The sequence below is a fragment of the Ochotona curzoniae genome, unplaced genomic scaffold (genome assembly GCF_017591425.1).
Source record: "Ochotona curzoniae isolate NIBS_2020 unplaced genomic scaffold, NIBS_Ocur_1.0 patch312, whole genome shotgun sequence".
In the NCBI taxonomy this organism is placed as follows: Eukaryota; Metazoa; Chordata; class Mammalia; order Lagomorpha; family Ochotonidae; genus Ochotona; species Ochotona curzoniae.
Window position 1 is genome coordinate 142,622 of NW_024466876.1, and position 72,089 is coordinate 214,710.

Consider the following 72,089-nt stretch of genomic DNA (forward strand, 5'->3'; position numbering starts at 1 on the left):
TCATCATGGGCTGCTTCCCGCAATGTGTCAGTGTCCCCAGGTCAGTGGCCTTGGTGGCGCTGCTCAGGGCTCTGCGTCCTGCTGCTCCTGCTCCGGCTCCGGCTCCTCCGGCTCCTCCGGCTCCTCCGGCTCCTTTTCCTGCTGCTCCTGCTCCTCCAGCTCTGGCTTGAACTGCTGCCGGTGCTTGTGCTTCAGGCAGGCCTTGAGGCAGGTGAGACTCTTGGGACTGTGGAAGATGGTGGTGGTCCCCGTGGTGCTGGTGGTTGAACATGTCTTGTAAGGTCTGCAGTGTGCTCTGCAGGGCCCGTTCCTGCAGGTGTTTCTGGTGCAGGGCCAGCAGCACTGTGTCTTTCTCCTGCTGGAGCACCAGGATCTGCTTCAGGATGGCCTGTGTGGCACTGAAGAGCTGCTGGCATCGGTCTTCTTTTTCTTGGAGCAGCCACTCACGAGTGTGCAGCTCCTCCCTGAGTGCAGAGGCAGCCAATGGGTCCTCTTGGATTGACGTGGGCCTCTCCGTGTTAGAGTCTTGGAGTGCCTCCTTCGTTTCCCAAACTGTATCAGGTCTTGTCTTGTGTTCTTGTATGCGTTGCTGAATCTCCATCTGCAGTGTGGACACGGCCTCTTCTAACTGGGTCACAGATTGCTTTAAGATTCTGTTCTCCTCCTCCTTCTGGACAAGGGTGCCCTGGAGCGTGCACAACTGCTGAGTTTTGTGTCTGAGCACCAGCCCTTTCCCTCGCACGAGCTTCTCTAGCTCCTGTTGTTTCTTCCTCATTTCCTCGAGTGCTGAAGACTCTGGGTCATGTTGTGTCTCCAGTGACATGGTGTCAGTGGTGGGGCACGAGTGTGTGCTCAGGGTTTGCCGTAAGGTGTTATTTTCCTTCTCTTTGTCCTCAAGGCTCTTGTGGAGAGATCGTAGCTGCTTGTTTTTGGCCTGCATGAACAGGTCTTTTCCTTTGAGTAACTTTTGCAAGAAATGTTGTTTGTTTTCGAGTTGCTTGATCTGCAGAGACATTTGGTGTTGCTGCGTCTCGAGTGTGGTGGTGGTGTTCTTGGAAGAAGGCATTGTGTGTGTTTGTTCCAGGAGGAGCGTGGCTGTGGCTTGTATTGGTGCGAGTGATGCTTTGAGTTTGTGGCTGGTCCCTTGGAGGATTTGAGAAGACTCGTTTGATGTCCCAGGTTGCGTGAGCTCTGGAGACTCTTGTGTGAATGGTGTCCTGTGGGAGGCGTGCAGGGAAGCTTGGAGGTGTCTTAGGAGATCTTCTTTGGTGGGAGAAAAGTTGCTAAGAGTCTGTGGGACTTGGTGGGATTGATCCTCAATCTCTGTGGCTCTGACGTTGTTGTTGTGGAGATTGTGTGCCAAGTGAGGGTGACTCAGTGTGTCCTGGCCGACGTGGTGTGTGGTGTCAAGAAGCCTCCGGAAGTTGGCGAGGTTGGCCATGGATTGTTCGAGCGTCTCGTTTACCTGCTGGATCTCTGCGAGCTGGTTCTGCAGAGCGTGCACCTCCTTCTTTTTGGCTGTGAGAAAAAGCTCCCTGCCCTTGGCTAGCTTGTGTAAGAGCTGTTCCTTCTTCTGGAGCCCTTTGATCTCAAGGGCCACTTGCCGGTTTTGTGTATCCACGTGTGTGGCTTCTCTCACGACCTGACATATTGTGTGGATGCTTTCCCGGAGGAGCCTGATTGTTTCATCTTTGGTGGCTAGTGATGTCTTGAGTTTTTGATTCTCCTGCAGGAGCCACTGAGGAGGCTCACAGCAGGCCAGAGGGTTAGTTTCTTGGGGAAACATTGGCTTGTTGGAGGTTTCTGGTAGAGGCTTGGGCGTTCTGAGGAGATGCTCTCCGGTGGGAAAGTGTCTGAGAGTTTGCAGGTGCTGGGCATCTTCCTTTCCCAGCTTTCCCGCTTCTGTTTTGTGCTCTGCGTGGTGATGGGTGCAGTTGGTGCTGAAGAGTTCTGATTCGATTGTGAATTGATCCAGTGTTTGGGGTAAGGTGTGTTGAGTGGGGCTGTGCTGGTTGTTTTGCAGCTCCCATGCCTGATAACGTGCTTCCACGTCTGTGGAGACACTTGTCAGCATATGCTCTTCACATCCTTGCAGGTCCTTCCCCCATACACCTTTAACAAGTCTATGTGTGAAATAGCTGCTGATGTCCTTTGCCTGTCTCAGGTAGTGGCCTAGCCTGGTGCCTAGGCCACGGATCCCTGAGAACATACCTGTGGGTCGCTGAACTGGACTGGAGCGCTCAGAGAGCGTCCAACTCAGTCGGACAGTCCCACAAAATGTCACGGGAGCAGTGCATGCTGGGTCTTATATAGGCAGCTCACAATGGGCGTTGGTTAGCAACAAGCTGTTGCCTGGTGATGCACAGAACTCAGGCATGGGCCACGGCCCTCCCCCTCCAAGCCCATTAGCTCTTTGACCCTCTTCATAGTCCTCATCAGGCCCTGAAAGCCCCCAAATGAACTGTCCCTCCCCTAGAGTGTGTGAGCATGTATAGGTATGAATAACACAGGGCCTGTCCTTCCAGTGCTCCCCCTACACTTTCCTGGGGAGACCTTTTTGTTCTGAAGGTGGAGCCAGCAGAATATCATTCCAACAATTAAAACCCCTGATGTAACATTAGCAACAATTTTTAACATTATGGAATTAATTGACATGGTATTGAGTAACTGGTATGTTAAAAAAGATGCAAGTTCTTCACCACATCCTGTGACTTCTGCATTGATGTTTCAATTTTAGTTATATACAACTGGATTCTATACAGGTTAAAATGGCTATAGATTACTATTTAGCTGTGTCGTGTCTGTTTTCATTTTAGTATTTAGCAGTTTAGAGCATTGGAACATGATTTTGCAGAACCTGGCTGTTTTTCAGGTAGTCTAAACTGGTTTATTACTCTGACATGTGTCAAAAGTTTGGGTGCAGAACAGTTTTAGGAGGGGTGTGCAGAGAAATCTTCAGTCCCCAGTGAGGAACAACTAATCTTTATGTCCCTCCTAGAGAGGTATAAGTGAATCCACACTGACCATTTCCTTTCTGATTTTCAGCTTTCCTTGCTGTTCTCTGTCTATCCTAGATTTTTTGTTTGTCTTTTTGTTTGAGGGGTTTCTGGAGTGATCCTGATGGTCATTGAAAGAGAGGGTGGGAACCTAAAGTTAAGCTCCTCTCCGTAGTCACGAAGGAAGTTTACTGTTCTGTTTCTGTGGACTGCACAGGGTTCCTGGCTGTTGTTCCAATGACCGTGGATCCTTTCTTCTTTACAGATTAGCTACACAGTTCTGTTTTAACTCTTTACTAAATACAAATATTTCCTTAAGGAATCAGTTTGCCTTGCTTTTGTAAATTAAAGGGCTATAATGTATGGAAAACCAACATCTGTGTAATAAAAACCTATGTCATGGACTAATAAATCATTCTGATTGGTTCATGGTATACACTATTTATCACTGTAATGTACATGTGTAGTGATACTTGGTGAGTTGTGACAGTTTCTCATCCTCTTTTCTTTAATTCAGAGAATGGACACTGTGCTGACCCTACAGCTATGCAAGCTCCTGCTCAGCATGGCCGTGTTGACATTTGGAAGTTGCCTTTGAAGCAAAATGTGAATGTAGAAGCAGAGGTAACTAAACTGAGCTTGGGAAATATTTTAGGTAAACTGTTGTGCCAGGAAAGACTTAGATGTGAGATGAAGTTCCATTCTTGTTGTTCATCTAATGCTCTTGTGATGGAAAATAGACTTTGAGAGATGACAGGTTGCTTGTGTGTGACCCTGGGTAATGTAGGCATAGACATTGGAGAAGACGCGAATTGAATTCCTGCTGTTGTGGTTGAGGCACCTTGCTATTGGTAACCCTGTGGGGTCTACTGAAGAATGCCTGAAGATGGCCCAGCACAGTGAACTGGTGGCAAAAGTCATTGTCTTCAGCACACCGAGATCTCGTATGGGCAATGGTTCTGATCTCAGTGGCTTGCTTCCCGTCCAGCTCCCTGCTTGTGGCCTAGGAAAGCCATAGAGGACAGGACAAAGCCTTGGGATCGTGCACACGCATGGGAGACCTGGAGGAGCCTCCTGGCTGTTGATTCTTACCCATGCAGCATTGACTGTAATGGTCCCTTGGGATTGAATCTTCCAAAAAATACCTTCCTCTCTGACTCTCCTCTCTGTATAGTTGACTTTGCACTAGAAATAAGTAAATCTTAAAAGAAATGTCTCAAGGTTAGTTGAGCATTGCAGACTGTGGCATCACTGTCTGGAATTTAACCTGCTGTGCCATGATGCCAGCTTCATTTCTTAGTTTTTTTTTTTTTCAGTTGCTGTTAAAAATAACTGAAGTTCAAAATCATTGAGAACAAAGTTTTGTCGACATTAAGAGAAGCTGCTGGACTGGACCCCCTAACAACCAATGACCTCCAGGTCAGACAGCGCCCCAATGCAGTATCTCAGGTGCTCTGCAGTGTGTCTCTTTTTACCCCACATGAGGGAGGGTTTGGCTGAAAGCAGCAACTCTCTAGACTCCCCTCTCATCCCTCTTGATCTCTGCCTTCATTTCTCTCTAAGCCAGAATATTTTCTGGAGCTAGGAGTGGCATGTTGGATGCTAGCTGAAGCTTGCTCTCCCCTGCCACTTCCAGCCAGCCCTGACCTCAGATAAGGACTCTTTCCAAACAGGCTTAAAACTTAATGCCTCTGAGAACCACAGTCCCTTTTTTCTCCCACACCTCACCCTTACCTTCAGGGCCCCACTTGTTTCCCAGTCTCAGTGCCTGCCCTAACTCTGATCCAGCACAGTCTTATGTAGAATCTAAGCCCTTTGTTTCGGGCCTCTCTGTGCCATGAGCATCCTTCCTCCTACTCCATTACTGTGACAGTCTCCTTGTGCATTGAACACCTGTTCTGAACCCAAACCCTCCTGGTAGATATTGACCCCACAGCAGTTTTCCAGTGATGTGCACCTGGGGATTCTTCCCCAGCCTGGGGCAGGAAGCACATAGAAGTGCTTCAAGAACGGCAAGTGTGGAGAGGAGGGAGAAAAATGGCCAAACATCAGCTGGCTTTGGGGACGCTTAGACAGTCTGGGATTTTATGACAGCTTCCTTTTAGGGGTGGGAAGAAGAGGGGTGATCCAATCTTTCCTCCAAAATGGAGGGGCCTGGTGGATGTATGGATTAAGTTGCTAGGCCTGTTTGCATTAGCAGGAGTCACAGGATTGCAAAGTCAGAAGGCCAAGCAAGGAATCCTGTGTGTGCCCAGCAAAGTCTCATTGCCCCCCACCCCCAAATAGCCTTATGAGCTCAGAAGGCAGTCCACAGTGAACCCTGCACATTCAGATTCAGTAGCTAACTTTGTGTTCACACACCAAGTGTGTGGTATATGTTTTTTTAAGCTCATTTTATAGATGCAGAAACTGAGGTTGTCAGTGTTAAGATGCTTGCCCAACCTTGGCACTAGTAAGGCGTAGGATCCAGTGTGGTGATCACAATGCCTGGTCCAAAGGTAGCATTCTCTTATTTAAAAATAAATGTTGTTGCGGCCTGGCGGCTAAAGTCCTCGCCTTGAACGCGCTGGGATCCCATATGGGTGCCGGTTCTAATCCTGGCATCCCCACTTCCCATCCAGCTCCCTACTTGTGGCCTGGGAAAGCAGTGGAGAATGACCCAAAGCTTTGGGACCCTGCACCTGTGTGGGATACCTGGAAGAAGTTCCTGGATCCTGGCTTTGGACCGGCATAGCATTGGCCATTGCGCTCACTTGGGGAGTGACTCATCGGATAGAAAATCTTGCTCTGTCCCTCCTCCTCTTTGTATGTCTGACATTCCAATAATAAATAAATCTTTAAAAAATAAAACTAAAAATAAATGTTGTGTTTTGAATGTCTTAAGTGTACAGTGTATTTTAGAATTTGGAGTTGATAGCAAATCCCCTATCAGAGTGCATAGTTGAGTCCTGGTTGCTGCACTGCCCATCCTCCTTTTTATTGTGCCTGGGAAGGGAACAGCAAATGGACCATGTGTTTGGTCCTTGCCATCCATGTGGAACCTTCAGTGGAATTCCTGACCCATGGTTTTGTCCTGGCTCAGAGCTATTTGGGAAAGGAACCAAAGGATGCAAGATTTCTGTCTCCCTCTCTCTTTCTTATTATGACACTCTGCCTGCCAAACAATGCTACAGAGAGTAGAAAAGAAAATCTGGCAAAGATAACATCAATTATAAAATAAAAATCCCCTATAATTGCACCATCTAGTAGCTCTAAAACATAGCATGTGAGTGTACCTTTTCCCATTCTTGGTTGCAGTGTTTACGACATGCTTTCTGTCATTGCTTTTGTGTTTCTTTGAAACTTTATGTTTTAGTTTTAGGTTACCAGCAGTATGAAATTCCGAAGGATGTGCCTGCATCCATTCCCCTTACATAAGGACAGACTCCACACTGTCAGCCTCACCTTCCACAGGGAGACATTTGATCCCATGGTCCTAACTGATACACCATTATCACCCACAGACCATAGTTCACATTTGGGTTTATTTCTTGTGTTGTACATCCCATGGGTTTGGACAAATGTCTAAAGGCATCCAAGCACCCTTGTGGTGCCACTCAGAGTGTTTTCACTGGCACCAAAAACCTCTCTGTTCCAACTATTTCATTTTCTTGCTTCCCAATCCTGGAAATCTGGAAAGCACCAGACAGTTTACTCTCTTTATACTTCTCCCATCCTGGAATAACACACAGTTGGAATCACAGAGTATGTAGCTTTTCAGATTGGCTTCTTTCACTAGTGGTATAAACGGAAACTTCTTTTGTGTCGTTTCATGGCCTGAGAGCTCATTTCTTTTTAGTACTGAATAGTATTCCACTGTCTGGGTATGCTGTATATTATTTCCTCTTTAAAACATTGAAGGGCAACTGGATAAGTTCAGGTTTGGGCAGTTAGGAGTGAAGCTGTTATAAATATCTATGTGTAGGCTCTAGAATGGACAAAGTTTTTTTTTTTAACTCATTTGGGTAAATACCAAGGAATATAATAGCTGGGTCATACACTAAGGGATTTAGTTTTATACGGTACAGCCTACATTATTTTCCAAAACTATGTCTAATTTTTTATTCTCTTTTGCTATGAATAGAAGTTAACAGCAGTCTACATTTTCACCAACACTTAGTTTTGTCAGCACTTCAGATTTTAGTAGTTCTGTTATGCCTGTGCTGGTATCTCATTTTTTATAAAATTGCTTTTCCATGATGACACATGATGTGGGATATATTTTCACATGATTATTTTATATCTGTGCACATTCTTTGGTTAAAATCATTGGCCATTTTGAAACCAATTTTTTTCCTTAATGTTGTGTAGAAAGAATTTTGTGTATTCTGAATTATAGTCTCATCAGATATATCTTTTGCAAATATTTTCTCCCAGTTTGTGGCTTGTGTGTTGCAGAATAGAAATATGTATGTATGTATGCATGTATATATGTATTTTTATTTGAAAAGTGTATTTACAGAGAGAAGGAAAGGCAGAGAGACAGAGAGCTTTCCTCTACTGGTTCACTACCCAAATGGCCACAGAAGGTAGAGCTAGAGCTGATCTGAAAGCAGGAACCAGGAGTTTGTTCTGGGGCTTTCCGATGGGAACAGGGGCCAAGGATTTGATCTACCCACCACTGCTTCGCAGGTACATAAGCAGCTGGCTGAATTGGAAGTAGAGCAGCCAAGAAATGAATTAGTGCCCATGTGGGATGCTGGCACCCTTACGGGAACAAGCTAATGGAAGATTAACCTGTTGAGCCACTGTACTAGCCCCTGAAATTTTTAATTTAATTTTTCATATATTGTTATTGGAAAGGCAGATATACAGAAAGGAAGAGAGATGGAGAGGAAAATCTTCCATCCAACGGTTGACTCCCCAAGCGGCTGCAACAGCTGGTGCTGCGCCGACCTGAAGCCAGGAGCCAGGAGCTCTTCCAGGTCTCCCACATGGGTGCAGGGTCCCAAAGCTTTGGTCTGTCCTCGGCTGCTTTCCCAGGTTGCAAGCAGGTAGCTGGATGCGAAGCGGGGCCACCGGGGTTAGAACCTGCACCCATATGGGATCCCGGACACGTGCGAGGCGAGGACTTTAACCACTATGCTATCACACTGGGCTGGAAAGGTTTAATTTTAATATAGCCCAACTTCTCATGCTTCAGATGTTAAATCTAACATTATCATCAAACCAATTACATTCTGCAGTTTCTGCTAAATTAGCCTCTAAATCGTCTGTGTTTCCACTTATGTCATCCCCCAGTTGTTTCATAGCTTTTATTTTCTATTTAGGTCAGTGACCCATTTGAAGATGATGTTTATGAAGGAGGAAAGACATGTATGTAGATTCATTCCTGACATATGGCTGTCCATTGGTTCAGGCACTGTTCGTGACAGGACCAGCTTTGTTGCCTTGCGATGCTTTTGCTCCTTTGTCAAATATCACTTGGCTGTTTGTGTGGATCTAATCCAGGGCTCTATAGACTGTTCCATTGATGTGTTCAAAAAAGAACTCAGAAGCAAGCCTTGTCAGTGCCGTCCCTTTGTTCTACGTTGTCAATATTGTGTGGGCTTTTCTGAGTCTTATGCCTCTTCATCTGAACTTCACAGTCCATTCATCACTATCTACAAAATAACCCACTACAGTCCTAATTTGACTGCATTGAATCTGTAAATCACATTGGAAAAAATCGACATTTTAATAGTGATTCTCTTTATCCATAGATATGGAATATGTACTTAATTTAGTTCTTTTTTATTTTTTCTTTGTCAGAGTTGGCTGGTTTTCCTTATATAGATCTTATATGTATTTTTTTTAATGGATACACTATGTCTTTTTCTTAAGATTCATTATTTTTATTGCAAAGTCAGATATGTATAGAGGAGGAGAGACAGAGAGGAAGATTTTTCCATCTGATAATTCACTCCCCAAGTGACCACAACAGGTAGTGCAGTGCCACTCCAAAGCCAGGAGCTAGGAACTTCTTGCAGTTCTCTTGCACAGGTGCAGGGTACCAAGGTTTAGGGTCGTGCTCGATTGCCCTCCCAGGCTATAAGCCGAGAGGTGGATGGGAACCTTTGCTGCCTGGACTAGAACTGGAGCTCACATGGGATCCCAGTGCATTCAATGTAAGGACTCTAGCCGCTAGGAAACTGAGCTGGGCCCACCTAAGTCTTTTGTTTTTCTGAAGGTACTAATATAAATGTTTTTAGGTTCTAAGTTTCAAATTCTGCTTGCTTAGTGTTGATCTGTAGGACACTGATTGACCTTTGTATATCAAGCCTGTGTCCTGCAACTTCCCTTTTTAATCCTGGACATTGTTGGTTCTTCTACCCCTTCTCCCAACATACACAGACTATCTTAATAGCTGCAAACAAGGAAAGCTTTACTTTATTCACCCTAATATTACACTTCGAATTTCCTTTATTTGTGTTATTGCATCAGCAAGGGTTTTCAGTAAAATGTTTCAAAGAAGTAATGAGTTACCCTTTCCTGATTCTACATATTTGTCTGCTAGTTCAAAGTACAGAGAGATGGAAAGGAAGATCTTCCATTTGTTGACTCAATCTCCAGATGACTGCAATGGCCCAAGGCTGGGCCACGCTGGAAACAGTAACTTTTCTGCAGAATTCTCATGTGTGAGCCAGAGGCCCAAACCTTTGGACCGTTTTCTGCTGTTTTTCTCAGGCCAGTAACAACCAGCTGGATCGGCAGTGAAGCAGCTGGGATTCAAAGCAGTGATCATATGGGATACTAGTATCACAGGCAATAGCTTTACCCACAGTGCCACAATACTGGCCCACATTTTCTTTTCTTTCCTCTTTTTTTTTTTTTTTTTTAAGATCTATTCACTTTTGTTGGAAATCCAGATCTACAGAGAGAAGAGACAGAGAGAAAGATCCTCTATCAACTGTTTTACTCCCCAAGTGCTCACAATGGCTAGAACTGAGACAATCAGAAGGCTGGATCTTCTTCCAAGCCACTCACGTGGAGGCAGTGTCCCAAGACTTTGGGCTGTCCTCCACTGCTTTCCCAGGCCACACGCAGAGAGCTGGATGGGAAGTAGAGCAGCCAGGACATGAGCCAGCTCCTGCATGGGATCCCAGTGCATGCAAGGTGAGATTTGGGCGCTGAATAATTGTGCTGTCTCTCATTCTTAATCTTAATAGAAATGCTTCTAGTTTCTCATTAAGCTGTTGTTAGCTGTAGGTATTTTAGTGAATACTGGTGTGAAGCTGAGGAAGCTCCTCTCTAATGTTAGCTTGCACAGTGTAATTCAAATTGATTGCTATTTTAAATGGACATTTGATCCCCATCAAATCCATTTTCTGTATCTGCTGGCATGATCATGTGATTTTTTTCTTAGCCTATTGAAGTGATGAATTATACTGATTGCATTTCAAATTTTGAACACAGTTTACCCACATGAGATAAGTCTCATTTGATTGTTGTCTATAATTCTTTGATACATTGTTGGGCTCAATTGGCAAATAGTTTGTTGATGTTATTTGTATTTATGTTCAATAGACATATTGATCTGCAGTGTTCTTGTATGTCTTAAATTTTAGAATTGGTGTAATATAGGCATCATCTTAATTAAGCAGGATTTTTGGAAAAGATTACAGAGACTTGGTATAATCTTTCAAAATTTAAAAGAATTCAATAGCCTATTTTGGCCTAGTGGCTTCTGTTTTGGAAGATTATTAATTATTGATTCCGTTTCAAAAATATGTAGATCTATTTGAATTATCTATTCTTGTGTGAATTTTGTTAAATTATGTATTTTCAGGAATCTGTGCGTGTCACATACATTATCAAATTTTTGAATATACGTTTCTCTGAATATTTTATGTCCAAGGCATATATAATGATTTTTCTTTTCCATTTCTGATATTATTAATTTATATTATTTCACTATTATTTCACCTTTTTGTGGAACCACAGTCCAAAATTATTGATTTTTCCTTATCAATTTCCAATTTTTAGTTTCATTGACTTTTGCTCTAACTTTCATTTCTTTTCTTCTGGTTAGTATGATTTGAATTTTAATCTATTTTTCCTAGTTTTGTAAGATTTAAGCCTAGACTGTTGTTTTTTTAAAAAAGATTTATTTTGTTTTCATTGCAAAGTCAAATATACAGAGAAGAGGTGATACAGGAAGACATTCCATTCAAGGACCTGCTCCCCAAGTGACCGCAACCTAGATTGCTTTCTCAGACCACAAGCAGGGAGCAAGATGGGAAGTGGGGCTGTTGGGATTAGAACTGGTGCCCATAAGGGATCCTGGTGTGTTCCAGGTGAGGAATTACGTGCTAGGCCACCACGCTGGGCCCTAGGCTGTTGACCTTTAGGGTTCTTTGTTTAAAGGTTTTTGTTGTTGTTGTTGGAAAGTCATATTTACAGAGACGGAGGCAAAGAAAATGATTTTCTATCCTCTAATTCACTCCCCAAGTGGCTTCACTGACCAGAACTAAGATGACCTGGAGCCAGGAGTCAAGAGCTTCTCCAAGGTCTCCTAGGTGGGTGCAGGTTCCCAAGGCTTTTTGGCCATCCTCTGTTGCTTTTGCAGGCCACAATAAGGGAGCTGGAAGAGAAGTGGAGCAGCCGGAATATGAACCCACACTTGTATGAGATCCTTGTGCATGCATGGTATGGACTTTAGCCACTACTGTATACAACGGGTCCCCGGGCTTTTTTTTTTTTTAACGAATTAACTGCCATAAATTTCCTTCTAAGCACAATATTGGCTATATTCCAACATTTTTGATACATATTCCTCTTCAATTTAGTTCAAAATATTTTAAAATTTCTTTAAAATTCTTTTTTTTTGTTTTATGTGTTATTTAAAGTGTAATATTTAGCCTCAAAACATTTTGGAATTTTGCAAATACCTTTATGGAATTGATTTCTATTTTAGTCTCCTTGCAGACAGGGTGTTATTTGGTTTCTATTCCTTTAAATTGAAAAAATATATACATTTGTAGATATATACATATATTTATATATATTTATTTATATATGTTCTATAATAAATTATATACCATATATTTATTTATGAATTAATATAATACTTAAATATAGTATAATATTTATTCATAAATAAATGAATTAGATATGTTTATTGTTTATGTATTTATTTGGAAGTCAGAGCCACATTGCTTGAGAGACAGAAATCCTCCATCAACTGGTTCACTCCCTAGATGACTGCAGTGGCCAGGACTGGGCCATGGAGAAGTCAGGATACGGGACTTTGTCTCAGATTTCCCACCTGGGTAGCAGGGCCCAAACACTTGGACCATCTTCTGTTGCTTTTGCCGCAGCATTATCAGGGAGCTGGATCAACAGTGGAACAGCTGCCATGATATGTGAGCATACAGGGATGGCAGTAGGATAAATGGTGACAGCTTTACCACTATGCCACATTGCCAGCCCCCCTTTTACACTTTTTATTAAGTGTTCTATGGCTGAGAAAGTGATCTATCTTGGTGTATTTTCCTCTTGTGCTTGAAGAGATTGTATATGCAACTCTAGTTGGGTGAATTGGTCTTATAGTGGTAAATTGTAATATTGAGTGAAACTTACCAATTTTCTGCCTGCTAAATCTGCCCATTCCTGAGAAAAGGGTGATAAAGTCTTCAACTATAATCATGGATTCTTCTATTTCTCCTTGTGGTTTGATCAGTCTTGCTTCCTGTATTTTAGCACCCCATTTTAAGGCATATATACATTAAGGATTGTTATTTCTTCTATCATTTCAAGTCTAAATTTATATTATGTTGTACATTTCTTTTATCTTTTTTTTCTTGGGAAAACAAACAATGAAAAGATCCATATGAACGGACTTTTTTTTTTTCTTCATGCATCAGCATTTCTTAACGAGGTTCAGACCAGTGTGTGATGATATAAGGTACCGTAGCAGAGAGGTGCCTTTGTATGATCTGGGAAGTGATAGAATGAGATGCAGGACAGCAAGTGAGTAAACAGGTTGAGAGGGACCTTAACACTGGACAGCTGCATCAGCAAGAAACATGGCAGCAGGACCTAGTGCAATGACCTGGTGGCTAAATCCTCACCTTTCATGTACTGGGATCCCATATGGGCACCAGTTTGTATCCTGGCTGCTCTACCTTCTATCCAGCTCCTTGATGTGACCTGGAAAAGCATTAAAAAAAAAAGGCCCACAGTTTTGAGACCCTGTGCCCATGTGGGGGACCTGGAAGAAGCTCTGGCTGCTGCCTTTAAATTGGCTCAGCTCTGGCTATCGTGGCCACTTGGAGAGTGAACAAGCAAACAAAGGATCCTTCTGTCTCATTATTTCTGCAAATCTGCCTTTCCAATAAAAACAAAGAGATCTTGAAAAGAAGAAACAGAGCAGGAGAACCTGTAGAAGGTTAACAGGAGACTGGATGAGAGGGTATCAGTATACCTTCACCAGCAAGGTTCCTTTGATCTGAATGCCTGGCTGTTAGTACACAGACTGGGGACTAGCAAATCCCACATGGGAGGATGTTTCATTGTTACCAGAGGGTGGAGCAAAGGACACAGGCAAAGTACAGATGAGGTTTGAGAGTCCATTTAGACACCAGGTCAAGGTCCAGCAGGTCTGCCAGAGAGAACCTTGCGTCTCTGTTTCGGGGCTCAAGAATTTTATTCCTGTGTACTTTCTGCAATTGTATACAACATTCTGAGCTGCTGAACCACAGTTTGAGAGTTAGAACAAACAGCTACCATTTGAACACCCCACTTCCTTCCTTGCATGATGCCTATTAATTGACTCTAGGAGTTGCTACAGCTTCTAATTGCTCTATTTGTCCAGTTATGATCCAAGCATTCCCATCTTTATCAACCTTGACCTTGATTGGCTTTGCCTCCAGTTAGAATGAAAAAGGAATAGAGGGCTCTAAAACAAGAACTGCTTATTGTTAACTGGGAGTTCTGGTGAGGAATAATGTAATATAATATCATTGCACTTGATACTGAATTGGCTGTATTTCAAAATATTGTTTAGTTCACCAAGATCTTCTCACATTTTATAACTGCCCTGGTCGTCAGGGTTTCCAGGCTCTTAGCATGAAAGTCCATCACCAGGCTTTTAATGTTAACTGGCTCACTGGCTCCAAAAAACAAATATTGGTATTTGCTGCCTTCTGAGAAAGGCTGTGGCATCTTTTGTGGGCCAAAACTCTCCTGAATCATCTTTTGCTTTCATCAGAATATGGTCCTTGTTTTTGCATGCCTGATTTGAAGAGAACCTCTCTGATTGGCAGTCGGATTCTCCCATAAGCATAGCCTTGAAGCAAGGACACAGCTGTGTGGATGATGCAGAAGAAGACTTCTCAAAGAAAGCATCTGACCTGTGTGCTTTGAATCAGAGACCAAGAGCAGCAGAAGCAGAGCTGAAGAGCAGGGAATATGGTCAGGATGCACAGATACACCTTGCTTGTCCCAGCTTTTACTCAGTGGGCATTTGGTTTTGTGACACTGGTGTCAGGCAGGGGGGTCCCTTCATCATCAACTCTTTATTGAGCACTTACTAGGTACAACAAGCCCATGTAAAGCAGAACCGTGTGTTCTCCAACCTGCATCCAAGATGCTTAGAGTTCTATCTAGTGTATCTTAAACATCAACTCAGAGTGGACTGAGTGAGAACATAAATGCATGGGGTAGCATTGGGTGAATAAATGAATCCATAAAGAAATATTGACCGTTTAGAAATCTACTTGGTAATGTTGAAGGACCAGATGAAGCTCTGGCTTTGATATCTCCAACAGTCACATGAAACCAGATGGAAGTAAAAATGTGGACCAAATTCATTCATGACCTTAATGATTAATTTCCTAGTTAATAATTGACATCCATAAGAGAGAAACTGGAATAAAAATGTTTATTATTTCATCAGCTAGGACTCCCCTCTCTTTCTGTGTCCTGGTTTTAGTAACCATGAATCACATGGAAACATGAGCAGCAAAAACCACTTTAAAAAAATAAAACACAACTTTTTAAGAACTTGAGTAAGTTCAAATAAAATTAATCTAAGTGAAATCTCCTTAGTTCCTTGAAAAGGAACAGTGGTAGTACATGGGTGCCCTAAGCACATCCTCCTTTAGGATATGAGAGCCTTGGTAGGGTAATGCTTTCGTGGTAACCCCACGTGCAACTGGGGAGTTTAGTCTAACAAGAAAAGTTATGCTTTGTTATTCTTTAAATGCAACAGAAAGAAACCACTTAGGTGGTATTGTGGAACACTGCCATCACTTCCTGCCCTCTCTGACTATAAACTTCATCAAGGGATCAGAAAAATACACTTGGGGAATCCTGTCATACAGAACCACTGACGTCAGTGACTTCTGCCTGGTTTATGATATTTAGTCCAAACAATGGGAAGAGATATGCCAACTTGTAGGACTGGCTTTGCTAAGTAGTGCTGAATAAAAGAATTGGAGCTAGGCAGTTCATTCCAGCCAGGCAGCCTTGATGGTCAGTTGCCCACCACTGTAATAAATGTGGTCTCAGGACTTAGCATATTAAGAAAATCCTATTCTGTGATTTTTTTTTTTTTTTGTCTCAGGAATTCACACAGTTCAACCAGAAGACTACCCTACTCTGTGTGCCATCAACCATGGAATGTAGTTGCTGCGTGGTCTCCTCTCAAGGCTCCAACTGAAGCACAGAACATCTCTAGAGCCATGGTAGGCCAGACAGCAACTCATGAACTATACCAAGTGGCAGCATCAATGGCCAGACATCCTGTGTGTGGTTATGTCTCCTGGGAAACGTGCTCCAAGGCACCTGGATGGAATGTAAAAAGTGCTTTATGACCCATCTCAGACGTGTCACTTCTATTGCATTCTGATCCAGTCAGTCACCAAGAGCAGCCAGTTGAGCATTCACCACCCTGAGCTCCACCTCCACCATCCTGTTGGCCTGCCAGGTGTTCACACCGTTGGCTCCCCCACTGGCTTCCTTTGAGATTGCTGAGCCCTTCATACCCCTCTATTCTTCGACTGCCCTGCAGGTGGACTGACTGGCCCTGACTGTCCTAGGCTCCTCCACTACCCAACAGTTGAACTGGCTGGCAATTCACCACCCTCTGGTCCTCGACCACCCTCTGGTTGGACAGGTAAGCTGTTCACCACCCTTGCTCCTCAACTGCCTTCCAGGTGGCCTAGTGGGTCCTGATCATTGTAGGATCCTCTAGTACCCAAGAGTTAAACTGGCAGGACATTGAACACCCTAGGCTTCTCCACCACCCTCTCTTTGGACCTGCGGTTGTTAACCACCCTAGGCTCCTCCACCACCCTCTGGTGGGACAGGCAGGCCATTCACCAACCTGGACTCCTGCACTGCTCTCTGGTGACTTGCTTGCACTCACCACACTAGGTTCCTTCTCCAATGCCTTTTGGTTGGATAGGTAGGTGTTTACCACCCTGGATTCCTCTTCCACTGCCCTATGATTGAACAGATGATCCATTCATGACCCTAGGGTCCTCCACAGGCCTGCAAGGTGACCAATAGGCCTCTTATTATCCTAGGCTCCTCCACTACCTGCAGGTTCACAAGATGGTCTCTTACCACCTTAGGCTCCACCACAGGCCTGCATGTTCATCAACAGGCCTCTTACCACCCTAGGCCTCTCCACAGGCCTGCCGGATCAGGAGCATGTCTCTTACCATCTTAGGCTCCTCCACAGGCCTGCAAGATGACCCGCAGGTCTCTTGCCACTTTAGGTTCCTCCATAAACCTGCAGGGTGACCAAGGACCCTCTTACTTCCCTAGGCCCCTCCTCGGGTGTACAGGATGAACAGCAGGCCTCTTACCACCCTCGGCTCCTCCACAGGTCTGCAGGTGTATAGCATCTCTTACCAACTTAGCTTCCTCCATAGGCCTGCATGTTGACCAGCAGGCCTCTTATCACCCTAGGCTTCTTCACATGCCTTCAGGGTGACCAGCAGGACTCTTACCAACTTAGATTCCCCACTTGCCTGCAGGATGACCAGCAGGCCTCTTACTACACTAGAGTCCTCCATAACCTCCAGCTTGACTATTGGGCCTATCAACAATCTCATCACCCACATGGTTCTAAGTTGACCAGCGAGCCACTTAGCATCCTCTGTTCCTCCACAACCCTCCGGATTTAATGAAGCTCCTCTAACATCCTTGACTTTCATCAACTCTACAACATTCTTTAAATGTACATTCTACTGATGCCAGAATACATAATTGAAATTAGGCTCTGTCAAATAATTAAGGTTTTCAAGTGTAGATTTTTTTTTCTTTTTGGAAGTGCAGAAGCAGGCATGGGTACTGTGAAACACCCACTTCCCACACAACAGTGCCCTCAGTTAAATGCCCTTCTCTTTGCATTCCAGCTTCCTGATGCAAACCTGGGAAACAGCAGATAATAGTTCAAGTTCTTGGATCCGTCCTCATACTTGATATACTCTAATGGGAGCTTTGGGCTTTTGTTGTAACCTGACACAACCCTGGCCCAACCCTGGCCCAACCCTGGCCATTGCTGGAATTTAGAGAGTGAATTAACAGATGGAGGATATCTCTTGCTCTCTTACTGTTGTTCTTGCTTTGCCTTTGAAATAAAATAAGCTTTATAATGGGAAACAAATGCTGCTTCTAGAACGTATAGAAGCAGACATTATAATTTGTTTTTTTCTCAAATTTCACTGGGTATTTCTGGATCTCAGTCTTGTTCTAGACCCATGGCTGGTGCCCTCTGAGTGGTGAGTCCAGTGATGCTGGAACATCTACAATGGCAACAGGCATTCAGTATTTTGGAGAATGGATCTCTAATAGATACCCCCACCTTGGAACAGGGTTAGGTCTATTGGCAGAGATTTTAAATTTGAGCAAATTTTCCCAAGCCAGTTTAGAAGAATAGCCATTAACATCTTAGAATAAAATACATGGAAGACCCAGCATTGCAGAGCGACAGTAGCTTGCTGCCTAAAGTACCAGAATCCCATATATTTGCCAGTTCAAGTCCAAGCTGTTCCACTTCCGTTCTCAGTTCCCTACTAATGTGCATAGAAAGGTGGTGGAAGTTGTCTTAAAGACTCCTTGTATCCACATGGATGACCCAGATAGAGCTCTCACTTCCTAGCTTCAATCTGTACTACTTCTGGCTGTTGTAGCCACTGGACTGGGTAGGGTGTGGGAGGGTGGATGGACCAGTAGACAGAAGATGTCTCCCTCTCTTCTCCCTGTCTTTCTGTTATTCAAAAATAAGCAATGGCTTAGGTTACATTGTACCTAGGTAAGTGTTATACTGCTGGAAAAAGAGCAGGCATCCTGACCTGGTTTATGCTAAATCTGTGTTAGCTATGCCAATATTGCCACCTGTTCTTTTCCTTTTTAAAGATGTATTGATTTTTATTTGAAAGGCCGATTTACCAGAAAGAATGAATTATAGAGAGATCTTCCCTCTGTTGAGTCACACCCCAAGTGGCCATCATACCAGAGCCAAGCTGATACAAAGCCAGAAGCCTCCTCTGGGTTTCCTACACGGGTGAAAGGTCCCAAGCTCTTAGGCGGTCCTCTAGTGCTTTCCCAGGTCACCAGCAGAGAGCTGGATGGAAAGTGGAGCTGCCAGGATTAGAATTGGCACCTATATGGGATACTGGCACATTCAAGATGAGGACTTTAGCTGCTAGGCCACTGCACCATGCACAAGTATTTTGTTTTTGAAATTTCCTTCTTGATGACACTTTCAGCAGTATTATTATTGGGTATATTAAAATGCCACTTGTTTTTATATGGATTTATATCCTATGGTTTTGTTGAAGTCGTTTATCAGCTATTTGATGGAATATTCACATTTCTCCATGTACGAAATCATGTACTCTTCCCACATGTCTCTCCTGAATTCCTCCTTTCCAATTTCTACATTCTTTATTTCCTTCTCTATCCCAACTGCATTTATAGGGATCCCAGCCTTGGCTCAGCCAGGTCCTGGATGCTGCAAGAATTTGAGGAGTGAATCAGCAGATGAAAGATCTCTATCTCTGCTTCTTCAATAAAGGGAAATAAATGCATCTAAGAGCAAAGCCTGCATGTCATCCTAGACAGCAGCTAACTGTGACCACCTTCAAGAAGCAGGTGCCTGTGTTGTGCTCCTTGCCATGGCAGCCTCCCACAGAGGGGCACAGGCTGTGTGTGGGTCTGGGCTGGGAGGGAGCTGGCACTGGGCACAGGCATGTCTGGGCCTGCGGGGGATTTGCTTCTCAGCGGCAGGGAGCTGCATTTGGTCTGGCTCCCGGGTAATGCATCTTGGAGAACCCAGGAGATGGGTCAAATACTAGGTCCCAGCATCTATATAGGAGTTGTAGATGGAGTGTCAGCTTTCTGAGCTGAGCCTGGCCCAGCCCCAGCTGCTGCATGCTTGGGAAGTGACCCAGTGGAGGGAAGATCTCTTTGTGTCTTTTTCTCTCTCTCTGGCTTTGTCTCTCATATAAGCATTTTTTTCCCTCTTCAGTAAACCAAATATAGTCTGTATGAATGAGATTCCTGCAGCAGGAGCCAGGAGGGAGCGCTGAAAAGACATTGGCCCAGGCTGAGTGTTTTAGGATGATGTAGGGGAGCAGGATAGATAACAATCAGAGGTGGGCACAAAATCCCTCATCCATCAGAGCGCAGTAACCACAGTCTTGTTTAGCCTGCTCATGATAAAAGAAAAAGCATACCAGAATTGTAGGATGGTTCATTTGTTTTTCTATTCTCATGATAAATCTAGAAACTTAGGGATGGAATCTGTTTTGTCTTGCTAAAGCAGCATCTGGGGAGAAGTCAGCATTTTGTTCACTTTGTTGTTATGGAAATGGCAGACAGAGAGAAGGAGAGAGATATCTTCCATCCTCTGGTTCACTCCCCAGTTGGCCACAAAGGCTAGCGCAGGGCTATGACAAAAGGCTGAGCTTCAGCTACGTGTCCCACATGGGTGCGGGGGCCAGAGTATTTGGATTTCAAAGGCACATTAGCATGAGGCTGGATCAGGAGCACAGAGGATCTAGATTCCCATGTGGACAGCAAATCACGTCCTGGTTGCTCTACCTTTTATCTCGCTCCATGCTTGTGATCTCAGAAAGCAGCAGAGGATGATATGAAGCCTTGTGCCCCTGCACTCATGAAGGAGGCCAGGAAGAAGCTCCTGGCTTTGGGTCACCTCAGCTCTAGCCATTGAAATCCATCTGGAGAGCAAAATGACAGGACCAAAGTCCAGACATCCATACATTTTAAACTCTGAATGTCAATGGCTTAAGCTCAACAAACATGATAGCTTAGTAGACTGGATTAAAAAGCAAAATCCCTCTATTTATTTTCTAGAAGAGACAAACTTCACCAAGAAAAACCAGGAGAAACAATATCACATGGGGTTTGTTGTTTTCTGCTAGTTTCATCTTTTCAAAACACTTTCTTCTGATTAATTCATTCATTGACTCATAGATCATAGAGTAGCATCATTTTCTTCAAGCCGGTTCTTGTTTTTCATTTGTTCAGCTAAACGTTAGTCCTTTAGTAGCATGTTATTTAACTTCAAGGTGTTGTTTAATTTCTTTTTCTCTCTGATACTGATTTTGATGTGTGGCTTTTAATTTAAGGGGATGTATTAGCTGTGTAATAGAGAATGTCACATGTCATTTAATTTCAAGGCATTGTAAATTTCTATTTTTCTTCCTACTCTTGATTTTCTCTCTTTAAAGATTTTATTACTATTATTATTATTTTATAATTACTGCAAAGGCAGATATACAGAGAGGAGAGACAGAGAGGAAGATCTTCCCTCAGATGATTCACTCCCAAGTGAGCACAGCGATACATGCAATGCCGAACCAAAGCCAGAAGCCTCTTCCGGGTCTCCCACACGGGTGCAGGGACCAAAGCCCTGGGCCGTCCTCGACTGCTTTCCCAGGCCACAGGCAGGGAGCTGGATGGGAGACGGGGCTGCCGGGATTAGAACCTGTGCCCATATGGGATCCCGGGCGTGCAAGGCGAGGAACTTAACCACTGCGCCATCGCGCAGGGCCCTCTACTCTTGATTTTCTATTGTGACTGTTCATTTACATTTTTATTTTTCTTTCCATTATTAAAAAAAAAGAAGTCAAAAAGTTTCTTGCCCACAGGTTAAAAAAAAAAATAAAAGTGTCTAATGCAAAAGAATGTATGGTTGGGCGGGATGACCCGGAGTAGGAATGGCGTAGATGGGACCCGGAACGGGCCAAAGGAGTAAGGAAACGCGGGCCTGGAAGGAGCACCAATAAGCAAAGAGGACAGGCCAGGATGTGAGCCAATAGGAAAGCAGGAGGGACCCGGCAGGCCCCAGCCAGGAGGTGTGTGGGCCCAGCTGGCTGGACGTGCTGGCGTGTGCTCCTGAGGCGGCAGAGAGGAGGTGTAGACGGCCCGTGCTGGTCCGACCTCAGGTGTCCCGGCAGCACTGGCTGGCCTTGGGATGTTTCTGGCAGTGGAGCCCTGGGGCAGGAGACCCAGGAGTCCCGGGAGCCTGGGCGCAGCGGACGGGTGGGCTTCTGGAAGGGCTGGTGAGTGGTGGTCCTGTCCTTCTGGGCCGGGTCAGGGTGTGGGCTTGTGGGGGGTGGGTGTGGCTGCAACCTGAGGCAGGTGTGGGAAGTGGCTCAGTCAGGTGCTAAGGTCTGTGGGTCGTGCTGTGCTGTGGCAGCCTGGTCTGAGTTGTTGTGACACTGCTCAGGCTGCTGTCTGTGAGAAAAAAAAGTGAGGGCTGTTAGGAGGTCTGCCAGTACCCTGTTAGGCAGTCAGTGCCCTGGCTTAAAAAACAGTATTCATTTGTTCAGAGGTCGTGGTTAGTTAGTATTGGTTTCAGAGTTGTTGTTCAACACATTCAGGTTGTTCTGTGGCTGCTAGGTGTTGCATTGTGGCAAGGAACAGTTGAAATCTGTGGCTGCTAGGTTGGCAAGGTTTGCGGGAAAGTTTAGGGATTTCTTTTGAAATACCTGTGTTTTGGTAGTGATGTAAATTTCCTATCCTCCCCAGACAAGAATGGTGTATGTCATACAAGTGAAGTGGTTGAAGAAATCGTTGAGCTGACTAGGATAATAAGATGCTGGAGTTTATGCTTGGTAAATACTTCCAATGAAAGAGCCTCAACCAAATTTTTCTTTATTATTATTATTAATTACATTGCATTTTCTGACACAGTGTTATGGGCATTGGGATTCCCCCAACCCCTTTCCAAACCCTCTGCCCATGGGACCTCTCCACCTTGCTGCATTACCACAGTTCAAATTCAGTTGAGGTTCTTTCATTGGAAGTGTTTACCAAGCGTAAAGTTTTATTATCCTAGTGGATTCAGCGATTTCTTGGTGAAACCATCTCTGGTCTCAAGGTAAAGCCAGCAAAGTATCATCCCAATCAATTAAAAGCCCCAGCATAACATCAACACCCATTTACAACCTTACGGCATTAACTGACATGGGATTGATTATCAAAATTTTAATAGGAAAATTCAGGTTCTTAACTACATTCTGTGACTTCTTCATAGATGTTTCAATTTTTGGTTTATATTCAACTGGATTCCATACACCTCAAAATGGCTCTAGATTACTATTCAGCTGTCTCGTCTATTTTTATTTTAGTGTTTAGCAGTTTATAGTGTTGAAGCATGATTTTGCTGAACTTGGTTGTTTTTCGGATGGTCTGAACTGGCTTATAACTCTAGCAAGGCATGTGTCCTCAGTTTAGGTACAGAATATTTTTTTTAGGAAGGGTGTGCAGAGAAATCCCCAAATACCCAGTTAGGCGTAAATAATGTTTGTGTCCCACCTAGTGAGGTATGATTGAATCCACAATGGCCATTTCCTGTCTGATTCTAAGGTTTCCTTGTTGTTTTCTGTCCATTGTATATTTTTTGTTTGTTTGTATGTTTTTTCGTTTGTTTTGAGAGGTTTCTGGATGTTATGTCGGGGCTTTTAATTGATTTGGATGATACTTTGGTGGTTTTACCTTCAGACCAGAGATGGTCTCACCATGAAACCGTTGAACCCACTAGGACAATAAAACGCTGGACTTTGGACTTTTAAATACGTCCCATGAAAGAACCTCAACTGAATTTGAACTGTGGTAATGCAACAAGGTGGAGAAATCCACCATGGGGGAAGGGTTCGGGGAGGAGTGGGTTGAATCCCAGTGCCCATAACACTGTGTCACATAATGCAATGCAATTAATAATAATAAAAAAGTGAAGTGTTTGTAAAACCCACATTTCTTTCATCTATGTGTTTATGCCCTCCCCACATGGTGGGTTCCTCCACTTTGTTGCAGTAATGCAGTTCAAAATCAGTTGTGATTCTTTCATTGCAAGTGTATAACAAGCAGAGTCCAGAATCGTATTGTCCAGATAAATTCAATTGTGTCTTGGGCAGACCATCTCCGGTCTGAAGGTAGAGCTGGCAGTTTATCATCCAGATCAATGTAAAGCCACAACATAAAATCAACAACAATTTACAACATTATGAAATTTAGTTGACATGGTATTGAGTCATCAGTATGTTAAAAAAAAAATGCAAGTTCTTAACCACATCCTGTGATTACTTCATTGACATTTCAATTTTAGTTTATATACTACCGGGTTCTATACACCTTAAAATGGCTATAGGGTAAGCACATTATAGTCTTACATAATTTGCTGTTGAAGCTTCAGGATTTAGAGTGCTTGAAGCATATTTTATGTCAGACATATGCAAGCAGTTGAATTGCAGAACATTTAGACATATGAGAGGTTGAATTGTCCTTAGAAGAGGAGTGCTAAGAGATGTTCTTAGTAAGGATGTGTGAATCCTGTCTACCTAAGTTTCCTAGCTGACCTCCTGTCTGTATGTGTGTGTGTGTGTGTGTGTGTGTGTGTGTGTGTGTGTGTGTGTGTTTGTGTTGGGGGTGTTGGGTTCCAGAGCTACCCTGATGTTCATTGCAAGAGAGGGTGAGGATCCAAAGCTGGAACTAAGTAAGGACCAGAGAAAGCTCCTCTCCCTAGTCCTGAAGGAAGTTTACTGTTCTTCTGTTTCTGTGGACCGCTCAGGGTTCCTGGCTGTTGTTCTGATGCCCTTGGACACTGCAAGGAAGGATTTGGGCTTTGTCCATCCCATGTGGTAGTACCAGAAGGGGTGGATGACCTCAGAGTTCTTGGTCTCCGAAGGCACTCCATTTCCCCCTGGTCTCTTTGGCAGTTGGGATGTAGTCCTTGGTGCCCATACTGATAGTCCTTGGTGAGGATCCGGGAGTCTCCATGGTTGGGATACAAGCCTCCTCCTGTCCCCCTGCTCTGTGCACATGACCTCCTTCTTCTAAGAGGTTGTCAGGATCGCTTTTTTTTTTTAAGGAACTATTTTATTGGAAGCAAGAGTATTTTAGTTTAGCTTTAATCGCTCTATTACACATCCTTCCCCTTTTCCTAGGAAGAGAGCCAGATGGAGTTTAAATGTAAAATATCGTTCTCAGACCTATGAAATTCCATGTTCAGTGTATTTGAAAATTAATGCAGGGACTTTAATTTTATACTTCACAACACTGGGGTGAAATACTTTGAAATTGTTCCAGAAAGTTAAGCAACTTTTTAAATTTTTAAAAATTGCTTTTTAAATTTTTAAAAATTGCTTTTCACTTTTAAAATTATTTTTTTGATACAATTTACTTGGCATTGGGCTCTCCCTTACCCTACCCCATTTCCCTCCCTTTATTTTAAAACACTTAAAAATGTTTCTGGCCTGGTGCAGTAGCCTAGTGGCTAATGTGCTCACCTTACATGTGCTGAGATCCCATATGGGTGCCAGTTCTAATCCCAGCTGCCCCACATCCCATCCAGCTCCCTGCTTGTGGCCTGGGAAAGCAGTGGAAAGCCTTGGGACCCTGCACCTGTGTGAGAGACCTGGAGACAAGTGCCTGGCCCGTGGCTTTGGAGACAGCTCCTGGCCAGTGGCTTTGGGAATGAGCTCAAGATCTTCCTCTTGTCCCTCCTCCTCTGTGTATATCTGAATTCCAATGAAAGATCTTCCTCTCTGTCCCTCCTCCTCTGTGTATATCTGACATTCCAATAAAAATAAATCTTTTTCTTTCAAAAAAATTCTTAAGAAGCTTGTTGGTGTTACATTGTGCAGTGAGGTGGAGTGTTGAGTGTCTGGGTGTCCTGTGTTAGCACAATGGAACTACAAAGGAGAGTTAAATCAGCTCCATCTTATTTTACTTATTTAAAGCAGATTTGTAGAGAGAAGGAGACACAGAGTGAAAGATTTTCCGTCTGCTGGTTTACTCCCCAAGTGGCTGCAATGATCAGAGCTCAACTTATCCCAAGCCTCAGGAGCCAGGAGTTTCCTCTGGGCCTGCTGTGTGGGTGCAGAGTCCCAAGGCTCTGGGCCATCCTCGACTGCTTTCCCAGGCCACAGGCAGGGAGCTGGAAGGGAAGTGGAGCAGCTGGGACACGAACTGGCATCCATATGGGATCCTGGCATTTGCAGGCAGAGGATTAACCAGTTGAGCCATGACAGTGACTACCTAGCTCCATCTTGATTTAGGAAGCACTCAGAGAATGAAACAGAAGGCTTTTTTTCTGGCTTCTCTTATTCATGGCTAAAAGTGTTTAGCACAGTCTCTGCACTTGTGCACGATGATGGGCTTATGGAGGTGGTGTTTCTATGTAAGCATAGCATGCACGGAGGTGAATTCCACTCCTTCCAGGAGGCTGTTTGTGGATGGCAGGACCAAGGACTCCTACTATTTTGAATTTCAGCTGTTGTGTCCAACATATTACCATTATTACTCAAAGAGTGCCAACGTGTAGAGAAATGATTAAGAACGATATCTAAATTTGTTACTGCCATGGTAATGTGAATATGGAACAGAGTGAAGATTCACTCCCCAAGTGGCCGCAATGGCTGGTGCTGTGCTGATCCGAAGCCAGGAGCTAGGAACTTCCTCTGGGTCTCCCACATGGGTGCAGGATCCCAAGGCTTTGGGCCATCCTTGACTATTTTCCCAGGCCACAAACAGGGAGCTGGATGGGAAGTGGGGCAGCCAGGATTAGAACCAGCATCCATATGGGATCCCAGTGCGTTCAAACCATTATGCTATCATGCCGGGCCCTACTTAAATTGTTCTTATGATCTCCTACATGTAAATTTTTTTTTTGCTCTCAGGGCATTTGAAGTTGAAATCAGTTTTTCTTCCACCAGTCTAGCTGTTAGTTAAAGAGTTAGAGACGACTACGGATGTTCTGTGAGAGACTAGTACAGATGTTCTATGTCCCGTCCTGGCTTTTTCGCTGTCTTTCTGAATCATCTGCATGATTCTGTGGCTGTTGTGGTGGTGGGCCTATACTAGCTATTGTTGTCATGTACATCTGACTCTGATTAAAAAAAGCTTGTTTATTTGAAAGGCAGAGTTACAGAGAGAGAGTGGAGACAGGAGACGAAAAGGAGAAAGAAACAGAGAAGCTTTCATCCACTGGCTTATTTCCCAAACTGCCCAAGTGGTTGGGCTGGACCAGGAACCAGGAAATCCATCCTGGTCTCCCACAAGGGAAGCAGGGCCGCATGTACATGTTTCATTTTTTTTTTTTTCTGCTTCTTTTTCCAGGCCCAGTAACAAGAGCTGGATCAGAAGTGGAGCAGCTGGGTCTCCAACCATCACTGCAGGTAGAAGCTTAACCCATTGAGCCAACTAATTGAACCATAGAATGAATTGATTTCAACTATAGATACCCCAGTATGCCATAGAACATTACAAGTGATTCTTACTCAGGTGCCCCCGTACCTGCTAATTGGATTCTCTTCATCCTGCTTCTTAGACTGGCAAGTCCTGTTCTCTCCTTTTAATCATAAAACTTTGAAGAAGGTAAGGATTTAAGTTAGTGTAGTACTTTGCACACATGTCTTTTTTTTTTTTTTTTAATGGGTTGAGTTTGACCATTCACCCTTCATGCTCCTTTCTCTGGTGGATGTCTGTTTCATCTGTGCCATCGTTTAGCATCCTCTGCACTGCCTCTGCATTTCTCTTTTCTTCCTCGGAACTTTAAGTTTCACTTTCCTTCCCCCCCCCCCCCCGGTTGCTCCACCTACTTGTCTTCCTGTGTGATCAGCACTTAAAGCTTGCTGCATTTTTTTTTTCCCGTTGCCTCTTTTGGACCAGTCCTGCAGGCCCTTGTCAAGGATATACCCACTGGGTTTTAGGCCGTCTTTGGTCTTGGCAGGATCATGTCTGGGAAATGTGGCTGGCTCATTTCTGCCTGGTTCATTCATTTTCCCTCAATGATGGTCTCCAATACTGACTTTGGCTGACAGAAATCTGTTATCACTTAACTTCCAGCTTCCTGTCTCCTGGCTTAGCCTCATAAGAGAACCAGCTATTTATATAACTGTTTTCTTAAATAATAAAACGTCGGCATAAAATTTGTACATTTTTATAGGATACAGTGCGATATGCAGTGTCTGTGTGTCAAATGTGGTGATCAGATGAAGCTAATTGGCATATCATCTCAGTCGTTGTTTCCTCCTGCTGGGAACATTCAACTCCTCTCAACTTCTTTTGAAGTGTACAATTATTGGTTTCTGCAGAGATCCCGCATGCCATAGATCATTAGAAATTGTTCTTTCTGGTCAGCCGCCCCTGTACCTCTGAACCTGGTTCTGTTCTTTCCCCTGCCTCTCTCATCCTTCTTGGCTCTAGTACCCGCCATTATGATGTCTACTTCTTGAACTTAGCTTCTCTCTCTCTCTCTCTCTCTCTCTCTCTTTCAGTTTCCACTTATAAATGCAAACCTGCAGTAGTTTTCTGTGACTTATTTCACTTAGTAAAGTCCTCTGAGCTCACGCATGTGGCTGTAATTGACCAATGTGAGTATTCAAGGCTGAATAGGATCCTCTTGTGACGATGTGGTGCATTTGATTGATCCATTTTGCTGTTGATTCTGTGCGTTGGTTATTGGCCACCATAAATATTGGAGTACGACTGTCTCTTCTGCATACTGAGTTCCTTTGGAAACCTTCCCAGCTGTGTGATTTTGAAGACTCTCCATACAGTTTTTCTTAATGGTCATTCTAATTTACATTTGCACCAAGAATTTCCTTTCCTCTGCATCCTCCCCACCATTCTTAGTTTTGTCTTTTTTAAACTATTTTTTTATTAAGGCATGAACTTTATAAACCAAATTGTGTTTACTTGCTGTTATCAGTTCTGCTCCATAAACAGAGCTGACATTCTCAGCAATCTCCCGGCGAATAATTACAGGAAATGATTAAAGGAATGTTTTAAATTTTGTACTTTGCTAAAAATATTTTCCAGTGTCTATAAAACATTGATTTGTTGTTACGTTTTTACTTTTTGTGCTTTGTTTTAAGTCAATAAGTAATCTAGGACTAACATTGGGCTTGCTAGATCTAGCGTTTGCTTTGACACATACGGTTACAAATTTCCCTTCCCTTTAAAAACTGTATTCTGCAAATTTTCAATAATATTTAAGTCTTTTGATGTTTAAATATTTTTTGTATTTTTGCTAATATCCATTCTTTAAAAAATTTAAGGCTCATTTGTAAGCTGAGGATATCACAGATACAAGTGGGACATGGCACTTTTGAGATTGTATTCAAAAAGATCTTCGCTTGGATCTCTGTGCTCAAGAGTTTCCCATTTTTTTCTGGCTAGCTTTCCAGTTTTTGTCACATATTTAATCCCTTTTGAACTGACTTTGTACATGGTAGGAGATAAGGGAACGAGAATCTGCTTTTTATCTTGTATACGCAAATGTATTTTTCCCAGAACTGCTCATAAAAGTCTGTGCTTTTTCCAATGTGTAGTCTTTGTGATTTTGTCCCAGATTCCTTGGTGGTCAACTTGTAGGTTCATTTCTGTGTTACTCGGTTGCACTGCTATTTCTGATTCTTCAGCAGTCCCTGCTGTTTTGTTGCAGTTTGTGGTGTGCATGGAAGCCAAGGACATCTTAAGCTCTTTCTCAGGATTGGTTTGGCTTTTCCAACTGTTTTGTGATTCTAAGAGTATTTTGTCTCTTTCTCTGAAAAAGACCATATGTATGTATTTTGATAGGCATTGCATTAACATAAAAAAAATCTCTTTGGACAATCATGACATTTTCATATTCATTCTTCCAATCCATGAACGTGAGGTGTCTTTTCCATTTTTGGTGTTTGGATGTCTCCCAGTTTTCAGTGTAGAATTCTTTCACCTCCTTGGTTTTAATGAGTCACGAGTATTTGGCACATGGCATTTCCATTTTAATTAATTTTAGTTAGTTTACTATTAAGATACCTAATCTGTAGAGTCATTCAGTTGTGGAAAGAGCATATATTATTTAGAATTAGCCTGTTGGGCACAGCGTGGGTGATCTCAGGCAGGAGCCCATCAAACGTACTGCTTCTTTCCATCATCCTGTTTGAGCTGGTGTTTGTTAGCTTTGATGTGCACAGTGAATACGGATGTGTGATTTTGGTTTGTCAGAAAAAAAGTTTTATTTATCCTTTATTTCTGATATATCAGAAATGAAGAATACAGTGGAGCAAATTAAAAGCACAAGTGGAGAGTCTCCAAAATAGAATGAAGGAAGCAGAAGAAGGAGTCTCAGAACTGGAAGATATTTCCTGTCACTAGGGGAAAACAAACAAAAAGCTGGAAGCAGAACAGGGTCAAGCTAAAAAAAAATGATTCAAGAATTGAAAGGCACTGTTTAAAGGCCAAATGTATGAGTTATGGGACTCCCAGAAGGTGCAGAAAGAGAAACTGGGACTAAAGCTCTTGTGATGTTTAAGGGCTTCTCACCATAGTCAATCGAAACTCAGTGTTGGGGCAGATCTTGAAGTGATTGAAGTTCAGATGTTTCATTCATGGTGTTAGTTTTGCAGTCATTGATTAAATAGAGTGTGTTCTGTGCAGTGAGAGGACTGGTGCATTGTGGCCTATACCAATGTTAGAACATCTCTGATGTTAACAATAAAATAACTACAAACCCTTCTCTTCCAAATGGAGCATTATTAGCAATCATAATTTCTCTCCTATCTCTCTACCTTCCTGTCAAAGTATTTATTGCCTGAAACTTGAGATTTCCAGGATCTATCTCAAAAATTTTATCATATACACACATATTGATGCATAAGAAATACAATGTTGCATTGTTTAAGTTTGAATCTAAGAAAAGGTACAGTGGTACATACTCTATGAAATGTATGGGATCAAGATAGTGTAGGTTTTGTGGAGGGGTTGAGTCCGTGTTCCTGTCTCCAACGCAAGAAAAGGATTCAGTATGAGATAGAGGCAAAGGTTAGCAAAACACATGATTTATTGACATGCAAAGTGTGGACTTGCTCAGGAGAGCTGCACTCACAGAGATTTGGATTGTTGCTTTATATAACCCGAAAGCAAAAGGGAGATGGTATCTGAGACAACTCTTAAGGAAATAATCAAAGAAATGGAGTGGGGAAGGGCTTGGGTATTGGCCATTTCCTTGTCCTTTTGTAGAAATGTTGGAAGTGTCATGGCATCCGGTGCACGATGGAAGTGGGAGTGTTGGGCATGTAATTTTATTGTAATGACATTATGAGCCATAGATGGTCATGGGCATATAGCTGGGAGCCATGTTAGTTATTTTAGCTGGCATCTATTCTAAGTGGCACTTCAGGGCAGGGCAGGCATTTGGTAGTGGTGGCAATGCTGCAGTGTGGGCGAGGCTGCAAGGAGCTGGCAAGACCTCACCTTCTCTTGCCAGCTATCTTCCTGCCTACATTATGTCTACAGTTCAGCATGCTGTGACATATGCTCTCTGTGACATAGACACTCATGTTCATTGCTGAGTGAAATGGCTATTTATGACTTTGCAATTAGAAACATTGTTGTATAGGTTGGCAGGGGACACACTTATATGAATTTCTTTTGGAATTTTTGTATTGAAGTGAGTGAATGTTTAATTTTATGATGAAAATTTATTTTCTTTTTAACATTTTATTTTTTTAATTCAATTTTTTATTTTATGATGCAATTTTATAGGCCCTGGAATTTCCCTTCCCCTCCCTGGATTGCCTTCTCCCCACTGATTTCTCCCATGTTTTTATGATAGTATGCTTCTTCATAAACTGTCATAAGTCCATCATTCTACTATCTAAGTGTATCCTGACATTGCAGATATGGACAATGACAGATAGTCCAGCATCCTATTGTCAAGATATATTTAATAGTTTCATTGGGAGTCCATCTTTGGTTTGGAAACAGAGATGCATACTGCATTGAATCTTCACATCTGGATATGATAGTCTCTATTACATCATTGCTATATATTTCCTTAAATTAATAGCCATGAAGCAAAGTCAACAACAAGAATAAAGTTAAAAATTTTACAGTACCATGAAGTTAAATAACATGCTACTGAATGGCCAATGTGTCAATTAAGAAATGAAAAAGAAAACAAAAAGCCTTCTTGGAGAAAATGATACTACTGTATGACCTGTGAGTCAGTGAAGAATTTAGTAAGAGAAAACAAACTATTTTGAAGAAATGAAAATGAAAACCACTCAAAAACAATGAGTTGTAGCAAAAAGAGTATTGAAAGGGTTATTGATCCTGTGTTTTACATGATGGTTGTCTTATATCCGAGATTCTATTGTTTTTACCTGCCTTCCCTACTAGCATGTTCTGCTGATCTGTATCTCTTCTAAAAGTTGGTTTAATCAGATTTTTTTTCAAATTTAAGCAGATTCTTTGTTGTCATAAAATGTACACATATATGGCACAGCATGACATTTTAATATCTGTATATCATGTATAATGATCAAATTATATCAGATGCAGCTTTTGACCGGAATTCTTGCTTGTTCCAAAATGAGTAATGTAAAATTGTACTTCATTATCATCTTGGTCTAAGTTTCTATGACTATTGGTGACCAGTTACTCTTTTTAAAAATTTGTGATTCTGAAGCATGTATGTTTTATTTTATTTTGGGATTGAATCTATGAACCTGAATCTTACGTCCTCTGTACTCATTTCCCACAGCCTGCTCAGGAAATAGCTGCTGTGTTTCAAGACACCCCGTATCTTAAACAAGACCCTCTTTAACAAGCTGAATTCTAGATTCACCACTTCTGTGCAATTGTCCCTTGTTAGTATCAGTGGGCTTAGGGTGCTTTGGACGGACGCTGAAGGTCTCCCCATGCCCTACTAGCCAAAACATAAACTGTGCAAGGCATTTCTTGACATGTAGCAAGAACTTAAATGTTTGATCACTTTGGCTGGCAGTGTGTTTTCTAAGAATCTCTCCTAGGCTCATTAGAATCCTAGCTAAATCTAAAGTGATTTAGTGTCTAATAGCCAGGTAAGCTATAGGACCACTGGGCAGTTTGCATGGGGAAAAGGAAGCCCAACAAGAAATGTTACATACATGCCTCTGGGCCAAGTGAAGGGAGGCAAAGAGAGCAGAGCATGGTTTGTATTTTCCAGTTAGAATTGCGAACAGGATTGAAGAAACTGTTAAGGAAGAAGCTTCAGGAAGAAGCTGAAATCCTTTCAAAGAGGCATACCAGTGGAATCGGGACAGGAAGGTGGGAAGACATGATGTGACACCGGCCCAGGCCTCTTTGGCTCACACGTAGAAATTGACAAGAGGCCAATGTTCAACTCAGACATGGTTTATTGGGGGGGGGGGGGTCTGTGCCTGAACACAGAGCAGACAGCATGGAAAGAAGAGGTTCCACCGAGTGGCTCTCTGTGGGAGCAGCCCGGGTGTTTTATTGGCTGGAGGAGGTGTGACCATGCCTCTCTGTACTTTCTCCTCAGTACTTGAGTTTGCACCTGGCCCAGAGCTGTTTGTACTTTCAGGTGTGTCTTTTGCACACAACAAGCTCAGCATTGTTGTGTTGCTCGCTGTTGCCTCTGAAATAATATCGTATCTTGGTTGATGTGTTACAGGTGGGGGCAGTCCCTGATGGGATAGAAGGGGTCTTTTGTGGTTAGTCTGGGTGATCTTTTCTCTTGATTTCTTTGGAGTTGGAGACAGCTACACTTCAGATTGAAAGAGACTTGATTTCGTGGATCCCATTTCTATCCTGTCTCAGATGCATCCCCTAGTGTCAAACTGAGTTCCCACTTAGAGAGATGGCGACACCTTCGCATAATGAGTGCTGTGTCTGACTGCGCACTTTAGCTACCCAGAGGACATTTTAGAGTGGTGAGTGGGAGCGTTAACACATGACATTTGACAGAGAGGAGATATCTCCTGAGATTCCACAACATGTCTGGGGGAGAATTAGCAGGATGTGTAGGTCTGAGTGGTCAGGAAGAAGTAAAGGAACAGAAGAACTTGAGTGCTGCAGGTAACATGGCCTCATTTGTAGCTGTGATGTTGTCATGGCTACACTTCTTTGGTTTGCATACAGGGACTGCGGTGCTGTCAATCACCAATACCCCCTCTCAGTCTGGGGGGTGGGCTTCTGTGCAGAGAGGGGCAGCTGTATGGCAAACCACACACCTGCAAATGCAGAAACAACTGCTTGGATGAAAGTGAGTCAGTGATGGAAGCAGTGTTCTACAGTATGTACAGGCTTTCCTGAGGACTCAGGGGAATATTTTCCAAATGAGGAGACTTCTTATTGGGACTTGAATGTCAGGAGTATCAAGGGACTTCAAAGGTGTGGGCATCAGGGAGTTTGCCTTTGAGCTGCCATTCAGCGGTGGAATTGGTGGCCAGAGGCAACTGCCCTGGGATGAGAGAAGGGAGCCAGGAAACACTCAGCTTTCGGGCCGGGTTCCTTGGTGAATGCTATGCCTCCTATCAGTGTAGACACTCTTGGAAGAAGGAGAATTCTGTGTCACGAGCAGGCAGTTGTCTCTGAAGAGCAGTGAAATGTGCGCAGCCAAGAGTAGGTGATGTCTGGGCATGCTGTTGTCACCAGGTCTTCGAGCTTTAGAATCCATTTCCCCATCTGGATGTTGTTGGTGGCCACAAGTATCTGCCAATCCAGAATAATCAGCTTCAAGAAGGAGTTTCTCTAAAGAAGGCCTCATTTATTCATGACAAAAACAGAGGTAGAGAGAAATGTGGTCCCCAGAGAATCTGACTCCCTAAGAAGCAGTTTGCCAGGGCAAGGCTTGGGGTCATCCAGGACTTAGAGGCAGAGCAGGAGCAGTGGGGGGAATGCTATATGCAGGGACCATCCAGGATCTACAGGGAGGGGTAGGAGAGCCCTCACTACCCAAGCAGCAGGTACCTTGCTACACTGCTGACTTAGAATCCAGATGCACATTTGTTTCTGGAGCTTTGCCTGTGTTGACCAGTGTCCTGACCTTTTGTGAGTACAGGGCTGCAATAAGCTTTCCTGGACCATTCTCTGATGATTCAACTCTTTCAGAATCTCTTGCCAGGTCAGTGCCTTGTTTACGCTGTCTGCTTTAAGATGTAGCTCTTTGGAGTCACATTTTTTCTCTCTCCTCTCATCTTGCTCACTTGCTGTGTGTTCCCACAGAGATTCCCTTGTGCCCAGCTCACGGGAGCTCTCCCGAGTGTGGAGCCATCAGCCCTGAACACCAGGTGGACAGCCTCAGCCCGGGAGTGTTGGAGTGATCCCTGATGGGCACAGTGTTTGTGCTCCTGAGGACGATTTGCCAGTCTGTCCTGAGTGAGTCTCTACAGTTCCAAGCAGAGTATGTGAAGAAGGAGGAGGACGACATGAAGAGGAAGAAAGATGGGCTAAGAGAACATCTTGGCGCCTGGGACTACCATCATGGTGATTACATTCTTGCCATTTTTGTTTTCTATTTTGATTTTATAGAAATGCTTTGTTCACTCATGGTACTCTACAGCTGAAGAATTTACTGATCTGTGCCTCCCTTTATGCGTCTGTAGAATGGGGAAGGTGACAGTGCTGGGCACACAAAGTTGTTAGAAAAGCTAAATAGGAATGAAGTCTGGGGCAGGTGGTTGGTCTAGTAGGTGAGATGCCCATGTCCCACACTGGAGTGCCTGGGTCAGCTTCCTGCCCATTCACATTTTGGGAGGGATCAGGTGATGGAAGGATCAAGCTTTTCCCTAAGGAATTTTGAGTTTTGTCATTCTCCTTTCCTTCTGAAGTGATCACCTGAGGGGTCAGCTGAGCCTAAGCTTGGGTTGGGAAAGCAGAAGTGCATTGCTAGAGTGTCAGAGAAATGTCTTCCTATGTCCTTTTGCTTTCAGTGTGTCTTTAGATGGGGTGGATGTTCCCCAAAGCTGGGGTGGGGACTGATCGGGGCTTCTCCCTTCCCTGGAGTCTAATATAAACTCGCTGGGGAGTCGCTCCTGCCTCTGCCCCCATGGCCTTTTGGTTAATCTCCTTAGAGGACAGCTTGAATGGGAGGAAGCTCATAACTCCTTTTTAAAGGCTATTTCTTTAAGCATTTTTAAAATTGATTTGAAAGCTTTAGAGAAGAGAGAGGGGGAGAAAGAATTTTCTGTCCTCTTGTTCGTTTTCCAGTTGATTGCAGTTGGACCAGTTTAAGCCAGTAGCTAGGAATCCAATTCAGGTCTCCCAGTGTGTGAAAGTGAGTCAGCTACTAGAATGATCAGTGATACCACCAAAGGTGCACATGCGCAGGAAGCTGCAGTTGGGAGTAGAATTGGGACTTGATAGTGGAGCTCCAGTATGGGTGTTCCTAGTGGCGTCTTACCTGCTGTGCCAAATGCCTGCTCTGGTATTTCTGATTCTTTGCCTTCCTAACAACTTCTGACACGACTCACTTGGCCAGTGAATAATATGCTTCTTGTGGAGACATTGGTCGCTTGCAATAGATCATGAAAACATTTCCTGATGCTTTGTCACGGTTCATCCTTGAGACGTCCTCTCCAGTTTATTGGCCAGCCGCCTAGTGAGTTCTTTGCACCTCTGAGATTACTTCACAGAGTGTCATGTCAATTCCAGAAAAAGTGTTTTTTCTTAAATTCTTAAGCTGTACCCTGCCTTCAGTATTTTTTTTTCTCATCCCTTTAAAGGCCTAGTTGGCTTACACAACATTGGACAGACCTGCTGCCTTAACTCCCTGATTCAGGTATTCATAATGAATGTGGAATTCACCAAGATATTGAAGAGGTAAGTCTGTTATTCAGTCTGATAAACATGTATAGTATTTTAATTATGGAGCATTCAGTTATTCACAATGCATTGGACTTTTAGAAGTCTTCTTTAAAAGATACTAGCAAAAAGATCCTTTTCTGCCTATAGAATCACATAAGAAAGTCTAAAAATATGTAAGTGCCTAGTCCTAACCTCAGATCTATGGTTTCAGTTGACCTGGGGTGGGGCCCAGGTATTTGAACTTTTATATTTCTTAAATTTATTTGTGAAAGAGGTAAGGGGAGGGGACAAAAAGGGGAAGGAATCAGAGAGCAGAGAGAGAAAGAGAGAGAGAGAGAGAGAGAGAGAGAGAGAGAATGAGCTCCCATCCACTGGTTCACTCTCTGCATGCTCCACTCCCACAGTTTGGGCCATAACCAGGAGCCAGAAACATAATTCAGGTCTCTCCTGTGGGTGACAGGAACCCTAATCATTTGGGTCATCATCACATTCCTTCAGGGTCTGCATTAACAGGAAACAAGAGTCCAGAGCCGGAGCTGAGAATTTCGTTGCCAGGCATTGTGTTATGAGATGTAAGCATTGCAGTTCCCAGGTTAAAGGCCCACAGCTATGATACTTCTAAAAAGGCTCTTTTGGTGATCTTAGCAATGTATCCAGAATTGACAGTTACTGATTTGGTTAAAGGGGAACTAGGTCAGTCTTAGAGAAAATGTCAGTGGGCATCCTCACACATAAACACTCTCTCTCTCTTGCTCTGAGTTTTCTTCTTTTTCTCACCGTTGACAAAGGCCTTTGAGAGACGACTATAGTCCACTGAGTCTATGCTGAAGGACACTGACAGCTGTCGTGTTGCCCGCACTGGGCATGACTCAGTGTTTGGTTTTTATTTGGAGTGTATCAGGTTGGACATGTCACTGCCTGCCTTGGATGTGGACTTAGAACTCTGTCCTTCTCTCTATTGTGCTTTTGAGCTGAGTCATCAGACATGTTGCTGCTGCTCTCTCTCTCTTTTTAAAACTACTTGTATTGGAAAGACAGATCTGCAGAGAGACAGAGAGGAAGATCTTCTGTCTGCTGGTTCACTCCCCAAGTGGCTGCAACAGTCAGAGTTGAGCCAATGTGAAGCCAGGAGCCAGGAGTATTTTTTGGGTCTCCCAATTGAATGCAAGATCCCAAGGCTTTGGGCTATCCTCCATTGCTTTCCCAGGCCACAAGCAGGGAGCTGGATGGGAAATGGAGCATCCAGGATGCAAATTGGTGCCCATATGGGATGCTGGCACATGCAGGGCGAGGATTTAGCCATTGTGAGCCATTGTGCTGTTGATGCCTCTTTGGAGAGGGACTCTGCACAACCAAGTTCAGCGACATGGTGATTCTCAATATTGGTTTCCCATGCAAAGTTTCTGGGAAATTAAAAAATTTTGTTAAATGAGTCCCACTGCAAGAGTTTAGTTCCTGTGGTAGTGATCTGGATATTTAAAAAAAAATGTTTCCCAAGTGATTCCAATGTACACCCCCATCGAGAACTGTGTGGGTAAGAAGGTTCCTGGCTGCTTTTATTTGGCAGGATAAAGTTCCAAGAGAAGTGGAAGAACAGAAGAGAAATGTCCCTTTTCAGTTACTTTTATTGCTAGAGAAGATGCAAAAGAGCCGGCAGAAGGCAGTGAGACCCGTGGAGTTCGTCTCCTGCCTCCAGAAGTACAATGTACCAAGTAAGGCATTCCTTCCTGGCACCTGGCTACTGATCTGAAGGGGACAGAAGCTTGAGATGGGTGGGGAGGAGGGAAAGAGGGAGGAATGGGTGGGGAGAGAGAGAGACAGAGGCAGAGAGAGAGCGCTCTTCCACAGTTGTCAGGGCTGGGCTGAGCTGAGCCAAGCGCTTCATCTAGGTCTCCCATGGGGCTGGTGGGGCTCAACACTGAGGTACTTAGATCCTTCACTGCTTGTTCTCCCAGGTCATTAGCAGGGAGCAGGATTGAAGTAGAGCTGTCGGAATGTGAACTGGTATCCACAAGGGGATTCTGGTGACACAGGCAGTGGGCATACTCGCTGTGCCACACCATCAGGCCTCCCCCTGGCCCCCCATAACTCATTGTTTCATTGATTTGTCCACTACTGGACACATAGAGTGCTTCTGTGTCTTAGCTGGTGTGAATAGCACTGCCACAAACATGGTGGGGCATCTCCTAGACGTGCTTCTTCCTTTTCCTTTGACTCTATACCCAGTAGAGGAACCTGCAGATCCTATAGTCATTCTGTGTCTAGGTTTCCCGAGGCGATGTGTCTTTCTCTATGTCCTTTCCAGCATTTAGTATTTTTTGTGTCTTTCAATGATGACACTCTGAAGTGAAAAATTGAAATCAATCACTGATTGTGATTTTCACTTATATTTTCCTTTTTCTTTTTAAGATTTATTTATTTTTTATTGGAAAGGCAGACATACAGAGAGAAGGAAAGACAGGAAGATCTTCCATGTGCTAGCTTGCCAAATGGCTGCAATAGTTGGAGCTGAGCTGATCTGAAGCTAGGAGCCAGGAATTTCCTCCAGGTCTCCCTTGCCAGTGCAGGGTCCCAAGGCTTTGGGCCGTCCTTGACTGCTTTCCCAGGCCACAAGCAGGGAGCTGGATGGGAAGTGGAGCAGCAGGAATTAGAACCAGTGTCCTTGGGATCCCGGTGCATTCAAGGTGAGGCCCTTAACCATTACACTGTTGCGCCGGGCCCAAGCATTCAACTTTCCACATGCCGTATATGATGTTAGCTCTTGGCTTGTCATATGTGACCTTTTCTGTGTTTTGCCAGTGTTCACACTGCTCTTGGGCATTATGGAGGCCCCATTCCACCATTCCAGTTGTATTTTCACTTTCCTTTAGCCCTCCTTAACAGTTGGGAAGATCTGTCTAGATAGAGAAATAGACATCACTGCCCAGATGAGAACATCTGCTGTCGATGGGCAAGGCTGCAGTCTGGAGTTTGGAATATAACCTGTCATGTGGATGGCCGGCACTCAGTTCCCTGAGCCATCACCCTCTCATGTGATGCTCGTGTCCCAAGTGGTACTTGCTTCTATTTATTTATTTATTTTATTTATCTATTTATTATTGGAAAGGTAGATATACAGAGAGGAGGAGAAATAGAGAGGAACATCTTCCGTCTGTTGATTTACTCCCCAAGTGGCCTCAATGGCCGGAGCTGAGGCGATTTGAATCTCTTCCGGATCTCCCATGCAGGTGTAGGGTCCCAAGGCTTTGGGCTGTCCTCCACTGCTTTCATAAGCAGGGAGCTGGATGGGAAGCAAGGCTGCTGGGATTAGAACCAGCACCCATATGGGATCCTGGTGTGTGCAAGGCGAGCACTTTAGCTTCTAGGCTACAGTGCCGGGCTCACTTGTTTCTCTTTTAAAAAAAGATTATTTATTTGAAAGGCAAAGCTATATGGTGGGTGAGAGGGGAGAGATAGAGAAAGAGAGAGAGAGGTATATTCAATCTTATGGTTTACACCCAAAATGACCACAATACTGGTCCCTGGGCTACTTGGAAGCCAGGAGCCAGCAGCCAGGAGCTCCTTCCAGGTCTTCCACATGGGTGCATGATTCTAATCATTTGGGCCATTTTCTGCCGCTTCCCCAAGCACACTTGCAGGGAGCAAGATCAGAAGCAGAGCATCCCTGACTGGAACTGGTACACATATAGTCTGAGCTGATTTACCTTCTGCTTCCCAGTGCTGGCTCCTGGCTCTTCAGTTCAAGATGAGTTCTCAAAAATATATATAGTGCTGAGTTTTCATTCCCATAGGTAGTGCCAACTTGGGCTTTTTGGGAGAGAGGAGGGCCACCAAAGGACAAGGGACCCATGGGCATCAAGGTGCCAGGGCCCAATGGCATGAGAGGCTCTCCAAGGACCTTACTAACCGGGCGATTGTTTTTCTCTCTGTCAGTGTTTGTTCAGCATGATGCTGCTCAGCTCTAACTCATGATTTGGAACCTCATTAAGGCTCAGATCACCGGTGTGGACTTGGTAAGGACTTGGAACTGGGGCACACCGGGGTTATTGACTGAACTCATTAACTGTGGTTTGTATGTTGCACAGAGAGGAATGAAAGTTAAACCACAGAAAATGCCTGTTGCCATTCCCTCCCATAATCACTGTGACTCATTGTCGCTTTTGTGAGTAGGCCCTCTGAATGGCTGTCACTGTGCAGCTCCTAGCTGGTGGCTCCCATCTCTGTGAGTTGGCCCAGGCTGGCACCTGCTTCTTGCCCGTTCATGTCTCGCCTCGTCTCTCACGCAGGTGCAGCAGCTCCAGATCTTGTATAAGATCCGGATAAAGGAGTGCTTGGTCTGCCTTCACTGCACCACGGAGAGTAGCAGAGACAGTAGCTTGCTGACACTCCCTCTCTGCCTTTTCGACCTGAACTTAAAGCCGCTGGGAACACTGGTGAGAGATTTGTCATGGTGGATCACTGTTGCCACAGGACTCCGTGTTCTGGTCCCCTTGCTTGTTTCACCTGCCCTAGGCTGTTCAGTGTCACTTTCTATTTCATTTGCCAGGATGTGGCCAAGGGCTACCTTGATTTGGCAAAAAGTATTTTTAACTATTACATCTAGTTTCCTTTGCTGCTCCCTTAATAGATGCCGCTCCTGTTTGGTTCCCCCAGGCAGGGAGCACGTTCTGCGACCTGCCAGGTATCCCGCAGTGGGTCAGACATTAAAGGTGCTGCGTGAGCAATTCAGAACTGTTGAACTACCAAAGCACTTAAGCAGTGTCCTGGAGCATGCCCCCGATGTTGTTGGGGACCCTGGGATGGGTGGGAGGCTGGGTGGGGCTTCTCCCTTTATCCTCCCCTCTTAGCCCAGATACAGAAAAAATAAAAAAGAATGTGGAAATGCTGGTCTTACCCACTTTCCTATAACTCTTGTCCCTTTGTGCCCTAATCAACTATGTAAAGATTATAAAAATAAAATAACAATAATTGAAAAAAAGCGCTGTGTGGCACAGGGGGCATTGGGAAAACTTGCTTGTGCCTCCCCCAGCTGGGTGGCAGGCTGGACTCTGAACAGGAAATAGCAACTTGCTTTGTCTTTGCTTTCCTGCATGTCACAGGAGGACGCCCTGCAGTACTTCTTGCAACCCAAGGAGCTATCAAGCAAAAGCAAGTGCTTCTGTCAGAACTGTGGGAAGAACACCTACTGGAAATAGGTACCCCTTTCCCTAAAATACAGTGCCTCCCAGGTCTCAGGGGGCCCCAGGCAGGCTTCACCAGCAGCAGAGAGCACCTTGTGATGCATGATGGAGGGTCAAGGTCAGGCAAGCACCAGGGGTCCTGTGGCTTCTGATTTCCACAGCTGTAGATAGGACTACTCAGATCACACCCCTGACAGGGACTGAGCCGTTTAAGGAGAAAGAGCAGCTCCATCAGAGTTGGACCAGTTCCCTGGGGAAGACATCAAAGTTCTGCTGGGCTCAGGTGCCCGTGGGAGATGGATAGTGGAGGCCACGTGTTGTGCGTCTCATGGAGGAGTCCATGAGTCAGTGACCCCGAGTCATGTCAGAGAGCTTCATTGCTGCTTAACTTTGTTCTTCCCAGGCCTTGAAGCTGACCCATCTGCCCTCAGCTTTGACCATCCACCTCGTGCACTTCTCCGCCAGGAATTCACAGACACAGAAGGTCTGCGCTCCGTCGCTTTCCCCGAGAGCTTGGATTTCAGTCAGGTGCTTCTGAGTGAACAAGACCTCAGCGATGACGTCAAGGAGCAGGTGAGAAGCTGGCCCCTCTCTAGCCTTGTGTCTCATTAGACGCCATACTTCCTGTTTCCCCGAGCATCCCTCCTCGCGTCAATGCTCGGCTTGGAAGGTCTTCCCCAGGCCACAGGATTCCAGACTAAGCTATGAGTGGGTGAACACTAGTTGAAAATACCAGCTCATTTGCCTAATTCTGCGTTTTTCTGCCACCCTGTCCGCTAGGAAATCCTGCCCCCTGCTGGCCACTGGCAGGAGAACAACCACAGCCTGGTGGGATTCCTGCAACAATGAGCAACACCCAGGTTCCTTGATTTTTCTTTTACTCATATTCCTTTTATCTTTCTTATTCCTCCCAACTAAAATGTAATGCACAAGTTTGCATATATTTATCATGTGTGATGTGCTATTTTAACATGTGTGTATATTGTGGGGTGACTAGTTTAAGTTAATCAATGTGATGTGTCACCTCACACACTAATTCTTTTGAAAAATGATTTTAAAAATTAGCATGCAATCCTTATACATATTTATGGCGTACAGAGTAACAACACATATGTCTTTTGCGGTGAGAAGATGTAAAATACTTATTTTTTTAAACAATTTTCAGGTATGCGATTCATTGGCATTAACTAAGTTACAGTGCCATGGAGTAGATCTCTGGAAACTTACTCCAAAGCTTTGTTTCTTTGTTCTTCAACTAACATCTTCCCATCCCATCCCTGCCCAACCCCTGCCCCTGCCCGCCACTGTTGACTTCTTTCAGCTCAACTGTTTTTTTTTTTTTTTTTTTTTTTTTAAATGAGAGGGGAGAGTTCTTGGTTCATCTGCAATCCTACTTACTGTCATTTTTTTCCATCCTTATGTTCTTTTAAGCAAAGCATTATCTTTTATCTGGATTGTCTAAGATTTTGAGGCAGTGTAATGCCTGACTGTTAAATCAAAGGAATATATATGGTTTGTCTCCTTGATCTGATTTCTATGTTAATGACTGCTCCTCTTAAAATTCTGTCTACTCAGGGTTTCTGTCCTAGTGCTTTTGTAAAAATCTGCGAATAGCGTTTTTTCTGTCCAGTGTTTCCTTGGTGTTTAGTTTAAATTATGTTCCTTCTCAGTGTTGGATGTCGTCTCGGTGACTCTAACGCTCTCAGGGATCATCGGAAGCTCACGATTTCCGTCTCCACCTTCTGTACCTTTTGTCCTTGAGTTCCCCGCACGTATTTGCACCTCATAATGGAATGTTCTTGTGAATAGCATAAGCCTTAAACTCATCATCTTTATCTCCCCATGCCACCATTTTATATTTGCTTTTTAAAAAGGAGTTATTTATTTGAAAGTCAGAGTTACAGAGAGTGAAGCAGAGATTTTCTGCTTTGCTTCACTACATAGATGACTTAGTCTGCCGGGGCTGTACCATGCTGAAGCCAGGAGCCAGGAGTCCCGTGTGGGTGGCAGGGGTTCCTAACACATCTGACGCATTTGGACCATTAGCAGAACCTGGATCTGCAGTAGAGCAATCAGGACATGAACCAGACCAGTGCCCGTGTGGAAGGCTGGCATCACAGGTGCCTGTGCCACAACTCCTATCCTGTATATTTGCTTTTTAAAAAAATATATTTACTTTTATGGGAAAGGCAGATTTACAGAGAGGGATAGACAGAAAGATCTTCTATCTCCTGGTTCACTCCCCAAGTGGCTATAATGGCCACAGCTGAGCCGATCTGGAGCCAGGAGCTTCCTCTGGGTCTCCCACGCAGGTGCAGGGTCCCAAGGCTTTGGGCCGTCCTCGACTGCTTTCCCAGACCACAGGCAGGGAGCTGGATGGGAAGTGGAACAGCTGAGACGCGAATCAGTGCCCATATGGGATCCCGGCACATGCAAGGCCTCCCCCACTAGGCTACTAAGCCATGCCCTGTGTTTAAGCAGTCAACATCCTCCTAGTTTTCAAATCAGTTTTCAGTTAGTTCTTTTTAAATCAAAATTTCTACAAATCTGTCCCCTCATCTTCATTTTTTAAAATATTTATTTATTTGCCATGAACTTTTACTCTCACTTTCCTCTGTTTGGGATTAAAATTTTTTTCTAAGTAATATTATGTGAGAGAAGTATTTAGAGAACTCCAATCTGCTGATTTGCTTTGTGAACACAACCCAGTCCTCACAAGTTGTAGCTCAGTTCTCAGCGTTCACACTGACAGGAAGTGACAGTGAGGACCAAGCTGCTCGGATGTGGATGGGATTATGTAACTGCTGGGCCAGACGTTGCTCCTTAGTGTGAATTTAGAATTAGACATGATTGAAATCTTGCCTCTTTATAAGTTTTGTTTTTGATTCTTAAACAGGATGTATTGTAAGTTTATCTTTCAGGATAATTAAATCATGTATTGATTACACATGATAGTGCATGATACTCAGCTTCATCCCATCCATAATTTATCTGGTACCATTATTTAATTTAGATATATTGCAAAGGATGTATCAGCAGTCACTTTTATAACCAAAGAATCCTGAGACTCTCCTTGGGTGGCTCTTAATGGCGAGTGTCGGGTCACAACAGAAATTGTCAGGATGACGACGATGGCTTCTCCACCCATGTCATTTGTGAGGAAATTCCAAATGGGACCTGGCATCACCCTGATGAATTCTGCCTTTACACTTTTGGAAAAGGTTACCAAGATGGCCTCAGAGTAGGCTAACTTTACACAGCATGTTTTTACAAAGACACATTTATTCAGGGTCATGATCAGATTAGCAATCAATAGCATGGATATGAAAAAAGGAAAGAAAGAAAAACTACATAAAAACTACATCAAAACACCTTCTTGGAAAATTAAAGAAATGCCCTTGATAAAGGTCTTTTTCTCAGGTAGATTGGCACTGGGTCTTGGAGAATCTTCTCTGGAGACAGCTCTCTTTGGTTCCAGCACTCTTCCATCCACTAGCATGGTCTTGCATTCATGGCTGTGTCCACGCCTCCACGGTGGCGTAGGTGACAACTCTTCAGCCACTGGAGTGCTTGGTGTTCAGATCTCTTGCCACGCAGTCTGTGAGTGTTCCCCACTGCTTAAAATGGCTCCACGGACTCTCATGGCTTATTTGGCAGCTCAGCCCTCTGATGGAGAGATTCTGCAGCTGTTTGGGCTCTTCGGGAAGCTCTGACCTAACAGCAGTGTGAAGAGAAGAGAGGGCGATGCTTCCTTTGGTAGTGTCCACATGCAGAAAGCCAAGAGGTATTTATTTATTTGAAAGAGTTATACAGAGAGAGAAAAAGAGAGAATGAGAGAGAATCTTCCAATTGCAGATCCCCAAATGGCTGCAATGGGTGGAAGCTCTCATGTACTTTTCCCCCCGAGTGCATGAGTAGGGGGCTGGATCAGAAACATAGCAGCAGGTACTCAAATCAGCACCCATGTGGAATGCTGACACCATTCCCAGCACCCAGTTTCCAAGCTGCGTTCTTTTGTTTCTCTTACACAGACATCATGATGATGTCACTCCTCTTCTTTAAACACTCTGTCCCCCCGCCCCCATTACTCAAGGAATGAAGTTTGAATTTTTAACTTGGCCTTTGTATTTTGCTTTCTTGTGACTTCTGAGCACCCTCACAGCCTTCTGTGTGTGCAGTATGCTGTGTTCTTTTCCACCACTGAGTCTTTCAGTTTCTGAGTCTACATTAAAAATGATATCCCCGTCTTTTCAGATCAGCCCAACTTTTGCTTCTCTCGGGAGATCCCTCCAGCCCCTCAGCCCTTCCTTGCCTTCTTATTCTTTTCCTATTCTGCGCAAAAATGTACACTTTTCAGATAACCTCTGCAGAATCTGGTACGAAACATACCATTATAATTTTGGTTTAGCCATTGTTCCTCGGTTAGCTAGGAAGATTCCTGAGGCCAAGGACTGTGCTTTATTGCCTCTGCAGTAGCAATGCCTGGCAGAGAGCAGGCTGTGAATAGATGTGTGATGACAAGGAGGATGACAGGTTAATCATTCCATGCCTTCTCCCCTTCCAGGCTGGAGGACAGTATGAACTCTTTGCCGTGATCACACACATGGGAATGGCAAACTTTGGTCATTACTGTGCCTATATTCGGAACTCTGTGGATGGAGAACGGTTCTGCTTCAATGACTCCAATGTTTGCAGGGTGAGAAACATTGTCTAAATTGCTTCTTTACTTGGATTAGCCTTATGGAACCAATTCTGAGCCCAGGACGGCAAGAATCCTGCAGGTCAAGACTAGCTGTGCTCTCTGGCGCCTTTTTCTCATGAAAGCCCTATTTGGTTGGCAGCTCTGTGCATGGTCCACTTGCCTTGTTTTCTACATTTTATGGTACAACAGGCTCGGTGGAAACCTCTGTAAAGCAAGAATAGTTAAAAATATGTACATCAGAACCATGGAATAGGGCTGGCATAGCACAGCAGGTCAAGCCACGGCTTATGACACATCAACTCATGTTCAAGTCCTGGATTACACACTTCTGGTCCAGCTCTATGCAGATGCTTCTGAGAAAGGAGTGGATCACAGCTCATGGGCCTGAGTCCTGCCATCTACATGGAAGAGCAGCCTGTAGTTCCAGGCTCCAGCCTCGCCCAGTCCCAGCTACTGTAAACACTTGGAGAACAAGCCAGCAGATGGAAGATGAAGTTTCTCTCTCTCTCCTTTCTCTCTCTCTCCCATTCTCTCTTTCCCACTCCTCCTCCTTCCTCTCCATCTTTCCTTTTGAATACAGAAATGAAATATTTTTAAAAAGAACTCTTGGAAAGGGATAACCAAGTGTATTTGTGTGTTTTGCTTATTTGAAAGAGAGAGTTAGATTGAGAGAGCTCCAAATTGCTTGTTTACATCTTGACTGTCCGCCATGGCTGTTTCCAAGTCAATGCTGGGAGCTGGGAACTCAGTCCATATCTTTGGGCTAGAATTTTGACATACTGGATTAAGTCACCTCTTAGACTGATACACACATCCCATGGTAGAGTGCTGGTTTAAACCTTGGCAACTCTGCTTCCGACCAGCATCCTGGGATCCAATGTATGATGGCACAAGTGCTTGGGTTCCTGCCACCATTGTGGGAGAACTCGATAGAGTGCTGGGTTCCTGGCTTTGGTGTGGTCCAGCCCCAGGTGTCATGGGCATTTGGAGGCTGAAGTAGTGGATGGAGTGTCTGTGTCTCTCCACGTCACTCTGACTTAGAATTTTAAAAAAATGCCCTTATGTTGGTGTTAGGGACCCAGTCCCTGGAGCCATCATCAGTGTGTTTGTTAGCAAGAAGCTGGAGTCAGGAGCTGGAATTGGGACTCACACCCAGGCACTGCAACACGGGACACAGGCATTTAAAGCAACATAGGCTGAACATCTGTACCAAACATAACCAAGTTTCCACAAAGCACTGGAGATATTAAAGTGCTTTTGTATATGTGATCTAGATGCTCCAAGCTTGTGAGTTGCTAAGGGTAGGGCAAATTACAGTACCACATATTCAGGGGGATGCTTGACTCAAATCTGTTTATTTACACACTTTAGGTATCCTGGGAAGACGTCTAGTGTACCTTTGGAAATCATAATGACTGTTGGTAAGAGGGGTGTGAGGTGATGGAAACGTTTTGAACTTTACAGGGACGGGGTTCTTGTAACTGGGTGAAACACTGATGATGTCCTAGTGTCTGTGGAGCCTCGTCTTTCAAAAATCCGCCTAGAGATCTTCTTATAGTGTAGATACTAGCAGTGCTACAATAGAAGGAAGTTACAGGGGTGGGGAAATCTCAGATCCTATGGAATAAATCTCACATCCTATGGAATCGTACCATAAAACTAGAGAGAGGGTTTTAAACACCACTTCCTCCATCCCTGCCCTAATTGGCTATGTAAGCAAAGTGTCGCTCGTGTAGGCATGGTGCTTTCCCACTAGAGGGAGGATATAGATGCACCCCACCCAAGCAGCTCTGCAGAGACATTTTGTGTATTCCATTGCTTTTTTTTTTTTTTAAAAAGATTTATTTTTATTGGAAAGGTAGATATACAGAGAGGAGGAGAGACAGAGAGGAAGATCTTCCATCCAATGATTCACTCCCCAAGTGAGTGCAATGGCCGGTGCTGTGCCGATCTGAAGCCAGGAACCAGGAACCTCTTCTAGGTCTCCCACGTGGGTCCCAGGATCCCAAGGTTTTGAGCTGTCCTTGACTGCTTTCCCAGGCCACAAGCAGGGAGCAGGATGGGAAGTGGGGCTGCCGGCATTAGAACCGGCACCCATATGGGATCCCAGGGCGTGTTCAAGGCGAGGACTTTAGCCACTAGGCCACACTGCCGGGCCCTTCCGTTGCCTTTTTTCTTTAAGATTTATTTTATTTTTTTTAATTGGAAAGGTGGATATTTGGGAGGAGAGACAGAGAGAAAGATCTTCTGTCCAATGATTCACTCCCCAAGTGACTGCAATGGCCAGTGCTGCGTGGATCCAAAGCCAGGAGCCAGGAACTTCTTCCAGGTCTCCCATGCAGGTGCAGGGTCCCAAGGCTTTGGGCCATCCTTGACTGCTTTCCCAAGTACCTGGAGAGTTTTCCCCATTAAAACTAGGAATTTCTGGCAAAACGGGGAAAACGTGGTGATTGCTGTGGTGGTGATGTGTGTGTGTGTGTGTGTGTGTGTGTGTGTGTGAACTAAGATATCATTCCTTGCAGCTGGGAACAGTGACCTGCCAATCCTACATGAGCAGGGCTGAAAGCGCCATGGTTGCAGCCAGTAGCCCAAGGGGAAGGCGAGCACTACAGGAAGACACCCAACCTGCAGACAAAAGCAAAGTGGATTTAGAGCCAGCACAAAGGGAACTGGAGCAGGCAGACTCCTGTGGGAGCCTCCCAAAGAAACAGCAAGTGGCAAAAAGCCATAAGGCAAAACACTGACCTCAGCATCTGGGAAGGGAGGTTATTAAAATGGAATGGGATGCCATGGGCTGCCAATCAATCATCCCCAGAGGAGGGCAGCCATGCTATTGGGGGTGAGCCAGCTGAGGGAGGGACCTGGGAAATGAAAGCAGAATCCATTCCACACCCTAAACCCCCTGAGGGATACCAGGAGAGGGGGATGCTGAGAGCTAAGGGTGGATCTGGGCCAGTTACCTAAATCCTGGCGAGTGAGCCACAGTGGAAGCCCAATGTGTTTGCATCAGTGGGCATTAGGGCCCTGCGGCATGGATTCCAACACCCAGAGAAGGAGCAAGGTAGAAAAGGGAGTGAAGGCTACATGGCAAAGACAAGGAGTTCCTGCTGGAGGCAGGGTGCCTGCCAGCAGCAGGAACAGTCCAGAGGTGCACTTGAGCAGTCAGGGGCGTCAACAGAGAAATCAGAGAACTGCCAGTGCTGGTGGGTTGATGTTATACACAGCCCTGGGAGAGGCAAAAGGAACAAGGCGACTGGCCTGTGTGGCTTCATGGTTTATCACCCCATGGACTGTGGGTGGGGCAAGAAAGAGTAGAGCACTGCTTGATGAGGCATGCCGTTCTGTGGCTCTGCATCCACCAGGGAACACGCTTCAGCCCCTCTTCCAGTATTCACAGTACCGGGAGGGTAGTGACCCGCATTGTAACAAGCACCTTGGTGGAAGCCACAGAAGCACAGCAGAAGGCTCTGCCACAAAAAATAAAGGGAAGTCTGATCAGAAATGCAAGGAATTCCTTGCTCTTCTCTCCCACCAAAAAAGGAAAAGGAGTACAATTCCTTGCTTCCGTTTCCAAGAAGTCTCCCTACTCATCTGAAGAATTGGGATAAACCAGACATGACTTCTTTGTATTCAAGACCAAAAGACCAACAGTTACCCAATTACCAATTAGGACAGAGGAAGAAAAAATGGAGGAGAAACAACCCAGCTTGAAGTTGCATGTGTAACCTCCCTGACTTCAGGTGCTGCTGAAACCAAGAGTGACAGAGAGACTAGGCAGACATGGATATGACCTGGGAATGTCCAGGGCTGAGAGAGGCAGCCAGGGTGGCACTGACCACAGAGACCAAGGCTGAAGCCCCCAAGTGACCAACACAAGTGCCAGGATCATCCCAGATCAAGAACAAACAGGAGGGGCCAGCACTGCAAGAAGCCCCAGGCCCCAGCTCTGCAAGAAGCCCCAGGCCCCAGCTCTGCAAGGAGCCCCAGGCCATAGCTCTGCAAGGAGCCCCAGGCCATAGCTCTGCAAGGAGCCCCAGGCCATAGCTCTGCAAGGAGCCCCAGGCCCCATCTCTGCAAGGAGCCCCAGGCCCAGTCCTGCAGAACTTACCGGGGCAAGAAGAGCAGGCATAGCCACCATGGGTTCCTGGAGGAGGAAGAAAAGGTCCCCGTTGGCGGAGGAATACTGCATGGTGCTGACGCGGAGGGATTGGCCGCACGGTCACTTCCTGTGAGGAGCTGTGGCCCCGCACCCTCAGTTGGCGAAGAAGCAGAGGAGGAAGAGGACGCTTCGCTGGAGTCTCCGTGGGGAACAGTTCTCCTGCGGGAAGACGTGCTGCGGCGCCATGAGTGGACATGACGGGGCTCATGGACTCCAGCTAGCCCTCGTCCACTCGCTGTCCACCTGCACCCCGCCAGGGGAGGGCCTCGCGGTGTGCGCCATGGTGGACGTGGGGCTGGCTGTGCAAGAGGTGGAGTTGGTGCCGCCCCCAGAGTGCCTGGTCTTTGGGCCTCACTGGAAGGAGTCCACAACCCCAAAGAACATCTACAAGGTAAGACCCCCCCAGGGTACAGGGTTCCGGGAAGGGGAGGTGGCGGCTTGTCCTTGGGTGCGGGTCCAGCTGGGGAAGCGGAGGCTTGGCCTTCAGCAGGCCTGCACGGGGGAGGTTTCTGTTTGCCTTGGTGCGGCGTTTATGAGGGTGGGCCGCGGCTTAGCCCTGAGTGTGGGTTCCTGGAAGCCAGGCGGCAGCTTGATCTTCAGCAAGGGGTTGGAAGCTTAGGCAGCGGCTTAGCCATCAGCACTGGGTCCGTCCTGGTGGGAAGGTGGCAGTTTGCTTTCTGTGCATGGTCCGGGAAGGCGGGTCTCGGTTTGGCCCTGGGTGCGGGGTCCTTGAGGGCTGGCTTCGGCTTGGCCCTCCGCGTGGGGTCCAGGAAGGCCTCCAGTGGCGTGGTCATTGGTGCGGGGTCCTTGAGGGCAGGTGGTGTCTTGATCCTCGGTGGTGTCTGTGAGCGCAGGCCTCGCCTTGGGCCTCCACTGGTGTCGTTAAGGGCAGCTGCCAGCTTGCCATGTTCTTTAGGTCCCAAAGGTAAGCAGTAGCTTGGCCAAGGCAGGAGTGCAAGAGGGGAGGCCGCTTGCCTTCATGCGGGTTCTAGGAGGGCAGGCGGTGTCTTGTCCCAAGGTGCAGGGTCCAGGAGGCAGGCGGTGTCTTGACCCTTTGTGCATTGTTTGGGAGGGCTGGTGGCAGGTTGGTCATGGACGTGGTTCATGGAAGGCATGATGTGGCTTGGCCCTAGGCACGGGTTCCAGGAGCGCAGGTTGTGGCTTGGTCCTCTGTTTGGGATGGAGAAATGCAGGTGGTGGCTTTGCCCTTGGTGTGGGTACCACAAGGGCAGGCAGTGTCTTAGTCCTTTGTGTTGTCTGGGAGGGCTGGAGTCCTTGGTGCAGGGACGAGAGGGAAGGCTGAGGCCTGGCACTCAGTGTGGTCTCTGGGTATAGTAGGCACAGGTGCCTCGGGTTCATGCTGTCTTGCAAGGCCTGTTCCACTTCTGTCCTGGGGCTGGTGGTCTTCCTACCTGCCTGCCTGCCTTCCTTTTCTGTCTTTACTTTCTTCCGTCCTTCGTTGTTCTCGTAATGCTGGTACGTGTTGGTGGGGTACAGGGTGTGTTTGTATGCAGGGCGAGGTGGAGGACACCCTGGCCTGTCCCCCCAGGCCAGGCTTCGGTGGAAGGCTGAGCTGCAGCTTTTCCCCTCGGGATGGTGTCTGCACTCACCACCGCTGCCATCTGAAGAATTCTTCCCTGGGACGAGAAAAGGAGCCCCAGTTTTGAAGTTTTATCTATGTATCTATGTGTTTATTATAGTTTAGGAAGTGTTATTCAAGTATTATTCAAGTCAAATATACAGCGGGAAGGAGAGACAGAGAAAGATCCTCTGTCTGCTGGTTCACTCCCCAAGTGGCTAAAACGGCCGGAACAGAGACATTCTGAAGCCAGGAGGGAGCTTCTTAAAGATCTCCCACATGGGTGCAGGGTCCCAAGGTGTGGGCCATCTTTGACTGCTTTCCCAGGCCACAGGCAGGGAGCCGGATGGGATGTGGAGCAGCTGGGATATGAACCCAGTGCTCATATAGAATCCTGGTGTATGCAAGTCTAGCACTTCAGCGACTATGCTATTGCACTGGCTCCAAAAATAAAGAAATCCTTTTTTTTTTTTTTTTAGATTTATTTATTTTTATTGTAAAGTCAAATATGCACAGAGGAGTAGAGAGAAATATTTTCTGTCCGATGATTCACTCCCCAAGTGAATTGGAAAGCATGGTACTGCGCGATCTGAAGCCGGGAGTCAGGAGCCTTGAGCCTCTTCCAGGTCTCCCACGTGGGTGCAAGATCCCAAGGCTTTGGGCCATTCTCAGCTGCTTTCCCAGGCCACAGTCAGGGAGCTGGGTGGGAAGCAGGGCTGCCAGGACATGAAAATGCACCCCTGTGGCATCACAGCTTGTTCAAGGTGAGGATGCTAGCCACTAGGCCACTGTGCTGGGCCCAGTAAATAAATCTCAACAACAACAAAGAAGGCTTAATTTTTAAATTGTTTTTAATTTAGTTTTTGATTTTGTTGTTTGCCTGTAAATATTACAGATGTCACTGTTGTCATTTATTTGTTGAAATCTAAAATTCCAGCCGACAGAGTAGTTTATGTATTTAACAGAGAATGCTTGCCTCTACTTAAATACTAATTTTTACTTTTTAAAAACTCAGATTGTTGGCAGCAAAGGAGGTTTGGAAATGTTCATTAAAGAAAAGAAGTGGTCTAAAGTGGATAGGCACTGGGAAATCTGCCAGGAAAGGGAACTGGGTCTCTTTTGAAGTCGCACTATGAAAGAATTCTCTGCCCATATGAGCTGGTGTCTGGTGTCTGTATTATGGTGAGTTGCAACATTTTTCTTAGAAGTGGATAAATTGGGCCTGGTGTGGTAGCCTGTTAGCCAAAATCCCCACTTTGCATGTGCCAGGATCCCATTTGGGCTGTGTTTTTTATCCCGGCTGCTCCACTTCCTTTCCAACTCCGTGCCTGTGGCCTGGGAACGCATTGGAGGACGGCTCAAAACCTTGGTACCCATAACCCATGGGAGACCAGGAAGGAACTCCTGCTTTCTGACAGCTCAGCTGTGGCTGTTGTGGCCACTTGAGGGGTGAAGTAATGGATGAAAAAATGTTTCTCTCTGTAAATCTGCCTGTCCAATAAAAATAAAACTTTTGGGGGAGAATATTTAGAAGAATTTTTTTTTTTTTATTGGAAAGGCAAGTTTAGAGAGACAGAAAAAGATCTTAAATCTACTGGCTCACTCCCCAAGTGGCTGCAATGTCCAGAGCTGAGGCAGTCTGAAGCCAGGAGCCAGGAGCAGCTTCTGGGACTCGCAGGTGAGTGTAGGGTCCCAAGGCTTTGGGCCATCCTTGACTGCTTTCCCAGGCCACAAGCAGGGAGCCGGATGGGAAGCTGGAGCAGCTAGGGCCTGAATGGTGCCCATATGGGATCCCGGAGCATGCCAGTTGAGGAATTCACTAGACTGCTGTGCTGGGCCCCACTTCATTTGTTTTTATTGGTGAAAATACTCCATTGGGTTTATGTACCTTTTGACTTGTTTACTAGTTGAACAGTGGATTGTTGCAGCTTTTGGCCTTTAGGAATAATAATATGCCTGTTTATGTATAACGCTTCGTGTGGACATATGTGTTCATTTCTCTTAATAAAGAGTGAAATTGCTAGGTGTTGTATTACATTTATATTTATTTAAAAAAACTGTCAATGTTTTTCAAAGTGGTTAAACCTTTTTACGTTTCCCCCAGTAATGTAGAGGCTTGCGGTTTTTCCATGTCCTGGCAAACACGTGTTGTCTCTTGTTTTGGTTCTGGCCATTTTATTAGGTATGTACTGGTATTTCCTTGTAGTTCTCATTTGCATTTTCCTAAAGGCTACTGATGATTTGCATGGTTTTCTGTTCCTGTTAGCCCTTTGTGTATCTTCCTCAGTGGAGTGTTTGTTGGGATGGCTTTGTATACTCGTAAGAGTTTGTTATACTAAATGCAAGTCCTTAGTCAGACACACGATTTACAAAAACTTTATTCTTGTGTGTAATTGATGGTTTCATTTTTCTGATAGTATCTGCTTGAAGAATGGTTTGCAGATTCCTGTTTTCCTTTAATGGATTTTAGTTTCAGTTTTAGTATCATTTAGAAAGTATTTTCCTTATCCGTGGCTGTAGTCATTTTTTTCTCCGTGTGTAAGTTCTGTGGTTTTAGCTTTTGTTACAGATCGTTTCCTTTTGAGTTCACTTATTCCCTTCTTTTCATTTTATTTGAAAGAGAGGAGGAGAGGAAGCTTCCATGTGCTGGTTCACTCCCAGCCAGGGTAAAGCCAGGAACTCAATCCAGATTTCTCTTGTGGGTGGGAGGGATTCAGGTACTTACATAGTCAGCTGTTGTCTGCCAGCGGGAAGCTGAGTTAGGAACGGCGCTGGGACTTGAACTCAGGCACTGGTGTGTGGATGTGGGTCTCACAAGCGGGGTTGTAACCATTGGCTTTTTTAAAATTGTTATTAACATTGTATTATGTGATACAGTTTTATAGGCACTGGGGATTCCCCCCACCCATCCCACAACCCTCCCCCCATAGTGGATTCCTCCACTTTGCTGCATAACTGAGTTCAAGCTCAGTTGAGATTCCTTCATTGCAAGCATATACCTAGCATAAAGTCCAGCATCTTATTGTCCAGATAAGTTCAGTGGCTTCTTGGGGAGACCTTCTCTGGTCTGAAGGTAGAGCTAACAGAGTAAAGTTCCGGTCAGTTAAAAGCCCCAACAAAACATCAGCATCAATATACAATGTTATGGAATTAATTGACATAGTATTGAGTAAACAATATGTTAAAAATAATGCAAGTTCAATTCTTCAAAATTTCTGGGTTGACACAGGATCAATGACAGGTTCAATAAATAATAACCAAACAAAAATTATAGGTTAAATCAAGGCAAACATGTGGTATCTAACCTTTTGGGATTCACTCATTTCCCTTAGCATTATAGTTTCCAGTTGGGCCCATTTAGCCACAAAGAACTGCATTTTTTTTTAATAGCTGAGTAGTATTCCATGGAGTAGATGAACCAAAGCTTTCTTATCCAATCTTCTGCTGATGGGCATTTTGGTTGCTTCCATGTTTTTGCAATTACTGATTGCAATGGTCTTCCCCTATCCCCAATCCTAAATCAGCCCATGGTTTCATACATTGTTCTGTGGTTTTGATTACCTACAGCCAATTGCATTAAAATATTGCATGGAAAATTCCAGTATTAAGCGGTTCGGAAGTTTTTAGTTGTGTGGTATTCTGAATAGTGTGATAAAATCTTACTTGTGTGGCCCTCCGTCCTGTCTGGAATGGGATTTTTGCTTTTGCACCTGTTTAATATCCATCTTAATTATCGGACTGGCTCTCATGGCATTCCAATGCTGGTATAACCAGATATGCTTTTCCTTTTTTTTTTTTTTAGTTTTTATTTTTATAGGAAAGGCAGAGTAGTGGAGACACAGAGGGATATCTTTTGTTTGTGGGTTCACTTCCTAAGTGGCCACAATGGCTGTAGCTGAAGTGATGCAAGGCCCAGAGGCAGGAGCCTCTTCCGGGTCTCCCACATGGGTTCAGGTCCCAAGGCTTTGTCAGGTCGCAAACAGGGAGCTGGATGGGAAGTGAAGCAAATGGGACACAAACTGGTGCCCACATGGGCTCCTGACACATGCAAAGTGAGGATTTAGCCACTGAACCATCGCATCAGACCCTCAAAATACAACAGTAGTGATGTTGGCCATTTGAATATGCTCAAGAGAAGTCATAAAGTGTTTTCTCTCATAGGAAAAGTGAAATTGGCTGTATTCACCTAACTCTTAGCATAGTATGTTATTGTGATTATTCCATTTCATTGTAATCTCATACTGTACCTAATGTATAAATCAAACTTTTGCAGAAAACAACTATCTTCTACTTCAAACCTCCATTGGTGGTCTTGGAATACCTACTGTCTGTATTGTGGTTCTACTGTATGTTTCTGTGCAAATCTCAGTAGCACACTGCTTTGAGTACTGTAGCTTTCTTTTTTTTTTTTATTGAATACTGTAGCTTTAAAGAAATTATGGTATCTGGTAGTAGAAATTCTTTTTTTTTTTCCAAATTTCCCAGCCATTTATGTTTCCATGTGAAGTTTAGAATGATGTTTGAATTTCTACCAAATAACAAATTCTGAAATTTTGATAGGGATTGCCTTTTGTCTGTAGATGAATTAGTAGTGGAATTGTCATGTGGTTTCCTGAAGTTTTAGGTGGTTTATTGGGAATGTGTTGTTCTCACGGTTTGTCAAACCTGATTTTTCTCAGGAAACTTTGTTTGCTCTGGTCTTTTAGGGTGTGCAGATGCCTAATTGAGATCTTAAGGAAAAAGTGGAACCTGACGTTCTTCTCACTGATACCCAAACTTCCCCAGAAGCAGGCGCCAGGATGAATCATTGGCTGAAGAGAACAAGACACCTCAAATCTCAGGTATCAATGCCCATAAGCCATTCTCCCTGAGGGTTTTGGTTTCATTGACTGTTGGAGAAGAGTTGACTGGTAATGGGAGGCCATTTGTGTAGTGTTTGAAACTTTAAGCGGTAATATCTTTTCTTTGAGATGAGTTGGAGAAGAAATTGTGAAAATCCTTCTAATCTGATTGAGAAGGCTGTATGAATTCTGAAGTGGGCTGAGTGGGAGAACCTGGGAAACTCTCCTAGTGGGTGGTAACTCTCACTGATGATCACATGGTCCAGACATGGGGTCGGGCAAGCTGGCAAAGTAGCTCCAACTGTTGGCTAGTGGAACATACCTTTATATCTCCACTAAAGGAACTCCAGCAAGCCACAGAAGCACAGGTTTGAAGACAAAAAGCACCAGAGGACAAAAACTACGTGTTCTTATTGAAACACCTAGCAATAAACAAGATACAGAAATAGTATAAATGAGGAAGACACTATGACTGCCCCGGAAAGAAACAGAAGCATTGCTGTAAACATTTTAAATGCGATCCTAAGTATCTCAATAACAACAAGAAGCAAATGAAAGAGCTGAGAACATCTCTATATGACCTGAATCAAAACTTTTCCCTTAAGGCATGAACTTTGAAGACAGATCTAACTGGAATGCAAGAAATTAAAAATTCAATATTCTGAACAAAAAATCCACTGAAAATTCTTAACCAAAGATTTGAAAAAACAGAAGGAAAACTCTGAGCTAGAAAATCCATCTTTTGACAATTCTCATTTAAAAAAAAGGGGGGGGTAGAAATAAGAGAAATCAAAAATAGTGCTCAAGACCTATGGGGTACTTTCAAATGGCCTAACATGCATGCATTAGGAGTTCTTGAAGGTGTGGAAAGAATGAATTTGAAAACCTCTTTAGCAAAATAATAATGAACACTTTCCCTACTATGAAGAATGAAATGGGTATTCAAGTCGAGTAATCATATAAAACTCTGATAGATTATAGTCATCTTTCTCCAGTAAAACAAAGACTCTAAAATGTGCAGAAAGGAAGACATGTTACTTTCAGAGGATTTCCAACCAAGCTTTCAGTTGAATTCTCATCAGAAACCTTACAGTCTAAGAGAAATGGAGAGGCATAATTCATGAACTGAAAGAAAGAAATTGCCAACCCAGAACATTATACCAGCAAAGCTCTCATTTATAGAGAAAGTCCAAAGAAAGAACTTCCAAAACAAACAAAAATGAAGAGAATTTTCACCACCCTATAAACCCTACAAATAATGCCTTGGTACGGGTGTGGACTGGGTTTGGCGTATGTAATACTGGGCTGGATTCCAGCACCTATTGGAGCTGGTGAGAAACAGGATGGGTGTAGGATGGGTTGGGCTAGATCTCCGTCCTTGTTGAGCTATGTGTGGTCTATGTCTGCATTCAGACTAGGCTAAGCTCGGCTGCAGCACCCAACAATAAGAACCAGAATGAGTGAGGGCCATTCAGGAAAGGCCACTGTTCCTATGAGGACAGGAGGTGCAATAAGTAGGGCTGGCCTATGGACCCAATGGTGTTTGTAAGTTGTGGTATTAGGAGAGGTTTTGATGGAGAAGATTGGGGAACTCTCCTGTTGGGTCACAGTCCCTGCAGGGAAGTGCAAGAAGCAAGAAAAGGAATAGCCCAGACCAGGTTACAGTACCCATGGGCTTACCTTTGGACCAGTTCATATCAGCCACTGGCAAATCTGAGAGCCAGAATGAGTTGTGTGTCACTGGTTGGGCCGCAATACCAGCCAGTTCACACTAAGGCTCGGATTGGGGGCTGGCTGGGCTGACTAGGCTGTAGTCCCCACCAGTGTGAGCTGGAAGTGGGGGTGGACAAGGCCAGGCCAGGCTGTAGCACTCACTGGCAAATGCCGAGGTGAGGCAGGCAATACATAACAGACTAGGCCACAGTACTCAACCAGCACATGAGACCTGGGGGAGAGTAGGTGAACCTGATGGGGGACTGCAGGGAGATCCCCTGATGGACCACTATTCCCACTGGTGAGCATGAGAGCTGGGACTGGGGGCAGACCAGGCCAGACAGGGTTACAATACCTTTTGGCCTGAACGTAAACTGGATCAGAGACAAGCCAGGCTGTGCAGACTATACCTACTGGTGCAAGCACAAACCGGATGGGACGAGGGTTTATTGGGCTTTGCCACAGTATCAGTGAGCAGATCCTGGCATGGAAGGACATGTCTGTGAAGTTAAACTACAGTACCACCTGGAGAATGCAAGATCTGGGAGTAGGGAAACAGTGGGCACCTTCTTCTTGGCTTGCCATGCAGACTGGTTAGAATGAAAACCAGGACTGGGACAGGCGTGGCTAGACAGAGTAGCATCCAGCAGCACAGTTGTGGGCTGGAGAGTGGGGTGGGTTGGATTAAACTGGGCTTCAACACCCATTGACTCATATGAGAACTGATTGGGCTGTGGGACTGACAGGACCAGTTGGTTGTACATACTGGTAAGCATGGGAACCAGGGAAAGAGGCAGGTCTGGTGGGGCTTTTGTGGGTTGCTCAGACTAGGCTCCAACTCCCACTGGTTTGCGTGGGGACTGAGGGTGTGGTGGGCAGGATCAGGCTGGACTGCAATACCCGTTAGTTTGCGTAGAAGACCGGACTTGAGGCAGACCTGACCCAGCAATTGCAACTTACAGTGTGCACAAAGTCCAGTTTGGGCATGTTGGGGTCACTCTTACTTCTGATTTCCGGAATCCATTTTCATGTGTAGTAAATGGTGAGAGGGAAACAGAGGCAGACGGCTTAGCAAAATACAAATATATCCGAGATGACAGGAGCCTTGGGATTTTACTGTGGTGCCTGAAAATTCGACAGAAACCTGCCTAGATTTCAAACTTTTTGGCTTTGCAACATATCCAACTGTTGCTTTCAAGTCTCTCCTTAGGTCCTCAAGGCAATAGCAGACTTTGTTCTGAGAGACCCAAGCAGCGGTAGAGCTATGGGCTTCAATGTCAAACTATGTTGGCAGTTTCCATGACTCCTGCAAGGGTCAAGTTCATGCCTGCATCTGCTGTGGATGTAAGACATGCATAGGGGCCATGGAACTGCATTGTGAACAATGGCCCTCATAGATTGAGGCATCAGCAGGAAGACACACCTGCTCTCTTTTTCTCCCTTTCCACTCCAAAGCAGCAGTGCCAGCATACCCGGGGATTCCAGGCTCTCCACTGTGACACTGTTAGAGCCTTTCCCCATGGTACACAACAATGTCCACAGTGCATTTTCCCATAGAGTTCACTCTACAGGAGGCTTGTTCACTTCCACTGTTATCACACTGGAGGTGGCAGATCAGACATTTCCCACATTGTCCCAGTATAGCCTGGGTTTTTGGATTGACCTATTTGGATTTCGGAAGTCCCCATGTGCCAGTTAACTTTGCTTTGTATCTCCTAGAACGTTCCCAAATCCTGACCACCTTTGGAAGGACTTTCTGCCATTTGCTCAGTGCCCCCAATGCCACCACTCTATACTGCTACACCCGTCTCATTTCTCTATGGAACCAAGTGACTTAAAGCTTGCTTTTATTACTCTATAGTGGAGGAATTTCCACAATGCTTTCCGTGGTAGAAGCAATTTCTTAGGTGGCACTGCTTTCAGACTAACAATGTCAACACACCAATTTGGCAAGTGAAGCAAACTGGTGTGTGGATTTAAAAGCCAACGTTGGACTGCTCTACTGTGGTAGCATGCAAAGCCCACCTAAGCTGGAACACCCTCTCCGCTTCCCTGAGCATGCCTCACTCCAGGATCACTCATACTGTGTCTGTGATAACAGTAAGTCTGCAGCTCCATTAGGATGGGTCCCTAAAACAGAACCCAGGGGCAGTTTGGTAAAATGACATGGACAGCATGTCAACAGTGCCAGGCCCAAGCACAGACCATTCCAGCATGATGTAATTGATGTAAAGGTGAGAAAGGAAATTGAGGACAACACGCACTTTGACACAGCTGACCCTGAGCCTCCTCTGGAGGAATTAGGCTACCACATCTACAGCAGCAATCCCCCTTTTGAAGTTCACGGGGCCAGTCAGTGCATCAAGTTTAAATAAGTCGGTTAACAAGAGGCCAGAGACAGCAAAGGGAGGCTTGTGCCATCAGCAGTGGTGTGGAGACCCCCTGCATGTTCTCAACTTTGAGGAATGAAAATCCCTGTGAGCTTTCAGTGACACTATGTAGATTAAAGGGAGAGTGGTTGCATGCAGCTTGTGTATTGTTGTGTAGCGTGACTATGGGGCAATGCAGACATTAACCATTCCCCGCTATTTTACACTTCCAGCAAATCCTCTCTAGTTAGTCAAAGGAACAATGCCTTGTGGGCATGCTGCTCCCCTGCCATCGTGGGAAGGGGAGACTTGTGCCCTCGCAGGTATACTCACAGTAGCCTAGCCTGTTTGTCAGTTGTCCTGGTCCTGAGGCGAACAGTGTAAGCAGCAGAGGGGAAGGAAGACAACTCCACGTGCAAATGAAATTAACAGCCATCTGACAGTTTAATTCGTCTGTCCATTCACATCGGCTACAAGGCACATTGTTAAGTATTAGACTGACTCCTATGTGTGAGCAAAAACAGCGACTCCCAGGCTATTATTTTTAAACACCTATCCTTTACCACCCAGTGCTGTAGCATGCATGGTGACTCCTTTTCCAGGGCACTGAATCTATCTATATAAAGGTTGCCAAAACCAAGGCATGATGGCTCTGTTGCTTTTTTACAATGTTGAGATCTTGCTAATGTATTGTGTGCACATAACAGACAAATCCGATGTCACCATGGGCTTACTGGTGGTTTAGTGAGGCCCACCAAGCCTGCTTCCATCCCAGGAGAGGGCATTCCAGAACTGGCAGAGGAGGCCACCCCTAGGAAAGAAAGAGACCAGCAGAAGCCTTTTGGCAAAGTCCTGAGAAAAGCTTGTGGAAGACCACCAATATGTTAAAGGTGGATACTGTGTTGCACAATGAGGGAGGCTGCCACCCCAGGGGAGACTGCAATGGAATTCCTGCCCTGGCCTTTTTAGGTATTTGGGGAATGAGCCAATGGGTGCAAGATCCGTCTCTTCCTTTCAGAATTTTTTTAAAAGCTCTTCAAAGCTTTAAAAATAAAATACAGACACAAAGGATTGCTTCACTCCCCAAGTTTCCACAAGAGCAGGACCTGGCCAGAGAACTCCCTGTGGCTGTCTCATGTGGGTAGCAGGGGCCTGGGCACATTGAGACTGAATTACAAGTAGAGAAGATGTCACAACTAGTGGTTTAGCAGGCTGGTCCTAGCCCTTTGTTTCTTTGAGTTACTGCATAAAGATGACATGCAGGCCACGGCCTGTCTGCCTTCACGTCCTTCCTTGCCTCCCTGGCAACAAAGGAAGGGAAACTGGCCAGCACTTTGTAAGCCTCAAAGGTGCAGTCCCTGGGCAAGGGGGACATCCTGTGGCTCTTACCGCAGGTGGTGATGGCTCAGATCCTCCTTAGTGATGTCACTAGGAATTGCAGACAGCAAGTAGCCTTCCTCAACGATCTGAAACAAAGAGCAGCCACGTAAGAGCACTTGTGAGCCGCAGAGCAGGAGCAAGCTTTTGGCAATGAAGGTACCTTCTTTTAAAAATTATTATTATATCTTGATAATCTTTACATGGTTGATTAGGGTACAAAGGGTCAAGGGCTACAGGAAATTGGGTAAGACCATTGTTTCTACATTTTTTTTTCTGCATCTAGAGTAAGGAGAAAAATAAAGGCAGGAGCCCCATCCAGCCTCCCACCCTATGCCAAGGTGCCCGATGTGGGCACTGCTCAAGTAGTCTTGATAGTTCAACAGTTCTGAATTGCTGCAAATCTTGCCATTCCAAGCACGATGAAATCACTCCAGAATCCACCTCCCACTGTGCAATAGCAAAAAGCAGGTTCAGAGGTAGAGCTAGCACTGCACCCCAGGCATGCCAGCATGGGATATGGGTATCACAGTCAGTGGCTTAGTCCTGGCATCACAAATCCTGGCAAACTCACAATCACACACACACGTACTCACAGGCACCACAATGTCTGTCACATTCACACACAGACACAGGCACACACCCAAAAACCTGGCACCACAATGCCACACACACACCAGCAACACAATGCAATACACAAACCCTGGCATCACAAACTGCTGCAAAAACACCCTGGCAACAAAATGCCTGCCACCCACACATGTTGGAACCAAGATACCTCTGCCTCCCCCCACACACAACGGCAACACAATGCCACACACACACACACACTGGCCCTGCAATGCCAGCCACACACACATATACACCCTGCCATCGCAAAGCCTCACACACACACAGCCTGGCACCACAGTGCCTTGAACACACACAGACACAACACACCCTGGCACCACAATGCCCCCACCACACATGCATACACACATACACACCCTGGTTCGACAATGCCTACTGCACACAGACTCACACAAACACCCTGGCACCACAATGCCTGCTCCTCCCCACACACCCTGGAACCACAATGCCACACACACATACACACCATGGCACTACAATGCCTCACACACACACATAGTAAAATACACAGATACGAACACACTCCATGGCATCACAATGCCTTGAACGCACATACACAAATACACAGAGATATACATATGCCCTGACACAACAGTGCCTCCAACTCACAATCACTCTCTCTCTCTCTCTCTCACACACACACACACACACACACACAAAACCTGGCCCCACAATGCCTGCTAGAAACACACACATACTCTGGCATGAGAATGCCTCAAGCACACATACACAGACCCACAGTGAGACACACACATATCCAGTCACAACAATGCCCCAAACTCACTCTCTCTCACACATATACACACACTCACACACACCCTGGTACCACGATGTCCCCCACACACATACACACATACATACCCTCGTTGTCACTGCCTGATATACACAGACACACATACACACCCTGGCACAACAATGCCTGCTCATCCCCACACACACCCTAGGGCCACAATACCTCTAACACACACACTGGCACCACAAGGACACACACACACACACAATGCCACCACAATGCCTATAAACACACACACACACACACACCCTGTCACCACAGCCTGCTACACACACAACACGTACTCTGGCACCACAATGCCTTGAACACACATACAGAAACAGACACACACAAACCCTGGCACCACAGTGCTTGCACCGACACATACCCTGGAACCACAAAGCCTCACACACACAGAGCCTGGCACCACAGTGTCTTGAAGATACACAACACACCCTGGCACCACAATGCCCCCACACCACAATATCACACACACACACACACACACACACACACACACCCTGGCACAACAATGTAGGCTGATGTTTTGGATGCCAATGAAAACCCAGCAGATTCCTAGCATGAGATCAGCTTGCTGCTGGCTGGGAAGGTCAAAGGAAGGCCTTGAATCTGGGGGAGTAACAGATAAGGGGAGCTGGATCCCCAAGGGGTGTGAAAAAAATCCCTGCCCTAGAACCCTCAGGACTATGGGTGGGCACAGGATGAGGTGGGAAGAGGAGGGCTATGGGACCCCTGCAAAGTCAATGGCCTGATGCAGTCACCCCGCAAGCCCGGAGTCAGGGGCACAAAGTAATCACTGGGAGCTTTGTTCCCTGCAGAACTGGGGCACTCAGGAATCACTGAGGGCTGTGCTCCCTGCAGGGCCAGGGTGAGGGACATGGCGGAATCGCTGGGGACTGTGCTCCCTGCAGGATATGGGCACACAGGAGTTGCTGAGGGCTGTGCTCCCTGCAGGACCCCAAATCCACAAATATATATGTATATATACACACACACACACACACGCACGCACGCACGCATATGCAGCTATTAGTTTTCAGTTTCAAATAGATCTGTAACAAAAATAGCAAAATCGTGGCAGATTGAAAATGATTTGGTAAACCATCAGGGCGAAGATAAAAAAGGAAAGATCTGTCTTAAAATGTTAATGAGATTTCTGTGATTTAAGAAATAATGGGTTGGGCCCGGCGTGGTGGTGCAGTGGTTAAGGTCCTCGCCTTGCACGCCCAGGATCCCATATGGGCGCCGGTTCTAATCCTGGCAGCCCCACTTCCCATCCAGCTCCCTGCTTGTGGCCTGGGAAAGCAGTCAAGCACGGCCCAAAGCCTTGGGACCCTGCCCCCACATTGGAGACATGGAAAGTGAGAAAGATCTTCTGTCAGCTGATTCATTCCCCAAGTGGCCGTAAAAGTCAGAGCCAGCTGATCCAGAGCCAAGCACTTCCGGGTCTCCCACGTGGGTGCTGGGAGTCCAACTCGCTCTTGGCCACCTTTCCCATCTCACCCCTGGGCGCCAGACCCACACCTACGAAAGCTGGAGTCAATACCCCTGTGTGCAGAACAGAGCTCCCCTGAGGATCTACGTCCCTCTTCCCTGGTTGGGGGTGGCCTGCAGCTTCCTCTGTGCCAGGGAAGCTTGTCATGACCCCACAAGGGACCCCACAGCTGCATGCCTGGCTTCCCAGGCACAGAGCTCCTGGGCTGCCCCACCAAATGCAGGCATGGAAGGGAGGGGGTTGGGTGCAAGGAAGATAGTTCCTACTGGGAACTTCAATCCATGCCCCTGCAGTCTCACTGGAGGCGACTGCCCAGCCATGGCCACAGGCCCAGCACCACCTCATGTCCGTCCCCACAACCTCACCGAAAGAGGCTGCCCAGGCCAACGTCCGTCCCCGCAGTCTTGGTAAGAGGCGACCACCCAGCAGTGATCACAGGTCCAGCACCTCAGTGCCTCTCCCCACAGTCTCACTGGAGGCTGCCGCCCAGGCCCAGCAACCCCATGTGCTCATCAACAGCCTCACTACAGGAGGCTGCCAAGCTATGAACACAGGCCCAGCACCCCAGCGTCGTTGACCAGTGGCTGGGGAGACTGGAGGAGGCTGATCTCCATCACTGCCTCTAGGACTAGGGTGAAAGCACCTTTTCCTGGGATACCCACTCCCAGGGCTCTGCCTGCAAGAGACCCCTCAAAAGGGAGGCAGGTGTAGGGAGAGCATGAGCAGGGAGTCAGGTTTCAACTTTCCACACCCACCACAGCTGTAGAGGCCCAAGGTCTCTCCAGGGTTTTGCTGGGGCCTTTGCCAATGATGGTAGTCACCATTGCAGGGACTGCCCACTGCCAAGCCACCTGCAGCTGCACTGCACTGGATGCCAGTGCCCAGGCTCCAGAGGTGAAGTTGCTTGGGTGGTGCAGGTGTATGAGTGGGTGGGGCCTCGTGAAGGTGGGCTGGAGTGCTTGTCTGCATGAGTGCAGGGCTGCATGGTCTGTGAGTGCAGGGCGGGACTTCCTGGGTCTGCGTGAGTGCAGGGCGGGACTTCCTGGGTCTGCGTGAACGCGGGGCGGGACTTCCTGGGTCTGCGTGAACGCAGGGCGGGACTTCCTGGGTGCGTGAAGGCGGGGCGGGAGTTCCTGGGTCTGCGTGAAAGCGGGGCGGGACTGCGTGTGTCTGCGTGAGCGCAGGGCGGGACTGCGTGGGTCTGCGTGAGCGCGGGGCGGGACTGCGTGTGTCTGCGTGAGCGCAGGGCGGGACTGCGTGGGTCTGCGTGCGCGCGGGGCGGGACTGCGTGGGTCTGCGTGAGCGCGGGGCGGGACTTCCTGGGTCTGCGTGAGCGCGGGGCGGGACTTCCTGGGTCTGCGTGAGCGCGGGGCGGGAATTCCTGGGTCTGCGTGAGCGCGGGGCGGGACTTCCTGAGTCTGCGTGAGCGCGGGGCGGGACTTCCTGGGTCTGCGTGAGCGTGGGGCTGGACTTCCTGGGTCTGCGTGAGCGTGGGAGTAGGAATTCCTGGGTGCCCATGAGGGTGGGGCGGGACTTCCTGAGTCTGTGTGAGCGCGGGGCCACGTGTGTCTGTGTGAGAGCGGGGCGGTGTGTGTGTGAGGGCCAGGCGGGACTGCGTGTGTCTACGTGAGGGGGGCGGGGTTGAGTGTGTGCGTGAACCTGGGGCGGGGTTGTGTGTGTGCGCGTGGTAGCGGAGCTTGGCTCGTGGGTCTGTGTGAGGACAATGGGGCTCGTGGGTCTGGGTGGCTGTAGCGCTGTGCTCGTGACGTGTGGAAAAGCAGTTTTCTGCAGCCACGGAGAGAGACCCGGGTTGAGGTCTGAAGACATGTTCTTCACCCAGAGGAAACTCCCTCACGCAGTGCTGGGACGGAGCAGCGCGGTCCGTGCAGGAGCTGGGGTGATGGGCTTGGTGCTGAGCCATGGCGTGCGGGAGCCTGTGGAGACCCCCGAGGAAGCCGCGCTGAGGCGCTGGGCTCCTTGAGGGCCGCCAAGGGGAAGCGGGAAGTGGAAGAAGGTGCGTGGCCTTGAATGTGGCTCGGGACACGCGTGTGTGTGGTTGGCGGGAAGTGGAGTCTGTGACAGGGACAGGGCGCGGTGGTGGCGGTGGAGCGCGGGTTTGCCCTTTGGTGCTGGTGAAGCACAGGTCAGCTGGAGGGTGGGCGGGGAAGCGTGGGTCTGCGTGGGAGACAGCAGCAGGTTAGTGTGCACTGGGGGCACGGATGTCCAGGACTTGCTGGGGGCTGTGAGGGGAGCTTGGTCTGCATCGGGTCAGCAGGGCAGTGCAGGGCTGCGTGGAGCAAGTTGGGAAGCTGGGATCCGAGTGAGGTCTGCGTGGAGCAGAGTGGGAAGCTGGGGTGTGAGGCAGGTCTGTGTGCAGCAGGGGAAGTTGAGGTGGGAGGGGTGGTCTGCATGGAGCTACGCAGGAAGCTGGGGTTTAAGGGGGGTCTGCCCACAGCAGAGCCAGCAAGGTTGAGGTGTAGGGGGACTGTTGGGGTTAGTGGAGACCCCTGAGCAGGGGTGGTGGTGGTGGTCCTGTGTCCCAGGTGGTGACTCAGGTCACCCAGGAGGCTGCTGCAGGAAGCCCAGATCTGCTCCTTGGGTAGAGGGTTCCTAGGAGGCAGCAGTGAAGCTTCCGAAACAGAGGCAAAGCCTCAGGAGAAGTGCAGGTGTATTCTAGCTCAGGGGGGCAGAGGCAGGGTCTGTCTGGGCACTTGGAGAGCTAGGTGGGGAGGCAGCATGAAGTGTAAGTGCCTCCATCAGCAGGAGAAATGCGTGGGTCATTGTTGGCAGACATGTGCGGGTTAGCAGCAGTGCAAAGCACAGGTCTCTAGTGCGGGGATGAAGCCCAGAGCCGAGGTGTGGGTGGTAATGTGTGTGTGTGTCTGCTGAGGGGAGAGAGGAAAGGTCATGACAGGTCAAGGGCTGTGCTGGTTAGAGCAGTGGAGACCCAGGAGTGTTAGCCTTGCCATAGGACCAGTGGCAGGAAAGGAGAATTTTTGGTGGACCGAATGAAGGGATGGGGGGGTCAAATTTTTTTCTAGCAAGAAATAGGAAACCTTGAGGAATAAAAGGTTTGGAATGGTAGAGTTAGATTTCATTTTATTTTCAGATTGAATGATTGAGGAAGGCAGAGGCCATGCATCCTGCTCTCCCTTGGCTGTGCCCAGTAGCCTGGGTCTGAGCCATGTCAAAGCCAAGAGCCAGCCTCTCCATCCTTGTCTTCCCCCTGAGTGCAGCGTCCCCAGCCCTTGCACCATCTTGTGATTGCCAGGCACACGAGCAGTGAGCAGGATGGGAAGCAGAGAAAATGGCTTTGTTGCCATGCTCCAATGAGAGATGCCAGCATCACAAGCAATGGCTCAACCTGTGCCACCATGCTGTCCCCAGGCTGCACATTTCAGTAGGCAGTCATAGAATTCTCATTGAAAAGTTCATACTGGAATGTCAAGTGAGGAGTGATGGTTCAAGCCAAGTCTTTGAATGTCAGTGCTAGTTCACTCCCTTGGGGATTCTGTGTCAGGTTTTGAGAGAATCCAAGTCGCATGGGCTGCCTGGCAGTCACTTGCATTGCTTGTGATGGTGCAGGGGCAGTCAGGGGGAAGTGAGCCCTGTAGCCCTTTGCAGAAGATTCCACGTCGGGCTCCCTTCTTAGTTAGCAGGGATTCTGACTGGATGGCTCTGCAGGGTTTGTGCTGCAGGGGGAGTTGACCAGCAGGGTGGGTCCCCCTTTTTCTCCTGACCAGCAGAGTGCTTGCTGTCTGCCCTGTTACCCTTGTGCGTGTACACACTTGGTCTCTGTTTCTAGGGGTCATATCTGTAGAGTTTTAAATTAAACTTATTTATTTGTGTGTTTGCTTTGTTGCAGATAGGTGAGAACCTGCAAGGGCTACAGGAGGCAGGGCAGGGAAGCTGACTAGGGTGGCTCTCTGCCAGGTGCCTGGGGAGCAATGACAGTGATCAGAAGATGTGCTTTTCCTTGTAGCCCGTGAGTATGAAGGACGAGTTTTTGCAGTCAGAAACAAGAACTTCAAGCACTTGATGATGGAGGTGATGCAAATCTGGAACTTTCTGCCTAGGATCCTCAATCAAGAAGTCCTGGAGAGCTCCCAGAAGTTGAGGATTGTCAACAAAAGTGAGTCTCTCTGCATTCTCAGCAGGCATCGGAGTTGGGAGGTGTATAGTTCATTCTGCACAGGTTCACCCTAGATGAACAGCAGCAAAGTAACTGTGAGTGACTGGAGTTATGCTTGTGTGGATGGGTGCCAGGCAAAAGTGGGCTGCTTTCTGAAGCATCTGACATGGCCTCTCCCTTTGTCCTTTCTGCTGTTTCTGTTGCCCAGCAGAGGATGTTTAGACATTGGAAAACCGGAAAAAATTAGGTGTTTTACTTGTGCAAATGAAGGATTTTGCCGTGTTCTCATCTGGCATGGAGTTACTGGCTGGGCCATGTCCAGTGCAGAGTTTAAAGTCACAGCGGAGTTGCTGTGAGAAATAGCTGTCCAGGATCCTGCTGACATTAGAGACTACCCTGAGGAAGACTTGGCCCTGGTCTCTCTGAGAGCAAAGTAGGATGAAAGTGTCCTTTTGTGGTTGAGATTGATTTAGCAGGCCCTTTTGGGCAGGTTGCTATCATGGTATGACAACTACATGGTCTGGGCAAGGAGATGCCAGAGGTCAAGGCTGTGATGCCAGAGGTCAAGGCTGTGATTTTGTGGGCTGAGCAGGTGAATGACCCCGTCAGCACAAAGCCAGAGGCAGAGTGTTGGTGGTTGCTGTGCGAGGACAGCCTTATGCTACAGGGGATGATTTCTACAGTGATGACCTTTGTCTCCTCAGGAACCTGTGGGTTTAGGGACGACCTCAGGGATGGCTTTGCTGGACAAGGGTCAATGGGGGCAGAGATGGCCTCATGTGACAGGTTTCCATGGGTAAAGTAATGACCTCACCCATCTGGGGCCTGTGGGTACAGATAAGGTATTGCAGAACAGGGATCGTCTTGTGTGACAGGGGACTATGTGTGTAGGATGACATCCCACCATGTGGGATGTTGTGGAGCTTGTTGTCAATTTTCTTTGTATGTGGTTTGACCTTGCATGCCAGGGCCTGTGGGTGAGGGGTAGGGCAGGTGTGATTGTGACCCTGTGTGTTGTGGACTACCCTACTCTCTGGTTCCTGTGGGTTCAGAGATGGCCTTGGATTTGGAGGTTTGTGGGTGTAAAGATAGCCTTACACAACAGGGATCTTTGGGTTCAGGCTGTATTAAGGGCCTGGGAGGAGCAGCATTGTACAAAAGGCATCAGTGGGTACAGGATGACATCTCATGCCACAGAGGCTTGTAGCTACAAGGAAGGCCTCATGTGTTGGGCTCTTAGGTGTGAGCACAGCCTCAGTGTCTGTGACCTGTTCTTGCAGGCCACCCTTGCATGATGGTTATGGGTATGGGTTGGCACCCAGCACCAGTTGTCTTTGGTTATGGGAGATTGTCCCTGGATCTCTTCCTCTTTGACCTATATGGGAGTTCATAAGGACATGGCGTACCGAGTCCCCAGGGGAGCCCCTGTCAATGGTATTGGCACCCTGAGAATCAGCTTGACCTGATCACTGGCCATATAGGCGAGAACAGTGGGATACACCCCAGGCTTCCTTCTCTGTCCTTGGATGAGCTGTGCTGGGACTTCCTTGATAAGCAACTCTGACAAGTTGTTGTGGTCCCACAATTACCTGCCAGGCACATGTGGTTTATGTGACCTGCAGCAGGATTGGAGGATCTAGAGAGGTAGAGCTGCCTTCTCACCAATTACAGTGCCATTGGGGGAGGGTGGTGGAAGGATTGTTAGGGGATGCCTTTTTGCCTTCCCTTTTTCTTATTCTAAATAAGTTTGTGCTTGCTTTATGATAACTAGACATGCTCAACCAGACTGTATCTGGTGAGTCTTGCTGAAGAACACTGTCAGCTCATCTCCTTAGTGGTCATGGGGGTCTGCTAGTCAGAAACCCCTGAGATTTAGCTACAGGGAAGGTCTGTGGTGATAGTGGCCTGTAGTGAAGAATGACCTTATGTGGCATTGATTTTTGCAGGAATGACCTCAACCAAAAAGGTTTCGTTGGGTGCAGGGATGACCTCGTATGACAGATGCCTTTGTGTACAGGATGGAGTTGTGCAACTAGCTATTGGTGCAAGGGTCTGCTCATGTGACATGGTTTTTTGGAGGCAGGTGTGGCCTTATGTAAAAAGGCTTTTGTGCTGAAATAGCCTCATGTGTGAGGGCCTTGTGGATGCAGGAAGAACTCTAATAACGGCCAATGGGTACAGGGATGGTGTCATGTAATGGAGAACTGTGGGTGGAGGAAGGCTTGACCCAACCTTGGCCTTTGGTTGCAGAGATTTCCTCATGCAACAGGAGCCCATGGGAACAGGTATGGTCTTGTGTGATAGTGGTTTTGTAGGAATGATCTCATGCAAAGGAGCCTGTGAGTGCAGGGTTGGCCTCATGACAAAGGGGATTTTGTGTTCAGCGAGTGACTGGGGCCACTGGCTGCAGGAATGGACTTGTATAGCTGGGACCTGTCTGTGCAGGTTGATCTTGTGCAACTTGGGCCTGTAATAGAGCATGGCCTTGCCAGACTAGCCCCTGCATTTTCTGTGTCTCCCTGGAAGACAAGGATCTGTGGGTTTAGGGACAATCTTATGAGACAAGTGGCTTGGGTACAAGCATGGCCCTGTGCAGTGTGGCTGTTGGGGTGGATGTATGGCCTTCTGCAACTTTGGCCTTTGTATGCCTTTGTATGCAGGCCAGTGGATGCATGAGTGTCCTTGTGAGACAGGGGCCTTTCTGTTCACAGTATCCATGTCTGAGAAGCATCTGTGTGTGCAGGAGGAGCTGGTCCAACAGAAGCCTTGCGATACATAGATGGTCTGCTGTGACAAGGACTTGTGGGTATAGATTGGACTCACTTGGCATTGGCCTTTAGTTGTTGGCATGACCTTGTGCAACAGAGCCTCGGGGTGAGGACAGCCTTGTGTTACGCTGGCCTTTTTGTTGCAGCACAGCAGTGGGTGGTCGTGTGTCCTCCTGAGAGAGCAGAGTTGTTGCCAAACCTGGCTGTCCCTGGAGCAGAGTGTGATAGAATAGGCAGGCAAGAAGGCGCCTTGCAATTTCCAACCTAGTTTGGC

The 72,089-nt window shown here is 46.2% G+C and overlaps 1 pseudogene; it reads left to right on the plus strand.

Moving 5' to 3' along the window:
* The first annotated feature begins 34,500 nt into the window (after positions 1–34,500).
* Positions 34,501–47,384, plus strand: LOC121167082 (annotated as a pseudogene).
* The last annotated feature ends 24,705 nt before the right edge of the window (positions 47,385–72,089 follow it).